Genomic DNA, 72089 nt, shown 5'->3' on the forward strand with positions numbered 1-72089 from the left:
CTAACATGCCCAGCTCTGCAAAAAAAAAAAAGAAAAAAAACAGTGAGCAAGATGGAGACACACACACAGAGGGTTTCCAGTCTACTAAATATGTAAATTCAGGGTGTTGAAAACAAGACACAGTCATATTAGATCAGGCTATACCCTAATTACCTCGTCTTAACTTGATCTCCACGAAGACCCATTTCCAAATAAGGTCACATTTACAGGGATTGGGGGTTAGGACTTTAACATCTTTAGGGAGACACAGCTGAGTCTGTAGGTCCTTTCTCTGCATTGTCCCAGCCCTCAACAGGGATGAAGTGTCTCCATTCTGCCTCCTCCTGGGCCCCAACTCAGGCCACCCTGGCTCACGCTCAGAGCTCTGTGCCTCATCTGTGCACAGCTCTGGCTCAGGTGTTGCTCAGGAACTTTTGACATACCTCCCTGTGTCACTATCAGTCTTGTAGGCTTCTAGGGGCTCAGACCACCCCTGCTCACCCACAGTGTGCAGGAACCAGCCCCGCTAAACCGCTCAGCCACATGGAAGCTGTGTGTGTGTTTGCTTCCATGTTCTCATGATCTCTAAAGCAAGGGAAAACACTGGATTTCCTTGATTTTTGGTGTCAACTCCAGTACACAGAACTGGCCCTCAAGGGACTGTGTACCAGCTAGTCCAAGTTCTCACCACTGAGTGGCTTTGAGCATATCACTTAACCTTTCTGGAACCTTCCCTCACTTACACAACACATGCATTGAATTAGGTGCTTTTAAGTTCTTTGGGGTCTATGATTCCAGATGATAGGCAGAGGTGGCATAGGACAAATGTGTAATGTGGGATGCATAGTGACACATATGCCTTCTGGAACTTTCCCGAAGCAGATAAAGTGTACATTGTTTATTGGTTAAAAAAAGTAATAACTCGGGGGCCACCCAAAGGCTTTGAGCTTATCAGGTACTCTTTTTCTTTCTTTTGAATGTAAATTTATTAATTGAATTTTATTTTTGAATTAGCGTATGTTAATTCCATAGCTGTGTACAGTGTACTTGAACAAATTCATCCATCCATCCCCTCTTTTTCAAACAATGTCCGCTGGTCTCATTATGCTTTCTTCATATGCATATATGAAGCACACTTCTATCTTCTGCACCCCTCAGTTTCCTTTCTTTCCCCCTTTCTTGCTGATTCCTCCCCTCCCCCCACCAGCCAGTTCCCTGTTTATGTTTATCTCCCATTATCACCACCACCATAATCATTTTAGACCCATATTCCACAAATGAGCAAAAACATGCAATATTTGGCTTTTGGGGCTTGGCTTATCTTGCTCAACACATATTATTTCCAATTCCATCCATTTTCCTTCAAAGGACATAATTTCATTTTTCTTTATAGCTGAGTAATATTTCAAGGTATGTATATTTATATCCATTCACAGATTCTTGGGCACATTGGCTGTCCCCACAGCGTGGCAATTGTGAAGAGAGCTACAGTAAACATGGGTATGCAGGTCTCTCTCTTATATATTGACTTATTGACTTACACTTCTTTGGATGTATGCCCAAGAATAGAATGACTGAGTTATAAGATGGATCTACTTTGAGTTTTTTGAGGCACCTCCATGCTAATTTCCATAGTGGCTATACTAGTTTACATTCCCGCCAATGGTTTATGAGGGTTCTGTCCTCCCACGCCCATCCTAGCCAGCATTTGTTGTTCAGTTTCTTGATGACAGCCATTCTGACTGGGGGGAGATGAAATGTTTTTGAGTTGCATTTCCTTTATGGCTAAGGTTGTTGAACATTTCTTCCTATGTTTATTAGTCATTTGTGTTTCTTCTTCTGAAAACTGTCTGTTCAATTCATTTGCCCATTTATTAATTGGATTATTTGCTCTTTTTCTCAAAACTGCTCCTTTGTCCTTGTGTTGACACACCACTCTCTTTGGCAAGTATTCAATGGATAAGCCATGTGAAACTCTAGTGACCAGGAAAATTTCCTCCAGAAAAACATGAAGGTGGTGACTTCACTGTGTTGTTCTTAGAAGGAAACCAAGGAGAACAAAAAAATTCAAAAGTATTTCAGGCTTTTGTTCCCCTTTGACAACTTCTACTTTTTGTTCTCCTCCCATTCTCTGACATGGTCTTCCTTTATCCTCCCAGTGTTAGAAAAATGAAAACAAATAAAATAAGTTCAGGAGGAATAGGAGAAAAGGGGAAGAATAGCCTAAAGAGTGATTAGCAGAATTGTAGAGAGATTGTTTTTCTTACCAGAAAAAGGAGAAAATCATATGTGGTGCCATCTTAGCAAGAGAGTGGGGAAGCTCTAGACTCCCTCCTCACTCTGCTGAGCCTTTGCAGAACGGGCCAAGACCTGGTGTCTTGCAGAATTCTTTCATCTGGCCATAAACCCCGTGACTTCCTGCTTTGAGACAACTCCTGGGGCTGGCCCAGGCGGATGGGTGAAGACAGTAGAGCATCATTCAAAGAGCAGGTGTTGGGGGGCTATGGCCAGGTGTGTTGCTAGGGCCTAGAGCTGCAAAGATGGGAAGGCAAGGCCCCTGCCTGCCAGCAAAGGCTGTAAGGGAGGCCCCATGGGCACAATGGGGACCTGCAGGAACAAGTCTTTATATTTACAGGGGACAGCAGGAAGTTGTCACAGAAGAGCTAAGACTTAAGAATAAACAGTGTTGCAAAGCTGAAAAACAAGGAGAGGGCATTCCAGGCAAAGGGAACAGCATATGCAAAGGCAGAGAACTGTGACTGGCCCTGGTGCCCTGTTCACCAGAAGCAATAAATCACTGCTGGGTGGCAAAGCTGAAGGTGAAAGGAGCAGGAGGTGTTGTGAGTCAGGCAAGAAGTTTGGATTGTTTCTTTCTTTCTTTGTTTTTGGTACTGGGGTTTGAACTCAGGGACTTCACTTGAGCCACTTCACCAGCCCTTTTTGTGATGGGAATAGGATCTGGAAAACTATTTGCCCGGGCTGGCTTCAAACCAAGATCCTCCTCCTCTCTGCCTCCTGAGTAGCTAGGATGACAGGCGTGAGCCACCAGTGCCAAGCTGGATTGTTTCTTGAAGTGCTAAAGGACTGCACAGAAAAGGACATGGTGAGATTTGTGATCCAGATTGAATACCACCCAAGGTGACACACCAGGAAGAGGATGCAAAGCTAGAAGCATTATGACTAGAGGTCAGAGGTCTTTGGTGGTAGATAACATGGCCATTGGGTAAGTTCCTTAGCCTCTTTTAGACTCTCCTGTTTTCTGCTGCCATAACAGAATGTCACAGACTCAGTAAATTATAAACAACAGAAGTTTATTCAGCTCATGTTTCTGGAGGCCAGAAGTTCAAGATCAAGGGGCGATGTCTGCAGAGGTCCTTGCTTTGTCATAACATGGAAGAAGGCCAAGTAAGCACAGTGAGACCCAGAGAGAGAGGTAAGAGAGGGCCAATCTGATAACAAATCCACTCTCATAAGAACAAGTCCACCCCCTCAATAATGACATTAATCCATTCCTGAGCTAATTGCCTCTTATGAGATCCTACCTCCCAACCTTGCTATATTAGGGAGTGACTTTTCAACACATGAACCTTGGGGAGACAAACTCAAACCCCAGTGTGGGCATATAGAATTTGTACTTGAAGGTGCTGTGATTTATCTTAATGCAGGTAAAATGCAGGTAAGCAGTGCCTGACTTACAGGAGGCCCTTAATTCATAGAAGCCATGGGAGTCAGCATGCAGTGAAGACCCTCATCACTGAGATATGCAAATTGGACCAATTATACTCAGCAACCCTCCCCCATTTAAAATGCAACAGAAAAAAACAGATTTTCTTTCTATTTTTGATGGGGTCTGTGTCTTTTCTCCTTGGCTGTAGACAGGCTCTATGATAACCTTGATCAACAGAATATGGTAAAAATGAAGCTTGTCCAGGACCAGGCATTAAGGAGCTGTCAGCTCCCATTTCCCGTGTCTTGAGGACTCCCAGAAAGCCCAGGGTAAGGGTCCAGCTGGCCTGAGCCCACCATGCTGGAGAGAGCACACACGGAGCTCTAGTGGCAGCCCTGCTGAACTCTTCTTGCAGTGTCCTTGCCAACACACAGGCAGGTGAGTAAGGGCATCACCAACTGAGGAGCACTGAGGGACCTTAGTCAATGCCACAAGGAGCAGGAGTCATCCATCCACCTGACCTCTGCCCAAATTCCTGACCACTAAATCCTGAGATATAATAAGTGATGTGTTTAAATTACTGCATGTTGGGGTGATTTCCTATGTAGTAGCAGCAATCAATAACTGAAAATATTCATGTTCTTTAATCCTTATAATAACCTGGTGATATAGAAAATATTACTATCTGAATCTTACAGATGAGGAAACTAAGGTAAGAACAAATCACTGAGGTTATTTCTCTCAGTCACACAGCTGGTAAGTGGTAGAGCAGGCTCCAGCCCCCACAGGTAGCTCCAGAGCAAGGGATTCTGACCCCAGTTTTAATGTCCACACCAAGACATGTCCCATTCCTTCCCCATCCCTACTCCCAGGTCACGAAAGGGAACAGAAAAGGGCAACAGACTTCCAGGCAGAGGGATGCACAGTCAGGACTGGCATGGTGTGCTTGTCCCTAACCAGCTACTGCTCTGGCCCTCCCTCCACGGCCAGGGTCTGCAAACCAGGTAGGGCTCCTCCCCAGGCTGATGCAAAAGGCCACAGTCTCCCTAGGACAGCAAAAGTCTATCCATCAACCTCAATGCCTTGTTGGGGTTTTATCAAACCTACCATCATTTTTGTGTTGACTTACCTCAGTTTAGCTTCAGTGGTGGCTGGCGACCCCCTGGGAAGGACCAGATCCATGCCTGGAAGTAAGTGGAGCTTAGGGAACATGTGTGAAGCTATCTTTCCACAGATGTGCTTCATTTTATTTTATTGTTTCATCTTCACCATAAATCACTTTTGAGGTAAATGTCACTACTCCCAATCTACATATGTGAAAACTGAGGCTTAGGAAGGAAAAATAACTTGTCAAAGAATTAGTTGGCTTTGTGTTCCCACCCAAGTCTCCTGACTACATATTGTTTGGAAGGGGGCACCAAACAGGCCATACCAAAAGGGGTTTTATGGAGTTGTCTGTTGGGGTGATTCCAAAGTAATCAAGGAGGCTGTAGGCTTTGCTACTTGATCCCAATTTACTTGGTCTCAACTGCCAAACAAATTCATTTCTAATATTAAATTGAGGTTTAAAAAACAGACCTATAAAATCATTCAACTTGTCGTTTGGAGTCCCAGAATGGGAAGGACGGGGGTGTGATCAGGCTGTGGGCAGTGACAGAGACAGCTGGCAGTGGGAGCATGAATCACTGTAAAACAGAGAGGAGTCAGGAGTCTGTCATCATGGCCAGAGCCAGGCTGGCCTGGGAGAGGCAAGTGTCAGGGACTCGAGCTTTTAATTCCAGCTCTGCCCAGAGAGTTGCGACTCATTACCCACTCTGGAGCTTGGTTTTCTTAAGCCTGGAATGAAGGTTGGACTTAGATGACCTTAAAGATCTAACTTCCCTGCTCCTCTGCTTTTGGAGTAGGGAATCAGTTCCCCTGTGTCCATCTGCCAGGGGCTGAACCTCTGCAATTCTCCCAAGCAATGGTTTAAACTCTGATCGGAGTGAGCACAGTGTGGCGGTAAAAGTTCAAACCCTGGAATCCAGCAGATCTGCCTCAAATTCCAACTTGATCCGTTTTTAGTGATGTGACCTTGGCAAGCTATTTCCTTCCCACTCCGGACTCATTTTCCCCACCTCTATAATGGGAGTATCAATTTTTTGGAACTAGATGGAGTAGTGGTTGCATAAATGGCAAATGCATTCAATGCCACTGAGGCAGAGGTTTTCGTATTTTTTTTTAATTTTGATTTTATTCATATGTGCATACAATGTTTGGGCCGTTTCTCCCCCCTTCCCCCCACACCCTTCCTTACCCCCCCCACCCCCTCCCTCTCCCCCCACCCCCTCGCTACCTGGCAGAAACTATTCTGCCCTTATCTCTACTTTTGTTGAAGAAAGAACATAAGCAGTAATAGGAAGGACCAAGGGTTTTTGCTAGTTGAGATAAGGATAGCTATACAGGGCGTTGACTCGAATTGATTTCCTGTGCATGTGTGTTACCTTCTAAGTTAATTCTTCTTGAATTAACCTTTTCTCTAGTTCCTGGTCCCCTTCTCCTATTGGCCTCAGTTGCTTTAAAGTATCTGCTTAAATTTCTCTGAATTGAGGGCAACACATGCTATCTAGATTTTTAGGTGTCTTACCTATCCTCATATCTACCTTGTGTGTTCTCGCTTTATCATGTGATCAAAGTCCAATCCCCTTGTTGTGTTTGCCCTTGATCTAGAGGTTTTTGTAAAGGATAAAGAAGTATTTAATTATTTGGGGACTGGGGGTGTAAATCAGTGGTAGAACCTGGAATGAGCATTTGTGAGGCTGTGGTTCTATCCCCAGCTTAGTAATAACAATAATAATAATAATAATAAACAACCCAAATGTGGTGGCACAGCTCTTAGGAAGCTGAGGCAGGACAGTGGCAAGTTTGAGGCCAGCCTAGGCTACATAGTGAGACCTTGTCCCAAATAAACAACAATAATATTTGGGAATGTTCTCCCATAGGGGAACTGCATTTGTCAAAATGATACTTGTTGGAGCTGTCATAGAGAACTGAGTACAGAAAAATAGGACAAGCCCTTTCCTTCAAAAATTGTGTAGGTTTCTGGGTTTTCCAAAATGCTAACAGAATTCTCATCCTGTTAATTATTGGGATATCCCCAGAATACTTGTCTAATATTTATATGCATAGAAACCATTAGCCAGGCACCAATGGCCCATGCCTGTAATCCTAGCTACTCAGGAGGCAGAGATCAGGAGGGTTGCGGTTTGAAGCCAGACCAGGCAAATAGTCTGCAAGACCCTGTCTCAAAAAAACCCATCACAAAAATAGGGCTGGTGTAGTGGCTCAAGGTGAAGGCCATGAGTTCAAGCCCCAGTACCACAAAAAAAAAAAAAAAAGAAAAGAAAAGAAAAAAGGAAACCATATATGTTTCTTATTCACAGAAACAATTCACAAATGTGAAACTTTTGAATTTGGAAGTTCTTAAAGTTCTGTGGGAAAGGGTTCTCTTATTAGGGAAATATTGATGAAAGTATTAATTAACATTTTTAGGAATAAACACCCTGTGAGTTAATTCTTTGGGAGGAAAAGTGACTAGTATGTGGAGGAAAGTGTTCTAGATCCTGGATGTTTCATTTAAACTTCTTGGTGGTGATAAGAAATGACAGGTTAAGTGAGTCACTGGAGGATGCTTTGGGGTAGAAGAGCAATGAGATGGGGGGGCCAAGGATGAATCCTGGAGACTGGGAGGCTGCGGTGCTCAGAGCCTGAATATTTTGTGTGGGGAGCAGATTATGAGAAGCCTATGAGAATCTGACATAAGCACAGTTGTGCTCAATGAGTTTGGCTCAGCCCCAGCCACAGAAGAGAGCAAGAGGCAAAATGCAGCACAGCTGCGTTTCCTAAGTTGTTTACATTCAGAGAAGTAGGAGTGCAGGTTTCTCTTGTTACAATGTCATGCCCTTCCCTGAGAACTGTTGCTCCACCTCCTTGTTTACCACTGGATATAAAAGACTCACTGAAGGAGGACACAAGGTTTTTTGATGGAGGGTTTTTTGATGGGGGATGGATTGGTTGGCAGCTTATGAGGGGACTGCTGCAGAATGACACTGCTGCTGCTGAGTTATGCTAGAGATTAGAGGAATCATGGGACAGTGCAAGTCTGAGCACCAAGACTTTAAGAAAGCTAAAGAGAGAACATGGGACAGTGCAAGTCTGAGGGCCAAGATTTTAAGAAAGATTAAAGGGAACATGGGACAGTGCAAGTCTAACACAAGAGACTTTAAAGAACAGAAAAGATGACTTTAGAAGTAAGGTTTTAAAGATAGAGAAAAGAAGCAAAGTAAAAGAAAAGAAGTAATAAGGCAAAGCGTGTCTAAGGAAAAGAGACTTTAAAGAATAGAAAAGAAGCAAGGTTTTAAAGAAAGACTTTAGAAGTAAGGTTTTAAAGAATAGAGAAGAAAAGAAGCAACGAGGCCATTGTGCATCTCCATCTGAGTACCCAGCACACCTGGCCCCAACTTTCTGCATGTCTGTCTTCTATTTGTCCCTTGTGAATCTCCGGTCACCTCTAGTTAGGTCAGGAGAACCAGGAGCTCGAGAAAGCTCACTACAATTTTGGTTCTGTGGGGGTGACAGGCCCTATGGAGCGCCAGGGAGATCAACTGCTAGGGTGAAGCTTTAAGTTGTCTAGTTCCTAGACAGACTGTGTCCTCTAAGATCTTGTCCTGGATTTGCTGATTGGCCCCTGGTACAACACGAGAGCTCTCAGCAGTGGGACTAAAAACCTTTAAGGATTATCTTTACATCTTGGGGAACCATCACCTCCACTTTCATTAAAGTGGAGTTAAACACAAGGATGTGGTTTGTGAATACAGGAAACATCCCAATTTGAAGCCAGGAGAACTAAGAGTCCTACTGATGTCACTAGCTGGGTAGTGATAAGCCAGTCATCATCATCATTTCTTCTACTTCTTAAGCTCTCATGGGTCAGGTGACAGGCAGCCAGGGAAGCCCTTACCAACAACTAGTTCAACCAAGAATGCAAACATGCAGCTAGGTGGATCAGTGTGACTAGAAAAAACATATTGCGATGAAAGCAACACTGAGAACTCTTCAATATGGAGTTGGGAGGCCATTTTGAAAGAGGAAGGATAGGCACATCTTAAGCTCTTCCCTAGGAATGTTCATCTTGGTCACCCCTATCCTTTCATTGCAAGCACCTGGAACACCAGATAATTCCCAGAGAGTCAAGAGGCATGGATAACAAGAGGTTATCAGGCTTGCTTTTATGGATGTTTTTGCTAAGTATATACCTTTTCCTTGTCTTCTATCAGTCACATAGCCCTGACAGCCTTTGCATTCTCTCTCAACTTCAGTATGGATTTCAGTCATGATTTCAGCTACCTTGTAATAATTTAGGAGATTTTTTGGCTATTTATTTAAACTCTTGCTTTTCCCACCTCCTTAAAAACACTGATCCAGAGCTATCTGAACCTCTGCCTTCTGAATTATAATTCCTAAGAACCCTCCCCAACCAATAAAATCCTTTTACAGTTTCTGAACTCGAACTGATTGACATCAGGTCATCTATAAAATAAAAGCCCAGAACTGTAAAGAAGTTTAGTGGAGAATGAAAATACAAGGCACATGGGTGCCATGGCTCACACCTGTAATCCTACCTACTCAGAAGGGAAAGTTCAGGAGGATCGTGGTTCAAGGCCAGCCCACGCAAAAAGTTTGCTGGACTCTATCTCAACCAATAGCTGGGCACGGTAGTACAGGTCATCCCAGCTACTGGGGGAAGCACAAATAGGATCATAGTCCAGGCTGACCCAGGCATAAAAATGAGACCCTACCTCAAAAATAACTGAAGCAAATAGTGTTGGAGGTGTGGCTTAAGTGATAGAGTGCCTGCCTAGAAAGTGTGATTTCCTCCAGTCCCACCAAAAAGGAAGGAAGGAAGGAAGGAAGGAGGGAGTGAGGGAGGGAAGGCAAGATAGAGAGAGAGAAAGAAAGAAAAGAAAGAAAGAGAAAGAGAGAAAGACAGAAAGAAAACACTAGGCACATTTCAGTCGTCCACGGGACAAGCACTGAGCGGTGCTGGGAATGCACAGAATGGTAAGATATACCCCTGCTTTGCAGAGCCTAGAACCAGAGAGGGGACAGTAAAGTGAAGGGACAATTGCAGTGACAGTAGAAGGCTGTAGCGGGGCTTGTGCAAGTGCTAAGGGAGCCAGGGAGGAGCTGGTGGTCCTCATGTGAGGGACATTCAGTCTGCATCTCTTCCAAAGGATGATGTCCTGGCCAGGGCTTTTTGGTTGCAAGAGATAAACATCTCTGAAAGCTAGCAAGGATAAAACTGAAGCTTTACTGTGAGGATCAAGGAACCTCAAAGAGCAGAACTGGAACAGGACACTGGGAAGTCTAGAGCCACAGCAGGTCTCCATCCCTCTCCTTTCTCTTCCCTTCCTTCCCCAGCCTTCATTTCCAGGATCCTTTTAGTCTCTTTACTGCTCCATTCTCCATACTTGTTTGTTCTGCTTGCTCATTAGCAGATCAATGATCCCAAAATGGCAGCCACAGACCTCAAGCCTAGTTACAGTACCATACCAACTTGTAGTACCACACTTATAGTACCATTTGTTCTCTTTTTTTATGACTACCTGACCACAACTTATGGAATCGGTTCAAATTCTAGAGAGAGATAGCAGCCTGATTGAGCCAGCCCAATTCTTAAATCTGGGTAACCCATGCCACCCAGCCAGTCAAAGGCCATTGTTGTTTAGGGCTCAGCTGACTGTGGTCCAGTCAGCAGAGTGGGATAGTCTATGCAGCACCTCTTCCAGGGATTCTAGTCAGGCATGTTTAATTTGGTTTTGGTTTTCTCAGGCCAGTGGAGAAGAGAAAGGAGGAAACATAGAAAGGAGAAGTTCTGCCTGTGAAAAGTAGCAGGTGGAGGGGGTGGACGTGAGAGAGAGTCTAGTACACTGGGGCTCCTTGATAGGTACAGTAAAGGATGCTTTCATCCAGAGGTACATTTCAAATAACAGCTGGTGTGGACACCAGCCGTGTGAGCAGCTGGCATAGCAGAAATTCCTTTATGTCAGGCCTGCCTTAATCTATTTTAGTCTCACTTGCTTTGTATGCACATTTTGACTGAAGGGTACGGTCTGCTCTCATCAGCCATCGTTTCCCAAATGAACAGCTGTAAGACTTCAGGAGAGGTGTTGGCTTTGTGAGGTTGGATCAGGTTGCAGGGTGCCTGGAAGTCACCAGTGTCGGAATAGTGCAGTTATCCCTCTGGCTGCTGCTTGAATCTTAGGGACCTGATCTTAGGAGTTTGGAACCTGCCTTTTCCTTCTCAGCCTTTCTGGGAATCAAGGGAAAGAGGAAGCAGTTTGAACCCCCGTTGCAGGCTGCAAAGAGTTCTGAATGAGTAAGCACCAAAGTCGTGGGAAGTTTCTGAATAGGGTTTCTCAGCTGGCAATACTTCTACTTCTTGCTGGGGCAAGTGACTGCCATGGTGTGTAGAGGTGACTCACTCCAGTGACTCCCTCCCTCCCTATGTGTCTGCAGTAGTGTGAACATGGAAAGGGGTGCCAAGAGAAAAGGAAAGAATGCTTACTGGGCATTTCCTACGACCAGGTACTATACTGGCCACCATGTGCATCATCTTATTTAATTATCCCAAATACCTGTGAGGATTTATCCCAGACACTACCTCCAGAGCCCACATTTGGGTCCATTCAACAAACACTCCCGTTCCCATTTATCTCATGGGAAGCTCTGGGTCCTGTCAGAAAAACATCCAACACATGGAAATAAGGCACACAGGTGGTCAGCACATCCTTTCAGCATCATGATGGGAAAAGGCCACTGAAGGATTGTTCAGAACAGTTGTCCCTGTCCATTGCAAAAGCCACTGACCCACATGTGGTTACTGAGTTCCTGAAACATGGTGGTCTGAATTGAGATGTGCTGTAAGTATGCAAGTCACCCTGGATGCCCAAGTCTTAACTTTGGCAAAATTAGAACCTATTAATACTTTTTATGTTGAGTGCATGTTGAAATGATAATATTGGGTTCAATAAAATATATCATTAGAAGTAATTTCACCTGCTTTCTAAAAAACGTGACTGCTAGAAAATTTTAAATGACGTATGTGGCTTACCTTATATTTCTATTGGACAACAGTGATTCAGTGGAAGGCACTGCTCTGTTTCCCAGTAGTTAAAAGTCCCAGACTTAATGAAGCAACTTGTTAAGTTGTAAATATCCATCCAGTACAGATAATTTCTGTTCAGTGAACAGATAACCTCAGAGGTTATTGGCCTGTTGTGGCTTTATATCTAACCCCACAGTTGCGTCCTACCGTCTTGTTAACTTACCTATAAATAATCTCAGCATCTCACACGTTCTGTATACTGGTCATAGCATCTGATTGCTTCCCTCATAAACTAATAGTTAAACACCTTCTCTGACACATATTCATTGTATATTTTTCTGAAAGTTTCGATTTTTACTTTTTAGACCACTCTGTCTAATAGAATCAGAATGCCAGCTACATGTATAATTTAAAATTTTCTAGAAGTCACATTTTAAAAAGGTGAATTTTTAAAAAATGTTATTTAATTCTATATGCCCAAGCTATTATCATTTCTCCACGTAATCAATATAAAAACATTCTCAATGACATATCTTATATTCTCGTTTCATACTGTCTTCAAAGTCCGGCACATCTGTTTGTCGTATTCCAAGTTCTGAATAGTCACCTGTGGCAAGTGGCTACCATACTGGGCAGTGCAGGCAGGTTTTGAACATATTCTTAGAAGTAAACAACTATGACCAATAAATAAAGTCCCCTCAGGTAATCTAGGGCTCAAGTGTAAACTAGAAGACCGGAATCTTTTTGTATGTAAGTCAAACAATACTTGGAAGAACATTCCAGAGTTTTGGCAACCTGTGTCTTGTCTACAGACATTTCACTTCTCTTCATTCACAAGCTGCATGACTTTGGGCGTATCATCTCTATTCCTGGGTTTTTACTTTCCTCATTTATAACTCCAGGGTGTTGGATTTGAAGATCTCTGACGTCCCTTGTGTCATTGAAGGGCCATCATTCCCTCTACTACCTGGGCAGCATCCTCTGGGGAAGGTGGCCACCCACTGTCAGAAACTCACAGATGCCTCTGAATCTTCTTTCTGTCCTTGCTCATCTCTCCAGAAAGTGGTGCTAAGAAGCTGGGTAAAGGACATGAAGCTGCCTTCCCAACCAAGAAGTGGCTACTTCCTTTGGGTCGGTGAGGAGACAGCAGTTTGGACACGTAGAATTCTAGGACTTGCAGAATGGACTAAGCAATTGCCTTCCTCTTGGGCCTACATGTGTACCTTTTTTTTCAGGATCTCTTACTTCCTGAAGCTACTCTAGTTAATCTTAAGCAATGGAAGATAAAAGATTCCCTCCCAAGCATCTCCAAGAAATTGTGAAATTAAGAGTCAGAGTAAAAGAAAGAGAAAAGGAAAAAGGAAAATGGGGCACTGATGACTCCCCAAAGGAGCTATAACCAAGTCTTGATTTCTATAGGTAAAAGTCACTAGAGCTTGAATTCTTATCAGTCTGTGAGGTCCTGCACTTTTTTTTTTGGTGGTACTGGGGTTTGAACTCAGGGCTTATATGCTTGCTAGGCAAGTGCCTTTACCTGTTGAGCCACTTCAACAGCCCAAGTCCTGTATATTTTATTTCAGTTTTTCCACATTACTTGACACTGAGCCACTGCTCATTAGATGAATCAAGTGAATGAACAGATCAATGAATGAATGATTGAAAATATGATTCTTAGATAGGCAGTTGCACTAGATCAAGTTCTCCAACTCTGAGACACAGCAGCTCCATGAAGGAAGAACAGATATGGGACTATAACCCTGCTTCTCCCATACTAAAGTCTCACAGGCGACAGTCCTTTCTTCTGACATTTTTTCAGAGCAGTGTGATCAGGCGTTCCTGAAGCAAGGCTCCCTGTCCTCTTAGTGGGACTTCTGGAGCCTTCTGTGGACAGGAGGAGGCAGAAGGGGCACTGATGCTGTCTGTCACTTTCCCACTGGGCCAGTTCCCATTTGTCACTTTGATATACAGGACTAGCCTTGCATACCAGGGAAGCAGAGAATCACTCAGTGGCACAGTCTCTACTCCACTGCTGCTTGAAACTTCAGCATTTTGGGTATATTGGTGGTTCCTTTGTGTCTTCAAGGACAGGAATAGAAATTCTCTAACACAGTACGCATTGATCTGGGAGAACAAGCGTGCTTCACCTTGTCAGGGTTCATTAGCTTGGACAGTGGGAGGGAAGGGACACAGTAGGATAACGCATTCATCCCAATGTTGTAGAACTTTGGGCGTTTCACTCCTGGAGCTCGGGGACATTAGGCACACCCCTATCAGAACATCCAGTGTCTTCCGTATAATCTGGGCTCTGTCCCCACCTGCCTGTCTATGCGTCTTGCTCTCAGGTTCCATGTACAAATCTTGGGTTTGTCCAGACCTACCCTCATCATTCCACTCCCCGAGCTCTGCTCACCTGCTTCTCTTCACCTCCCTCTTTCAAATCCAAGCTGCAGCTCTGCTTATCCAGTCTTGGACGTTTGATTCAGAGCATTTGTCTAAATAGTTGCTTCGATGTCAAAACAGTAAAGAGAATATCAACCCCATCAACTTCACATGCTGGTTGGGAGTATGAAGGCATCAGGATGGTAAAAACATTTGATAATTTCAAAGTACCACACAAATGTAAGGGGACGCCAAATTCTGACCCTAAAGGACCAGCAAACACAGGCATTGATATAAACCTGGATTATTTGTTTATTTTGGGGTGCTGGGGTTTGAACTCAAGGCCTCATACTTGCTAGGCAGGCACTCTGTCATTGAGCCATTCCTTCAACCACAAACCTAGCATTTTAAAGTCCTTGTCATTCTGTCTCCGAAGGAATTTGGTTTGCGCGCATGCTCACTGTGAAGTGTGGTAGCAAATGCCACATCCGTTCCTCACGCTGTAGGGTCAAATGGAGGGGAGGGGATATTCTTTGGTACTTTTTCCCTGTTCCATTTTTATCGCGAAATCTTCTAGTAGTCCTACTAATTATTAGTCCTACTAATAATTTATGGGTGAATAAATACAGGGAATTTTTTTTCTTCCTTCCAGGCTAAGAGTCTTTGAAGTAAGAGACATTGGATTCAATTCCGAGGCACTGGAGAGATGGCATTAAATGTAATGACCTTCTCTCTCATAATTCAACTTGGGTGGCTGATGAGAAACGAAGACCAATGCCCTCCCCTGCCTGAGCCCTGCATCTCTATCTCTGGGCCCAGCTCATACAAATTCCCTCCTATTTGAGGATGATGTCTGATTCCAAAGCCCATTGTCAAGACGCCTTTAATAGATGAGGAAATTGAACTCAGAGGCAAGAAATTGTCACCTGTGCAAACTCCTAGGCAATCAGCTGGTGGCCAGTCAGCCTAATGCCTGATCTTTTCTCCAGTGGCCCGTGACAGTTGCTTAACATCATGTAATATTTTTTTTTTACAAAGATAGTGTTATTTTTTACAAAGATAGTGATTTATAATTTACAAATGAGTCAAAATTTAAACATTTCATAAAGATATCCTTCTCAAAGTACCCAGTTCTCCTAAGATGCAACCAGATATATCAGTTTGTTAAATATTCTTTCAGATATTTTATTTACACATAAGCAAATCTCTCTCTTTTGCCTTTGGTGTTTTTTACACATATGGTTTTTAACACTGTCCTCACTGGACTCCTTTTACTTGACAATGTATTTTGTAGGTCTTTTCACATGAGAACATAAAGAGCTTTTTTCTTTCTATGGCTGTGCTGTTTGATATATTGATGGAGGTGTAGGTGGTTTCTTGTCATGCATTATTGAAACCAAGCTGTACTGAATAACTGTGAGGATGAGTACATCTACAGGATGCCTTCCTAGAAGTAGGATTGCTGGTTTGCAGGTTCTGTGTTCTAGAAATTGAATGAATATTCTCAAATTGTCCTCCCAGGCCATTTTACCAAATGGCACCCACAGCAATACCCCAATACAGTGCATTTTCAAACTGTGATTCTTGCCAATTCTCTCTACCCTGACGACTGCATTTTGGGACTGATTGCTTTCTTTTTGTATCCAATATGCCCTTTCACTTAGTTTAAAACCAGATGTCACTCTTTCAGCAATATATGACTTTCCAGAAAAAAACAGTTTAAATTCTCCCTATAAGGTTCATTGTAATTCTATCCCAATAATCATTAAAGTTTAGAGCAGGATTTAGCCCTTATTTAACCAGATCTTTTCTTACAGAATCTGCATGGCTCTGTGTAGAGAAGGGAATGACTCTGTTATGGTGATCCAATACCACTGCACATATCCATAGGGGAAAAGGCTTGAGCCACAGCTTATCTGAGTCTTTACAGAAAACCCCGTGGGTTTTCATCACACACAGCTGACTAATAAGTGCAAAGTTTCTTTATATAGGAGCAACATACTTACTGCTAATCTGATTTTCTGGAGTAGCAGTGTGTAGATGTAACCCATATAATTAAACATTCTCTAGTAGTCACATTTTTAAAAGACAAAAAGTAAAAATTTTAGTAACACATTTTACTTAATCCATTATATCCAAAGATTGTCATTTCAACATGGCAATATAAAAGTTATCAGATATACTTTGCATTAGTAAACTAGGTCTTATAATTTGGTATTCATCTTATGGCAATTTCAGTTCTATTTATTTTGTTTTGGTGGCACTGGGGTTTGAACTCAGGGCCTCATACTTGCTGGGCAGGCACTCTTACTGCTTGAGCCACTCTGCCAGCCCCCTCCCCCCTTTTTTTTGTGATGGAGGTTTTTGAGATAGGGTCTCTCGCACTCTCAAACTATTTGCCCAGGGCTGGCTTCAAACCACCATCCTCTTGATTTCTGCCTCCTGAGAAGCTACAATAATTACAGGCGTGAACCACCAGTGCCCAGGCACATCTCATTTCTGACTGGTCTCTAACTCAAGAGCTCATTGTCCACAGGAGCCAGGCTGCTGTGAAAGACAGTGCAAGCCCACAGCTCCTCAGAGACTTGGACTAAGTGAAACTCATGCACCCTGAAGTTTCAGAAATGAGGAACCTTAAGACAGGTTGAAGTGGTTTGCCTTGTATGACCTGAAATTCTTCAGGCCTCATAAGAATAACAGACTATGAACTAGTAAAGGTCCTTAAAGTCTTTCCTGCTCCATTTTAAAAATGGTCCGGTCCTCTCTGGAGGTTCAATGTTAATAAATCAAGTTCAGCCTGCCTAAATCTCCATTTCTTGTCACCTACTCTTCCAGAGTTAACCAGAAACAAAGCTAGAACAATTTTAAGGTGTGGTAAGTAGGGTAGCAGCCTTTCAGTTTCTGCAGTTTCCTGTCATTTAAACCAACTTGGTGACTCTTTTTTCTCTGCCAATGTTTTACCATTTGAGCAATTTCTTGGCCCACTGTACTTTGTTTTCATTTAATTCATTTCCTTTCTGTAACCTCTGATGTCCAGAACTGGATTAATCATAATCTTTGTATCATCTTTGTTCTTGCATGGATTGCCCTCTCGGTATGCGAGCCCGGAGCTCAGCCCCAACCTAAAAACATTACTTAACATCGCTGATAACTTACACTTACCTATGTCTTCCCTCCACTTGTGTAGAGATTACTTCTAAATTTTGTACTTGTACTTCATTTCCTTCATGGAAGCAGTTTTATCACATATCTAAGCAAGATTTGTTCATTTCTGGATTTTGTAAAGATCATAAACTGAATTCAGCTAGGACTGTTTTTTCTACTCACTGTTGTCATTAATATTCAACTGTATTTATAGTTGATTAATTTTCACCACTGAAGATGATGTCATTGGGTAAATCCATTCTCCTTTCAACAGGCATTTGGATTGTTTCCAGTGTTTTGCTAATTCAAACAGTGTAGCTTTGAATATTGATTCATGATTTCCTGGTGCACACATGCTATGTGCAAGATTTTTAGGCTAAGACTTGAATTTCTGGTTGTAGGAATGTGAATATTCATCTTTACAAGATAATGCCAAATTGTTGCTTTTAAGACCCAAATACATTTTTCACCTCATTTGTTTACTGAGAGAGGGTCTCCTTATGCAACCCAGCCTGGCATCAAACTTGCCATCCAACTGGGGAGTGTGCTAGGCAATAGGCATGCACCATCACTGTCAGCTGTTAGCTTTGGAATCTTGAACTACGTGTATTATGATCTGTTTATCAGGGTAAAGATTCCTATTTACTTTACAGTGTGGAGTTTGAACTTGGAGACTGTACAACTTAAGCCACACTACCAGTTGTTTTGTTTTGTTTTTTGAAATGGGGGCTATGTAGCTCATATTGGCCAGCCAGCGTCCAACACATGATCCTCCTCCTGCCCCTTAGCCTCCTGGGTACCGAGTTTACAAGTGTGAGCCCCCATGTAGGTCTACCCTTTTGATTGGTTTAAGAAATGTTCAATATATTCATGATACTGAACTTTTGTCAGGTTTTGTCTCAGTTGCCTTTCACTTTTAGATGCCTTTTTTTGTGTAGTTGAACTAAGTTCCAGCATACACATTCTTTTTGAAAAATTGATGCTCCTTTGAGAGGTTTTCTTATACTTCAGTCACCTACATCTTTGTACATTCTAGTTTGCTTTTAAGTACTTCATCTGGAGTTGACTTTTGTGCATGGTATGAGGTAAAAACAAATGGCACTCCAACATAGGAAACATTCCAAATGGCATTTGTACCCAAACTAAACCATGATCGTTAATGTAAAAACACCTGATTTAATAACCTTTTATGGAAAAATATGGTCTGCTAAGCAGACTTTCAAACTTGTCAACTGTATTCTATTTTCAGAATTACCTTTATTGCTCAAAATGTAGACATCTGGCACACCCTCAATTTTTCTCTTGGCAGTATTGGGGTTTGAACTCAGGGCCTCACACTCGCTAGTGCTCTACTACTTGAACCACTCCACCAGTTCCATACCCTCATTTTCTTGAGTATCACCCGAATCCCACGTCCCCCTGGACTTCAGCTGTGTGGACACTGCATATTAATACCCATGAGGGTTCTGCTAACAATAGTGTACCCCCGGGCTTCAACCTAAGAAATCAGAATCCTTGAAAACAGGTGCTTGGCATGGGCTTTTAAGACAATTTCTCAGGTGATTCTAAAGCATTAGAAATAACCTACCCAGAAGGCTGGGCATACCCCAAACTTAAGTGACATCTTAGCGTCTTAAATTTCCTAATGCCCACGTACATGTTCTAACTTCCACCTAGATCCCATGCATTCTCCAAGTATGAACCGAAACAGATCTTCTGTGAAAACCCTTCTTTGCACACAGCAGTGGATGGTCCAAGACAACATCCAATTATGTTAGAAGTTTTAAACACCTAAAATACTGACAGGGTTGGAATTTAGGCCTTTTGAGTATGATGGCTAGTTTATGCTTTCAGAAACATCATTGAATGTACTTAACTGTGATCAGTATTTGGGTCTCTGGCACCACCTAGGACCTAGGGTTGAGTGCTCAGGTACACATGCTTGCTCAATGAAGCTGTTTGGACACCCTTACAATTGGGCACTTGGGGTAATGATAGTACACAACAAGTGCAGATGTCCTCAAACTAAATGGCCTATTATCAAGTGTAACTATTCCAGCACTTACACTCTTGTGTGGGTCAACATGACTTCAAAGGCTCCCAGTGGGCAGCCTCATCAGACCAGAACTTGACAAGTTGCATTTTTACAATCCTCAGGTTAATGCAATCACACTATGGTGGATACTTAACCATCTCATCATGCAAAAGTGTAATTTCCTTACAAGTCTGTTGTAAATTTTGCTAAAAAGCCCAAACCCAAAACCTACCTCGACCCAACAATCTTGTTTTTAGGACTCTCAATTTCTAAAGGGAGCTAGAATTAACCAGAGATTGAATATTACATCACATTAAAAACATTTTATTAATGCAAGTTCACATTTAAGGAAAGGATTCCAAGTGCCCAGTCAGCCACCACCTGAAGATTGTGTTTCAAACCTACAATTGTAACTTATGTGGTATGCTGCAAATAAAGTGACTTATTTCTTGACCCTCTCTAGAGGAACACATGACAACCTTTAAACAAACAGCACCAGATTCAGTTTCCAACATAGTGGGCTCTTAGACAGTGATAGCACACTTGCATTCAAATTCAGTGCTATTCTCCCCAATGGAATTATATACTGCTGCCAATGCTGGTCTCCGGCACTCTTGATCTGTGTTCAGCGGCTATGGAGGATTTTTAAACATCACTGTTGAGATCTGACCACAAATAAAAAAAAACAGCAGTTTCCATCAATCTTAATGACTTTGGGCCATTATGGGGCTTCCTAAGACAGGAAGATTAAACCCTTGTAAATTTCTCATTTAATGCTCTTATCCCACCTTCCCCAATTCTGTATCTTTACAGCATGAGACAGTAACAGCTATTGACTGTTAAGGGCCAGGCCCAGAGAGCTATAGGAAACACCTTCCTTCCCCCATCACAGCACTGCTTCCAAACAGTTCCAATACTTCATACACACAAAACACACCACTGGACCCTCCTCTCCCAATTTCCCAGCACTATTCTTAATTCTGACGAATATGACATGAAGCCTTGATCTGGGACAATGTGGGGAAATAAGTTACAAATAAATTTATTATTCAAACTCCAAGGGGAAAAAGATGGTGTAAATCTTCATCTACTGGGCACTATTAGTAGAAAACATTTAAATAGCTAGCATTAGTGAAGTATCACAATTTATTTCAGAGCTAACTAGTTTATTACCAATAACTAACACATATAAATAGCCAAATAAATGTAACAAGTTTCAGATTTTATATTTACTTGAATGAGATAGCATCCCATCCTCAGTCTCCTAGCTCAATTCTCTAGTCATAAAAATGACTACCTTGTCTCCTTGGCATAGGGGTCAGGAGAAATTAGAGCTGCAAATGAAGATGCATTATGTGGTCCTAGGTGGATGAGGTTTTTTTTTTTTTTCTCCTGGAAATAAAGACCCCCAAAGGCCTCCATTGCACTTTTATTTGAATGTAGTATTTGGGACAATTGTCCAAAAGGGCAGGTATTTCCCAATTTAATCAGATCGGAATAAAACAAGCAACAAACAATGTTTGGGATTTCAGCTTCTCACCCTTATCATCAAGACTCACTGCCTCCCATCGTCAATATTTATTGAGCATTTACAGTGTACTAGGCACAATAGAACACACAGAAAACATTGTCCCTGCTCTTGAGGAGCTTACATTCTAAAAGGAAAAAAAATACACCTCTTTTAAAATGGCATTTTTGTTTGGTGTTTTCTGTAAAGTACTGAGGAAATATTTTGTGGGGTGAGCTTTGGGTATAACTTAGCCCCAACATTATTTAGGTAAGAGAGGGAGAATTTTAAAGGCAGACAATGACAGACCATTCAGGATAGGCAGGGTTTCCAGGGAGATAACCACAATCTCATCAACTAAGGAGAGATGTGCAGTGGTAAAGAGGATGAGGGAAGTAGTTTGTGGGATGCAAGCAAAGGAAGCAGGGTATCTTAGACATTGAGTGGAGCCAGAAAGATCATGCGGCCTTTTCCCAAGTACACAGACACCAATTAGGAATGGTTGGTGACAAGACAGAAGGCTAAAAAAGAAAGGTAATCTTGTGCACCCGACAAATAGAAAGAATGAAAGATCAAAATTGAAGGCAGGCTAAGAGTATCAAGAAATTCTTAAAAAACAAAAAGGGACTTGGAAGCACAGAACTTACAGTTAATGCTACCCAATGTCATGATGGACCAAGAACATTGTGGCTTCCTAAGTTGGAAATGCCATTTACGAAAATGTTAAATGGAAGCATGACTTTTTCCAATCCGTCTTCCTCTCCCCCAGAATTTTTTTTCTTTTGGGGTGGGGGGGGAGGGGGAAAATGGGACATGGTTGAGAAAGGTATTTATATTAGTAGTATTTCAGTTATGATGATAAACTTTGTATTTAAACTTGATAAAAGCCCATTAGCTGCCAAAGGGAATTAGGAATAAATTTCCAAGAATGTACAATTTCCTTTAGAGAAGTTTCAAAACCAAGACTAATTTACATGAAAAGCTGTAGAGAAAGTAGTTGAAAAGTCCATTCATAAAACTTTTATTCCACTTACATGAACTTAATACACGTGTTCTTAACAATTATGCTTGGATTGTTCATGAAAATTTCCTAAGACATTTAACAAAGCTAGCCATCATCTCAAGTTATTTCCCTGTTAACTATTTTTACAGCACATGCATGTTAGGCAAGTATCAAAAGAAGGAAAAAAAAAAATCACAAAAGCAAAAAGCAAAAAAAAACAAAAAAACCCCAAAACACAAAAAGAACAAAACAAAAAACCCCCTAAAAAAGTTAAATACATGGGATTTTGTTTACTGCTGTGCTTGACATCCATGAAGCAATGAACACCAAGCATTTCATTTTGACTGCATCTGTACTTTTACATTTGTTCTTAGGTTGCCTAAAACATTTAAATACAAATAAAATGTGTAGCAAAAATAATGAAAGCTAACAGCAGGTAACTTTACAAATAATGGAATGTGAACCGTTTCTGCCCTTATCCAGAGTTTATTGGGTCACGACTTTGTCTAAAGGAACACTTCTGCAGCTGTAGTCAAGGTGTGCACACTGAGATTGACTATTCCACAGAAACACATGCTTCCAACATGTAGTATCCATGGGATATTTGTACCACAGCCTTGTAAGTGCTCCAAACTTTAAAGTACCCACAATAACTACACCCGTGTGACTGGGACCAATTAATTATCCCTTTTATTCCCCACCAGGACAAACCAATATGTAGGCAGTTTTCTTTGCTCAGACATGGAAGCAATTTTAACACTGGCCCCTGTGAAGCCACAATGTACCAGAAGTACTATGCCAAACATTTATAACTTGTATAAAAATTCCACATCCCCATCCTGGCCACCTCAAGATGAAAACAGGTAACTCCCTAATGTTAACTGGCTCTACTCCTCTAATATTAAACATAAAAACCACATGGGAAATATAGAAATTCAAATAGAAGTAACATAAACCTGTCATAAATCGTAAACAAAAAACTATTTGTGGGACAGCATGGATGACAAATGGTCTACTGTGTAAATTTTAGAATGAGGCAGACAAAAGTTGGAAGGCCGGTTAATTTTCCCCTCCTTCTCCTGCTTCCGCTTCGTCTCCTTGGGTGTCCGATGTCCACAACTGGTAAAAGGAAAGATTTTTCAGCACATTTCAGATTGAACAAGAAACACACAAAACAAATGAAAACCCCACTTTCATATGTAAGCCAAGGTCCTAGCATGCAACCATGTGTTTTAGTTGGAAAGCATTCTTTTAAAATTAGCATTATTGAAGACTGCTTCAATACAAAAAGTACCTCACTACGATACATTCATTTTCTCCCTAATCATCTTATAAGCATGGCAGACAGGGAATGGCTATCTTCAAATAACAAAATCAGACACAGGAAACTTATGGCTATTCATAAAAGGCAAAGAGAAAGAAGAAACCATAAAATCTTAAAAGAACACTAACATGTATCAAAGTATCAGACTGTCCAGAAGCCTCTGTGAAGAGATGGATGTACTGGATGAGTACAGATGAACCAAAATACCTAACTAAGCCCATGCTCAAGGAACTAGTAAGGCTGACTATCTCCCTGGGTAGAACAAAGACTGAATCCTACTCCAAAGAAAATCCTGTGCTCTATGACAGTAACACCAGCATCAAACTCTTCTGAGCTGAACTACAAATTTAGCTTTTCTGACCTTTTTTTAGCCTAGAAAAACATACCTTTATTTGTATGACTTAAAATTAAATGTTCAACAATATTTGGTCAGAACCAAATACTCTAATAGGTAAAAACAAAAGCTGTCCTATATGACAGGATTATGGATTCTATTTATTTTTTCATTAATGTTAGTTTCTCAACAGGTTAAAAAAAACAATTTTAAAAATTTTCAACTGCTTTTAAAAAACCTCTCCTCTCCCTTTGATTGTTTATAAGAAATGACGTTTACTATGTAGCCCAGGCTAGCCTCAAACTTTCAATTCTTTTGCCTCAGCCCCCAAGTACTGAGATTACAATGTGACCATCATGCCTAGCTCTTTTAAAAGTCTTAACCACACTTCAGTGACTTTCAGAGATTATTATAAAAGGATTGATACAAATTAATGTTAAAAATTTAAGCAATGACAGGTGCTGGGTGGCTCATGCCTGTAATCCTAGCTACTAAGGAGGCAAATATCAGGAGGATTGAGGTTCCAAGCCAGCCCCGGGAAAATATTTCACAAGATCCTATCTCAAAGATAGCCATCACAAGAAAAGGGCTGGTGGAGTGGCTCAAGCCAAGTATGAGGCTCTGAGATCAAAGCCCAGTGCCACCAGAGGGTGAAAAAAATGACACTGAAAACTCCCCACTAATTTATTTATTTACTGGCAGTATTGGGGTTTGAACTCAGGGCCTCACGTGTGCCTAGGTAGATACTCTGCCACTTCAATCACTCTACTATCCCTCGTTTATTTATTAATCAAATCTCTGGCCTGGAAAGAGACTACTTCCAAGGTCGTATAGCTATAGCTAAATGACCCCTTGTAGCTTATATGCTCTTGCTTAAACTGTTTTTCTAGTTCTAACCTTTAAACATTTTCAATTTTGTGTACATAAACATTAAAAACACTAGACCACAATCTCTAATTTCTACCTCTTTACCTGACACAGCAGATGCTTGATAATTTTTCCACCTAAATCTCACATTTTCAAATTTAGTATTTATCTGAAGAATGGAAAAACCTAAGGAACCAAGGAGACATAAACTGCAATGTGTGGCCTTTATATGGATTCCAACTTAAAAAAAAAACAAAACTGTTAAAGACTGTTGAAATTTGATTTAGATATCTAATATTAAGATGTTACTAGTCATCTTGTTGGTGTGAAAATGGCATTGGTGTTCTTTTTTAAAATCTGGACTATACCAAGGACAATCACCTTGCATAAATAAGTCATTTTTAAAAAAATAAAGAGACTGGGCAAATAGTCAAAACTCTTCAGATTTCCAAATATTTGGTTCTAAAGAGTATGTGAAGTTTTCTGACTACTAATGCCTTACCGTATTTATACAAATATGTAGGTAACTTAATGAATGAAAAACTTACTTTTAAAGGAATTTTTACATACGTAGCTTTGATTTACTTTTGATACTAAATACTTGACTGTTTTGGGACTAAAATAGAAACACTCAAGATTTGAAATGGCTTAAGTCACTAAAAGTCCAAAACAATCAATCATAAAAAGTTATTATAAGAATGAAGATTTTTCACACAATATGAACGTGCACATTTTCAGTACCTGGGTCTAATATTTCAGTTTCTGTTAAGTTAGCTTTCTTCATATGTTTTTTAATATTCTTATAGTAAAACAGATTCTTCAGCCACATGAAACATGAATGATGCTGTTATGTACTTACTGTCAAGTTGTCTCTCAGTAACTGCATTATTAGCGTACTGTCTTTGTATGACTCTTCACTTAATGTATCAAGTTCAGCAATGGCTTCATCAAAAGCCTGTGATTTAAAAAAAGTACAAGTCAGTGCTCAAATAATAAAGACTGCTAAATTTCCACACAACAGGTAAAATACATACTGTCTTTGCAAGCGAGCAGGCTTTCTCTGGGGAGTTCAGAATCTCGTAATAGAACACAGAGAAGTTAAGGGCCAGACCCAATCTAATAGGATGCGTTGGTTGCATTTCCTTTTTGCTGATTTCAAAAGCTTCTTGGTATGCTTGTTGTGACTGATCCACAATCCCTGGATAATAAAACACACCAAAATCCACTGATAAAAATTTGCACTTTATCTTTATTCCACAAACCAAACTTTTCTTTAAAATCCCTCGTGTCCTCTGAAATATGAACTGGAACAACCTTAACTGAATTACTCATCAAAAAAAAGGCTTGTCCTGAATCACACTACACATGGTTTAACATCAAGACAAAACACAACCTTGTAATATCATTGTTATATTTCTAATAATTAGTTTACACCGCTCTTCAGTAATGCTGTGGCCACTACTTCTTGAAACCATTAGTAATCATTCTTGAACTGGCTTTTCAGAAATCATACATTTTAGAATACCAGTGTAAGGCAGTAGATACTCTCAAGACTCAAAAACAAAAAAAGAACACTACTATTTATTATTCATGCTCTAAGCAATTAAAAAACAAAAATGTTTCTACTTCCAAAAGAAACTTTCCCTACTCTGATATTTTCTAACAGTTCAACCAACAGATTTTAAATAATAGCATGAACTGGCAGAGTGGCTCCAGTGGTAAAGTGCCTGCAGAGCAAACATTAGTCCCCAGTTCGAACCCCAGTATCACCAAAAAGAAAAACAAACAAAACCCAGCAATATACCTTTCTTGTCATCTCCAGCAGCAACCTCAGCCAAGTAACGGTAATAGTCTCCCTTCATTTTCAAATAGAAGACTTTACTCTCTGCTTGTGAAGCATTGGGGATCAAGAACTTTTCCAAAAGAGACTTAAAAAAAAAACCAAAGAACAAAAAACCAGATGTAATGAGAATAAGACTCCATAAAACAAAGTTAAATGCATTTTTCATGCACATACTTTAAGTTATAAAACTTTAATAGCCAGGCATTGCCAATAATATCAATGAGAATGTAGTAAGCTCATGAATGTGTGGTTTAAAAGTTAGCAGAATTCTCTGGGCAGCAATACTTAAGTCAGTACTCAGTTTATTATTTAAGGATAATATAACCAAAATACTAGACATAAACAGTGTTTATGTTTATCTATTCACAAGCTGGTTTCACTGAGTGAGAAGTGTAACAGTTCATATTTAGGAACATTTGTTAATGAGCTGGCAAACTTACCATTTAAATGTAATCATGACAATTTTATAGATCATCACAAAGGGTAAATAAAATGTCATCCTATAGTTTTACTTACAACTATTAATAATTTAAGATTATCTGAACCCTAACATACTAAAAATTACCCTCTATAGCTTACTTAAAGCAAAAAATATGATTATATTGGGGTTGAGAAAAATAATGATGCCAGTAGCAAAATTAGGCAAACATTTAAAAAAGTACACTTTCACCATACTCACTTCCTTCTAAGTGTTCTGTATACTCTGGGAATCAAGGTGAAGTCCATTTTCAACTGGGTGGAGCTCTAAATTAATCAATTCTTATAAGGAAAAAGTACCTAATCCTTGGTTTCTATTCTAGAAGGCAGTCACCCAGTAGTTTTGATCTATTTATATGCCTAATAGTTTGAAAAATGCCTTCAAATAATAACTATGTTTACCCACTGTTACAGTGGGGTGTGTATGTGTGTGGAGGATTAGGTAAATGTGCAAACTTTAACCCAGCTAAAGTCTGTATGTAGAAATGAAGTCATAAGCACATGCAGTTACTTAAGAGCAAATCAATGACTTCAGAAGTAAAAGTTTTGTGGTGGATGTGATGACGAACACCTGCAATTCCAGCACTCAGGACGTGGAAGCCTACCTGGGCTACATGGCAAAAGTTGTCTCAAAAAACCCAGGGCTAGAGTGGTAAAGCATTTGACTAGCATGTACAAGGTAGGCCCTGGGATCAATCACTAGCACAGTCCAAAAATCAGGAAAAATTTAAAGTAATACCAGGAAACTTGCTAGTTTTATAGGCAAGGTGCTAATAAATGTTATTAGACTTATTAGTCTATCTTTTATGAGTAGTAACTTCTATATCCCCAAAGCATCTCATTTTACACTGAGTAACAGTAACAGTTAAGCAACTCTTCCCTCAAGCTGAACACAGAATTAGCCATTAAATAACAAGAACCTTAAAAGTATAAGCCAGAACCCATAAGTGATAGCAAGGCTGTTAACTGGCCTAATGAGGACCAAGTATCAAGAGTGGCAAATGTTTCTGGTAAAATGCTGATCCTAATAAGCTGAGAAAGGTATAAATGGCATGTTTTCTATTAAGACTTCCAATGACATAAACCTAAGAAGGAGTATTTACAAAGGTTAACAATGGTGTAAAATGCTAACTATGAAAGAGAAACTGTGGTAGACTTTCTCCAAAGATAACCCCCACCAATTCCCAGCCATTCTGATTCTATCATGAGGCAGAACTTATTTCCTGTCCCCTTACTTCCTGGATAGCTTTGTGAGCTTGCTTTTGAACATAGAATTCAATCAAAGTGACTGCTGTTCAATTCTGTGCCTACCCCAATAACAAGTCTGGAGAATTTCCCTTTTGCCTCTTTCAGAGCCCTGACCCAGGGAAGAAGCTGAACTGTCTTGCAAAAGAGAAAGGCCAAGCCAGCTCCCAGCCATTGGACATGCAAAGCCCCACCTGAATGTTGCAATGAGGGATCCAGCCAAAGCTATGTGAAGAACTGTCCAATGAGTCCAGTCAAGCCATAGAACTCATAAGGAAGGAGAAAAAAGCAATGCTTCAGTCACTAAGTTATCGAATGGTTTGTTATATAGCAATGTGTAAGGCAAAGATTCTATAATTTTAATTTATAATTATGACAGCAGGCATTACGGTATTTTTGGAATATTATTTTCTACGGATCCTAATTTGATCCTTCTTTAACCCTGTTCTATGAAGAACTACAATCACCTTCATTTTACAGAAGTCAGTGGAGTTCAACCGTGTAATGGCTCAAAAATCATGAAGTACAAAGGTACAACTTCCAACTAGGAAATCTGACTAGTACTCCTAACATTATTCTGTATTTTCTCTGCATATATAGAGTGATTATGTCTACTAAAAAGAAAATGTGATTCCCAGCTATATCAACAAAACTAGGAATTAAGGTTAAGGAAAAAGATTCACTACTACTAAGTACTGATGAGACCAAGTCCAGAATACAGTTTCTTTGTATCAAAACAGGTACTGACAAACTGGAGAATGTCCACTACAGTGAGTAAGAAGGGTGAGAACACTAGTAACTGCTATGAATTTGGAAATAGTAGGACATGAATGGATCCAATAGAAAAGTGTAGTTAAGTTTAAAGCCAAATATGACAGAACATGTCTAATCCAGCACTTGGAGGCTGAGACAGGAGGAATGTTAAGTTTGAGGCCAGCCTAGGCTACATGGCAATTCCAGGGGCTGGGGCAAGGATGAGGTTTAAGTGAAATTTAGCAAAAGGACAATTTCAGTTCAGTAGGAGAAAAAATTGTGAGTACTCCAAAACTGGAATCAGACACCAAGTCAGACACTGATTCCCCTCTTCTTTTAGCCATCTAAGAAGAAACAAAGAGCATCACTCAGATATTTGATAGAGCATTCAAAAATCAGACATGGTCTTTCTCGACTCTCAGGGGAAAATACAGAGTTCACTGCCTTAAGTTAATTGTAACAGAAAAGATGCAACTAAATAATGGTAACTTGTTAAACTCACCAAAGAGCAGTGAAAGCTAATGTAGGAAGCCAAAGAAAAGAAGGAAATGTAGGAGAAGGAAGGAATAAAGGATAAATGACCCAGCACATATTACAACAAGCAGGCAAAAAAGGCAAACAAAGTAGAATCACAAAGGAATGATAGCTAAAAAACTCAGGCAATATTGTTGCAATGCACAACGCAACCTCCTAAATAGAAGGATGGTGGGGGACACAGCATTAAATAAGAAAAGCACGCGAGATGTCACAACTTCAACTGTACAGTGACGGCTAGGCTTCTTATTGCCCAAGTTCAAGTCCCAGTTCATTGCTTACTATCTGTGTCACTACAACAAATTCTACAGTCTCCTTAGGCTGCAGGTTTCTCATCTGTAAGAGGAGGACATTAATAATAAACATAATTAACCTATGGGTGTTATGAAGATTAAACGCTTGTACACACAGAAAGCATTTAGGACAGAGTATGGCACCCAGTGAAACAGTGAGTGATGTTGCCATCCTTTTGGAAGGTAAAAATTATTCTGAACCACACTTTTTTCTCGTTATCTACTGTCTAAATCAAACTAACCACCTTTATTGAAGATCATACAATACAGTGACTTTAAAATACTGTAACCAGCCAATTCATCCAACCAGAAACCACTTTAGCTCTTACGTGAACTAATTTCCTTATATCTTGTTTCTCCTACTAGTGCCTTATTTCTCTCTACATGGCAACACGTTGAAGAACGAGAACTGAATAGTCACAATCAATTCTTCCTATTTATGGTTTAAAACATTTTGATCTCAAGACCAAACCTCACACTAATGAAAGATTACCGGAAAGAGGTTGCATCACCATAGTGAGTGTTTTTCAAAGTTCTTATTTTTGTTTTTAATCACTGGTCTTCAAAAGTGATAGGTTCACCTCACTCAAACCTGAACCACCACAGCACAGCTTGTCTGTATGTAGTTCTTTGAAGTAAAAAGAGCATTCCATGTAGCAGCTTGTTCAGTGCGCAATTCAAATAATCAGAGTTGCTTTTCCTGGAGATTAACTGTTGCACGGTAGGCTCTCGATAACCATGGGTTTCAGATCCAACCAACCACAGACCGAAAGTATTTGAAGAAAATAAACTGTTGTCTATACAAGACATATACAGACTTTCCTTGTCATTATTCTATAAACAATGTAACAACTAGTTTCATATTACTTAACATTTTATTAGTTATTCGAAGTAATATAGAGCTGACTTAAAAGTATATGGGAGAATGTGTATAAGTAAAGAACTTCAGTATCAGCAGATTCTCTGGAACCACTCCCCTGTGCACAGAGTAACACTTGTTCTTTCCATTTTGCCTCACTGAAAAAGATGTCTACGCAAGGGCTATTATAATTAATCAATTTTGATTCAAGGACACTGAAATAGTTTTTTAAAAACCAAGCACATGGTGGTGAAGAACACAATGATACCAGTACAGTATAGAAAACACTACCTTAATCAGTGCTAAGGAACCAGCAGTTTTAACTATCCTTGCTTTTATGCCATAGATGCTAGTGCCAAAATAGTGGTAAGGGCCCAAAATGACAGAGTACTGTCATGGAAAAAGTTGTAACCTCCCGGAATCACCCTACATAAAAGGACTCCCAGGGGTCTGCATATCACTTTTAAGAACCACTCTAACCTGTGCTACTAAAATGTTCATCCTAAAATATCTAACAAATTCTTTATTGCCAATCACAACTCAATACAGCTGGAAAAAAAATTAGTATGCCTTAAGTACCTTAGCTCTAATGCTAAGTTCTTCCTGAAGCTAATTTTTACAAACGATTCAGCTTCATCTGCATTATACCACTAGTATCTAGTACAGAGCTTTGAATTGAATGAGAAAAAGGAAACCCTGATTTCTGACAGCCAGGGATTAGGATCTGTTAGACCATGAAGCATACATACAGACATTAAAAAGAATAAGGTATGTACTAATATGGAATGAAGCAAAAGATATGTATCAAAGTTTGTGTGTGGGGAGAAGGGAACCAACTTACAGAACAGTAAGCTTATGAATCTATCCTTCAAGGATAGAATCATTTGCTAGACAAGAGAAATTCCTAGGATACACAAAGGACTAACAGCAGCACTTCTGAGAAGGTGGCATGAGGTCATACTAGCCTTATTTTTTCATTCTATATCCTAAGGTAACAAATTATCCAGGATAAAGAGAAATTCCCAGGATACAAAAAAGACTAACAGTACTTTTGAAAGGTGGGATGAAGTCACACTAGCTTTCTTTCTTTCCTCTATATCCTAAAGTCTGTAACAGGATGGGAGTAATTTAAAATACACTTGTGCTTTTGCACCTGTAACTTTTCACATACACATGTATTCCTTGTTTTGAGATGGAATCTTGCCATGCTGGCCTGGAACTCATGCCTTGAGTGATATGCAGTAGATGCATGCCACTGTACCTGGCTCTTCTACATGTATATTCTTAATCTACTTATCAGCTCCTTAGGGCATGTTAGGCACTCAAATATTAAATCTTGGCTGCATTATAGTATATGCATTTGAACAGCTTCATCGAAATAAAACAGGAACTTTGTAACAATGTTAAGAGAATGAAGGAGAAAAATTTATTAGCTTAGCATCCTAAAGACTACTTCTGAAAATGGACATCTTTATCCAGAGCTCTTACTAGTGGGAGGAGGGGATGGGGGGGGGCAGCATATTCAAGTATGATATATTCGATATATTGTAAGAACTTTTGTAAATGCCACAATGTATCCCCATCCAGCACAACAAAACTTAAAAAAAAAAAAAAGCTTTTATTACTTTACTAAACTTCTATCTTACATAGTTAAGACAAATGATAGAAATTCCTGAGGTTGACACTACACCAATGAGTATTTTGCTACAAAAGAATAAAACAATGTTCTGCTTCTCTGAAAATGTAAGTGCTCATTTAAAAGTGCCTGGGCTACTGAGCACATATATTCAGCAACAGTAGTAGCAAAGGCGTGGGCTACGTAGCACCTAACATGCTTACACCATCCTTGGAAAATTGCTTTCTATGCAATCCAAGAGGCAGATAAAAGAAGGATCATGGTTGCAAGACAACTCTGGGCAAATAGCTGGTGAGACTTGATCTCAAAAAGCAACGACAACAACAACAAAAAAAGCCCAGTAGAGACAGGGTGGAAGGAGAGTGAGGCAGGGAATCCTTTTTGGGAGGAGTCAGGAGACCCAATATTGGTATTTACTGCCACCAAGATATGTTGATAGGAGTTCCAAAGACAAAATTTTGACATGCCTCTTCATCCCAATCTTGTTTTTCACTACAGCATCAACTTCAAAGCTCCTCATTTTTCTCAGGAAAGCTTCTCTACACTATTCCATTGCTGTCCCTTAAGATGTCCTTTAAACTCAAGATTGCTTTTTTCTTCCCTGTCTTCCTTAAAAAGGAAACCAGAGAATTTATAGTCTAAGGGTCTGTATAAAAAAAAAAAAAAAGTACCCAATCTGAAGTAAATATTTATGTTTACTTTCAGCTCTAAAGAATAGACACCTACCACTATACACTCAAACCACTGGGCTGTATTCTATGATTTGGGCTTGCCAACTAGAATACAAGAGGCAACTGTCTGTCTGTCTGTCTATCGCAAAGAAAATTGTTAAGTTACAGAGCTGGGAAGGTATTTCCCCCTTTGAAGAAGTAATCCACTCATAACGAATTGACATCTATTTGGAAAAGCATTCCAGTAAAATACATACAGCGCACAATTTCTGACAAAGTAATCTTAATTATAGGGTGTCTCTCTAAAAAAAAAAAAAAAAAGACTTCAACTGATGTTTGTACAACATAGGGTATTTTTTGAGATGGGGGCCTCAAACTATTGATCTTCCTGCCTCCTGAATGCTAAAATTACAGGCATGGGTCTCTATACCTAGCAACTTAGGGTATTTTTTGTTAAGTCCTCACTGCTGTTTAAATTCAAAACACACAGCACTATTGGTTAAGGACACAATATTACTTCTAGGAATTCCTGGCAAAAACACAAGCTGACTTCTTAATAATTAGGACTCACAATGAAAATCCAAATTGAGACAAGCTACAAAGTAACTGGCTAGTACTTTTGAAAAAAATGCCCAAATCATGAAAGACAAAGACTGAAAAATTGATCCATATTAAGGAACAAATAAAATGCGAAGTGTGACCCTGGACTGGGTTCTAGAACCATCAAAAAATACAGTGCTTCAATTTGAGAAACTTAAGATCTATAATTCATAAAATAGTTCATCAATTATTTTACTAAGCTGCTGGGTGTCATCATTAAACTGTGGCTACATAGTATCATTAACATTTGAAGAAATCAGGTGAAGGATATATGAAAAATTCCTTATGCTACTTTTTCTAATTTTTTTTTCTGAATCTGAGCTTACTTCAAAATACAAAGATAAAAAATAAGAAGTTTAAAAGGGAATTTTTTCCCTTTGGTTATTTAATATCACAATTACTATCTAAAAGCAAATTTAAGAACCCTTTTAAATAGTGATTACTTCTGGAAGACAGGATTATGTCCTAGTAACCTTTTGTACTTGTGTGCTTTTCGAATTTCCTTACTGTGTTGATATAACTTTTGTATACAGGAGAGCAAAGTCACAAAAACAGTGATGCATTTGTAAAGAAACATGAAAAGTAGAGAAAAGGCCCTCACTTTGTCTGAAGAGTGTAGTTCAGCAACTGGTCATAATATTAAATTTAGTTTAGATGAAGGTAACTGTACATAAAGTGGCATTCACAAAAAGAATCAAACTCTAATGAAACATTTATGGACTGAAATTTGAAAATATTATCTGGGATTAATTTTGATGTGATCTTACCAAATATTCAAGTGGGAGACAGACCAAGCCTTCACAACCCATTTCTCTATTTTAGATTATATAATCATACCTGGATTCCAGAGATACAGCAAATGAAGCCAGACATTAGGATACAGACATGCCACGTGAGTGTGCACAGAGACACAGACACAGACACACAGGACTCCAGTGGTCAATGGGAGAAGCTGGAAACAAAGTGAGGCACAGGGGCCTTCAAGCTTGGCTCTTATTTTCATTATGTACAAATCCTAAAATATAGTCTAAAACAAGTCATGCTCAGTAAAATTAAAGTGATTTTTTTTTTTTGGTTATAAAAAAAAAAAACCAAAAAACTTCCCATCCCCTTCTTCAACTATACATCTTACAGCAGAGTAAATGTTTCAATAAGGTGGTAGTACGTAAGGGAATTAAAACAATGTGTACTATATGACCAAATTAATATATGTCAAGCTGCAGTCTCTTTATCTGCTAATGAAAAACCTAGACTGGATGGTTCCTTCAACTCTAAATTTCAAGTTCTGTAAAATTCAACTCATAATAATTTTATTACTCAATTTGAAAAACTCACAAAATGTTCCACAAATGTCATTTATTAAAAATATAACATCTTCCTTAATAGGAACTAATAACAATTCTCAAGCACAACATAGTTCAAATTTCTAGAGTTGTACAATTCTTTCATATGTAAGTTAGCTTTCCCAGTTATTCTGTAGAGGAACCACATGTGACACCATTTCTAGAACTCTAATTTGAAGTTAGTCTCTTACTCCCTCTCGTGGCTGAAGTGGCTTCCATTCCTTTCTGAATTGCAATTTCCTCAGCTGCTTCCAACCAGCCAATTAGAAAAGTGCTCCATCAAAAAAAAAAAATGCTAATGACACCACGGGGTGTCAAGAACTAATTTAGTGGGTATTTGCAGTAATTTTGATTTTAAATTCTTTGCACAATGTTTGTCCTACTCGAGTAAAATTTTAAGTAGTCTATGAGGAAGGTCAGATATAGAAAGTGACAGTTACTTAATTTCAAAGATAGAAGACTGGCACAGGGGCTCAGGCACTACAGTACCTGCCTAGCAAGCATGGGGCTCTGAGTACCCCCAAAGATAGAAGATTAAGGATGAATATAGGTGAAGAGAATTTTTGACCAGTTACTTTAACTGAATGCATTTTCCAACAACAGATGGCAAATCTTAACTTGTTAAAATCAACAAGATATTTGATAAGACAAAGGCATATATATATATATATATATATATATATATATATACTATCCCTTGGGTTGAGAAATGTTAATACTACCTAAAATGTAATTTCTGTAAAAAGGAGTTGATCCCAATTTATGCCAAGTTATGCAAGATATCTGCCAAAAGATATCTGCACAGAATTTAATGCTGATAAGAATGCCTATGGATCATTAATATTAGGAAAATCATCCTAGGAGGAATCAATATTTTAAAACACTTAAAAACAAACCCAAAATGTAACCTCTAAAGACACAAATGGTTTAAAAAAGAACTCACTGAGCGATAATGGTACCTGCAAAAATCAGTTGACACCCTTGAGGACTTTCCCCCAAGTCTTTTTACACTTGGCATCAACCTAGGCCTACATTGAAGTTTCTTATAAACTAGGGTCCCATTTCCTAATTATGTCCATCACGAAGCTTTTTTTGGTCTACGACATCTCCTTTTTCTGATGTGCACATACACACTGTGTATTATATATAAATTCCCCAAGTGGGACTATCAGATCCTTAAAAAACAAAAAGGTTGAAGACTATAATGCAGGATTTCCCCTTACCGCCCATATAATATTTGCGTACAGTTTTATTTTCCCCCTCTCCAAGACCTAAATGCAGGGACTTCCTATATTTAATTTTCTATGGCACAGGGTTTGTAAAATTAGCAGATAGTCAATAAGTTTCATAGTTAAGTGTGCATAAACTTCCCTAAAATAAAATATATACTTTAGATTCCTTTATTTTCAGACTTATAAAGGAACACCTTCCGTTTTATTTCTGTAATACAATTAAAGAAACAAAGCCTGATAATACCCTTATCAGAATAGATCAAAGGAAAACTGGAAAGAAAAGTCATTACTCAACAGAACAAGATGACTTCCTAACACCTTCCATAGCACTAAAGCACTCCGTAAGTTAAACTAGAACCTGATTATCCTAATTATGCTACAGCCTGCATAGACTGTCTTCAACTGTCAATTTCATAATTACATTTTTAAATTAACTTGTTTTGGGTGGATTTTAATCAAATGTCTTTAGGTTGAATATGCTACAAGTATATTATCCTAAACTCTGGGTGCTGGTATTTATTATGTTTTAAAAAGCAAAAAGGAGCTGACAACTCATAGGTTTTTGGATTGACAGGGTGTTTCTTAGAAAAGCCATCTATAATTAATGAGAAACATTTAACTCACTACTTGATTCCTTGGCAATATAATTTACTTAAAAACAGATCCCAAAACATAATTGTAAAGTTAGGAGTTAACATTTTTTCAATCTATCTATCTCTGGATATGTGTGTCCTTGACAGTGGGAAATATTAACAAGTTTAATGTTTGTTAAATGCTTTTCCAATGGCTTTATCCTCTGGGAGACCTGTGCCTGTTCATTTGTTAAGCATACAGTTAACTATTCCTGACAGAGCGCCACACTTTAATTATGTCCCACTCATTAAACAAGTCAAATATATGAAATACAAATCAACAACAACAAAAAAACTGGGCACTCCATGTAAATTAAATGACATAGGGAACTGCTGAATAAAGAACAAAAGGAGAATGACACCTTGCACAGAAATATACCTAGTAAAAAATAGGAAATCTAGAATTACGGTGGCACAGTATGACATTCCTCAAATTTAAATCCAAATTTGTGCCATCATATATCTTCAGTGTACTTTACAAATTAAATAACTAAATAACATAAAATTAAATAACATAAAGGTTCAGTTTCAAGAAGGATGAAGAAATGGAACCAATCTTCCAAAGTTGGAAATGACTCAGGTATCAAGATTAAAGTAAGGTCTAAGCGAGAGTTAGTAAGGCAGAAACCCTAATGCCATCGAGATGGAAATTAACAATGACTTGCAGCAGGGACAGTAAGAAAGCCAAACTGTATGTAAGGGATTTTGGCAAGAATGGAGCAAGTGAACAAAATGAAACCAGTTGTTTTAAAGGTAACAATAAGAAAATGTATGCAACATAGAACTGGGAAAGAAAACAATGTTAAGTGGCAAGTTCCCATGTATCATACCAGCAAAAGCAGTGAAAGGATATTTATAATTTAGTTTTTGTCCATTAAATTTAGATTAAGCCAGGTACCAGTAGCTCATATCTGTAATCCTTGCTACTCAGGAGGCAGATCAGGAGGATTGCTACTTGTGGCCAGCCCAGGCAAATAGTTCAAGAGAGACTATCCTGAAAATACCCAACACAAAAGAGGGTTGGGGAAGTGGCTCAGGTGGTAGAGACCCTGAGTTGTTCAAACCCCAAAACCACCACCACCACCAAAAAAACAAACAAACAAAAAAAACCAAAAAAACCCCACAATTTACCCTTCCAATATCACTTTTTTTTTTTAAACTTGGCAATGTGCATAATATAATATAGTATCAACATGAATGTGAAGGGCTGGGAAACGATCTAGGCAACACAGCACTGAACAGTTTACAGTGAGAAAAAAGTGGAACAGGCAGTTGTGAAAAGAGGATGAACTCTGGCTTTGAGCATATTGAAACTAACAGAAGTTCTAAGTATCTTCAATGTAAAACTGTCATAGTAAAGCAAGCGATGAAGACCAGAATGAAATCACAATAAGGATCACAGAAATTCTAGAAAAACTCTGAAGAGGCTCATTAGAATTTCAACAGATGGTAAGTTTATTTAATTTCATTGACATCAGGACACCTATTATTTTGACTCTAAAATTTCCCTCGCACTCTTTGGTATAAATGTGCCAAAAATCATCTATTCTAGAATCAAAAGTTCAGGGGAGAATCAATTCAATAGTATAAAGGTTATAAAGGCAGAATTATTTTCTGTATTGGACTTCCTTATGCTAGAATCACTAAACAGATATGAAAACAGGTATTATATTTACCGGGGGAAAAAATCCTCAAGTCTTTTCATAGATTAAAGATGCCCCAGCAGTCAAGCCCAGTTCTGTTAAAATACATTAGCACATACACAATGATTAACAAGCTGATGGAGGGCATTAAGAATCTCTTTTGTTATAAACCAGTTATTTTTACATTTGGACAGACCTACCTTCTGAGGACAAACTCGGGTGTCATTTCCTGTGCATAAAGTTTTTTCATGACCTTTTTAAAGCTCCCAGTCCTTAGGTGATCTGACCTATATCCCTATCTCTCTTAGTTTCCTATCTTGGAAAACTGTTGAAAGAAATGCCTTTTAAATGCAAAGTGCCCTTCCTAATGTGCTGACAAAATGATCAAGAAGGCAACAACTCTTACAGAAACTTCACTTAATTAGCTGCATGCATCAAATTCCACTTAATAAGACTGGTTTATGTTAGGTTCTTTATTCCCAGGAAAATGCTGATGCCCACATCTTGAGCTGAGTGCTTTCAGCTACAGTAGGTTTTCCGACCACTCTCAGTAATATTGCTCTGCTTCTAAGAGCAATTCTATGCTTACCAAGAGCCCACTATTTGTTTCCAAAATTATGTCAGTGATGTCATTTTATGGGCTACGTTTACTGAAATGTTAGGTCACCTTATAAAACACAATTATGAAAAGATGTTGATGGACTACTAAAAGTTTAAGAAGACATTATACCTATCTAGGATTCTGAGCTGATGACTTATCAAACATTTAAGTTCTAACTCCAAACAACATTTTAATAAGGATACATTTAAGTGTGGTTTATGCAAAACAGACATGAAATGATTTCCAAGCTGTGGATCTATATACATAGCCAAAGAAAAGGTCTCTATTTCATACGAAAAACAGGAAAATGAACATACATTATGTTCTAATTTAAAATAAAGGTTTAAAACCAAGTGTGGTCACATACTTGGTATGAACTTTTTTTCCAATTACCCAACTGGGAAGTTTCTACTGTGCCACTTTTGAGACACTACCAGGATTTCTTCACACAGTTCTTAAAAGAAAAAATTAACTCATTGTAAGTTATTAATATAACCCTAAAATGGCTTACTCCCCACCCCTTTAATTCAAATAAATATGTGAGGGCTGAAAAGAATTTCTTCTTTTAGATTGAAAGTTGGGGGTCATTATTTCATAAATACGTACATCCCCTATTGACATTTTTTTCAGGTTTTTCATTCTAATTGTTTCAAATCCTTTCATCTTTTCCTCTTAGTTAGCGATTTTCCTAACTCATGTCATAACTACATCTCCGTATCATCCATCTCTTACAGGTAGTACCCCCCATTCTTATCTAAGTACTGCTTGCTGAAAAAAGATAGGTAAGCCGTTTCTTTTGATGAAGTCATTGGTGATTATTCTCCTTCAGATGAAACAGGCAATGCCTGCCTTTCCATTCATCTTCTTTCATTTCCACTTCCTACACCTCAGATCTTCCAACTATACAAAATACCTCTCTGAATGCCAACACTAATTATTTAGAAGATTACTGAAGCATTACCAAAAGGACACTAACCAATTTATCCCTTCCTGGAAGTTACTACAGGTATCTACCATGTCACAGAGGTTCTTTGTACTTAAACCACATCAAAAGCCACATATGACAAAGACACATAAATACCTATCTAGAAAGTAGGGAAGACAGGGATAGCACTGTAGAATTTGAGAAGCCTTTACTCCAGTAAGCAAGCTGCCTACTAATATTCAGCTTCAAAACTAACTCTACACATAGCAGTTTTAAAAACTCAAGACACATACTGATAAATTCAAATTAAGGAGGACCCAAAAACTGCCTGGTTTCCTATCTTGCTTTTGTCCTGATTAATGGCAGTTCTGTGCCTGAAGATACAATCAGTGCCCAGCAACCACACCTTAAAACTGTCCCAGGCAAATAAAATGTAGAGCAGCATAATAAAATGCAACTTGGTCGAGTTAACTGAATCAGTAGTTGATTACGATTACAGCTGCCAACTGGTACAAATGGTAGGCACACAACTTTATGCTTTCCCTCCAAGGCTGCCTTTATATAAAGGAAGTCATCTGCCCTATTATACCAGTGGCTTTCAGAGATTCAAATGAAATATGAGAGAATCTGAAGGCTAGCATGGACCCTTTTGCTGCAGACACGCACACATACATCCCTGCTTCTTGGATCATTTAATTCTCAGTCATGGACTCTTTCACACCACCTATTCTATTGGAGGCAGGCTCATCCCTGTTTCTGAAACAATTCAAAAGGTAAGTTGGGCAACACACAGAAGGTAGTCAAGGTTCTTGACTGATTCTCATTCGCCACAACAACCTTATAGCATAGACATTATTCCTTATTTAATCGAGCTCAGTTTTCTTGGAGAGACTAATTTCCGCAATTTGAAATTGTGATTTGACTCAAAGTTCTTAAGTTCTTTTTACATCAAAGTACCCTTCTTTGAGTTTAAATTAGGTTTTCTAGTACGTATTCCCTTTTTTTCTGGTGGTGATGGTACTAGGGCTTAAACTCAGGGTCTTAGGCTTGCTAGGCAGGTGCTCTACCACTTGAGCCACTCTGCCAGCCCTATTCCATCATTTTGACTTTCATTTTATTATCGCCTGCATATTTGGATCTATGCAGAATTATTAGACATCTAATTAGTAGAATTAAAGTTACTAGATTGAGCCCCTCCCACTCAAGTATTTGGTTGAAAAGGCAGAATGCATTAGTTTACATACTGCAGTTTCAAATTAACAACACAAAAAGCAACCTCAAGTTTTGCATAAAGAAAAGTTCATGTTGTAAAGACTATGACCATTTCTCACACTAATGCTCTCCAACTCCTTTAAAGTAACAATATCTCTTAAGTGGCAAAAAACAAACGCGTGGTAGATGCATATAAACAGCATGGGTTACTAATGAGATCAGAAAAATTGAACTCTGGTAATTACTTTTTTTCCCACCAGCAGAAGTTATTTGCTCAGTTATGATGATGCAAGTGCTTAATATTAACACTTGGGTTCACTCCTGATGCTCCCAGCCAGCCAATAACTAATTCTGCAAAAGGAGTACCTGCTTACTTTTCTTAAAAACAAACAAACAAAAAAAAGCAAAGGTGTACTATAATGCATTTTACTCTTCTATTTTACTAGAAAGGGAAAAAGGAATTTTATGCAAGATGTTTCCAAGTCCTCAAGACCTCTATGGACTTCCATGTGGGAGGAAGTCCACATGGAAAGTATCAAGGTATCTAAACACTGAGTTTTCCCCAAGTAAAAGCCAGTGCTGCTGACCTAATTCTATTATTCAATTTCCCAAAAGAAACCGCGCTCCTTACTTAATTAATAAATACCTGAGAATCTACTATGCTGTGAACCATGGAAAGACTAGATACTTACTCGTGGAAAGAACAAAGTTGGAAGTAAAAGCTTGCTTAGAATTCTTGAAGCCAAGTAAAGGAATTAAATCTTCATGTTGGAAGTTTTATGTAGACTTTATGAAAAGCCAGTGCGATTGGCAGTGATGAGAATCAACCCCTTAATAATCTTGAGACTATCAGATTAATAGACATCAATGTAGTCATTCTCATACTGCTTTTAAGTAGTAATTTTCTTTCTTAATAAGAAAACCAAGGGAAGTAAAAATTAGAACTGCTAGTCTTCTCCTAAGAAAGCCCTAACAGAAAAAAGTTAAGAATTTTGGTATACTGTGTGTGTGGAAAACATGCAAAATACCTACCTGGTATCCCAAATAAACTGTTAGTAGAAGGTGAATGTTACCACATTCCCTTTTATTCCTGAAATTGATTTTTGTCTTATGGGAAATTATAATTTGCAACACACCCTTTAAAACCAAAATAATTATATCTGGCGGGGGGGGGGGGGGGGGAGAAACACCCGATTGAACAAACCATAGTAACACAAAGAAGATACTAGTTAATAAGGAAAGCAGGGGAAAAAAAAACCCCAAAACAGCCCAACATTTTATTATTAAAAAAAGGACACTGTTCAAATTTCAAATGTTAATTACCTTAACTATCGTAAGACAGGTATGTCATTTGGCTTCAATAAAGTATGTTTTTTTTTTAATCTTAGACACAATAGTTGCAGTAAATTTTTCAAACAAGCAAACAATAAAAGATGCATCCAGCTGGGCATCAGTATGGCCCACATCTGTAATCCTACATACTTGGGAGGCTGAGATTAGGATGATGGTGGCTCCACGGCCAGCCTGAGCAATAGAGTTAATGAGACTCCTATCTCAACCAATAACTGGGGGTAATGGTGTGCACCCATCATCCCAAGCTACAAAGGAGGCTGAGATGGGCTTTCTGTTCCAGGTCAGCCAAGGCACAAAGTTCGTGAGACCTGGTCTAAATGGGAAAAAAAAACTATGTGTGGTGGCATGCATCTTTCATTCCGGCAATGGGCTGGGGGTGTGTGTGTATGGGAGGATCATGTCCAGGCAGGCCTGGGCAAAAAGTGCCTGCCTAGACAAAAAGTAAGCCCCTATCTCCAAATTAACCAGAGCAAAAAAAAAAAAAAAAAAAAAAAAAAGAGCAAAAAAAACCCACAGGGGTTGGGTGGGGTGTTTGTGGAGGGTAGCTGGAAGCATGGCTCAAGCAGTAGAGCCAGCCAGCCTAGCAAGTGTACAACCCATGAGTTCAAAACCCACTGCTGCCAAGGAAAAAAACAAAACAAAAAAACCCACCCCCTCAAAACATGTCATATAAGATCTTGTGATAAGCCAATTTTAAATTAGGATAAAAAACACTATTCTTTGGAAAGACAGCCTAAAAGAGCCATTTGAGAAAAATGTAATTTAGGAATTGAAGCTTTCCTATTAGTAAAGACTAGTGCTAAAAGAATCATAGTATCATAACTTTAACAAAAACTTTAATGTAGAAATAATTTTATGTTAGTTCTTCCATGAACAAATTCAAATAGTAAATACTACTACTAACCAATGCAGTAACCTGTACAGAGAAATGCTGTCCCATTGTGTATACCAGAGCCCTGCCATACTCAGACCCAATGTGTAGCCTGCTGTGATAATCATTTAGCAAACACACTTTATTATTCTGAAAACTCCTGGTTTATTATGTATGTATCCACATACATAAGATGTTCGTTGATTAGTTCCTCTACTACATTACCCTCAAAATTTTCTGGACCAGAAAGCCATAATTTGTAAGAAGATACTGTTAACCAAAACGTAACTTTTAATTCTTTTAAGCTTTTGGGTAAGTACAATACTTCAACACAGTAGGTACTAAATCCTTAAATACCTCTTAGCCAGGAAAATCAAGTTTGAGTTATTCATAGCCTTTCATCTTGGTTGTCAGAGTTCAAAGCTGACTTGCAACACTTAAATGCAGGAAGAGGAAGAAGCAACTGTTAAGCCAGAGTTTTCTGCATAGCTGACTCATTACATTATCATCATGTTGGCTGTTACAAGTCTCCTATTACATGCCTTACATAAAACAAGATATGTTACACCCCTGCAGCATTCTGTGTACATTTATGACAATCAGCTCTAGTACTGCAAGTATTCTATTCCTACTGTAAAGGCAATATAATCTGGTTTTTCTTTTCAACTAGTATAATATATGCTACCAAAGTTTATTCTTTTCAGCCAAAATGAACTGTTTGATAATCACTACTGCAATTTTTTATAGAAAGTAAGTTTCAAGATCTTTTAAGTAATGACACCCATATTTAGAACATTCAATTTTTAAAAGGAAAAGAAAAAAAAAAGAGTAATGAGACTGATACTAATCATAGGAACTCTGCATTGTGATAAAGCTACACTGAATGACTCTCACCAGTACATCATTGCAGATATCTCTGAGCTCAGTCTCAATTTTCTCTCTGTATTCTCGAGCCATCTGCTGCTTTTTCTCAGCACCTTCCGTCTTTTGCTCAATACTGGAGACGACCCTCCAAGATGACCTGCGGGCTCCTACAACATTTTTATAAGCAACGGAGAGAAGATTCCTCTCCTCATTAGATAATTCGGCTCCTTGCTCAGTTACAGACTTCATGCAGGCTGCCATGTCATCGTATCGTTCAGCCTGCTCGGCCAGTTTGGCCTTCTGCACCAGCTCATTTTTATCCATGACTGGTTCTGCAGGAGGGGGAAAAAAAAAAGCAGCATTTAGAAAAAAATTTCCCATAAAGATACACTCAAAATTGTATTTGTTGGAAATAAGCTATATTCACCACAGCTAGTTATCTGGTGAAACAATCTTTACATTAGAAATTTTTTAAAAATGCAGTCCTCCCCCATGATCAGAGTAGAAAATTAGCATACTCAGCAAGCAGTTACAATACAGGCATTAACATCAGTTTGCCAAAACTAAAACTGCATTAAATGACCTCATCTGTTTAAAGATTAAAATTTCATAAGGTCTAAGCACATTCAGGCAAATGGGTTACCTTAAAACTACCTCATTCTTCTTAACCAAAATCTCAAGTTGTTTCCAGTACCAAGTGACTTAAGTAGCCTTCTTTCCTTTAAAATTCTACCAATGCCTGTAAATAACACTACAATTTTTATCATATTTCCAGAATCATGAGTCATGTCAGTCTGGTGTTAATTCACGTCTTTTACCTGTCATCATACTTACTCTGGTCAGGAGTGATTAAAATCTAGTTAGTATTATTCTCACCCCAGATCTCTGCATCAGAGCATGGCAATTTTCTGGGGAAAACGACCAAATTGCTTCTTCTTAGGTATTTTGAATATAAAACCACCAAGGATCAGTATCTAATCCTCAAGCCTTATCTTATCTGCATCTTGTTATATATGCATGCTTGCTTGAAAAATATATCTATGAACAACTCTTAACTACCTGTGGGCACTAAAATGTCACAATGAAAGCATCCCCAGGCATTCCCAATGTCACTACTCCAGTTTAAATGTAAAATAACTGCACTGTTTCCACTAGTCACAATTTAATTATGTTATCACTCAGCTGCTCTTTCCTTCATTACCTAGACTTCAATTTACCTCTAATTTGTCTTGAAAGCTATCCTTCTGGAAGGTGACAACAGAGAAAGCTACTAAACTGTACCGTGACCCCAGACAAAAAGGATTCTGAAGAAAAATAATACAGCCTGAAATGCACTAGTATTGAATGAGAGGTGTACTGTCTACAGTGCATAAACTATCTAACATTTATGATCGACTAGGTCCCTCTGGGTCTCGAAATTCTAATTTTCCCTCTAGGAACTCAAAAACGCCCTCTGGTTGATGTTTCTTCTGATGAAAAATGATTTAAAACCAGCACAAAGGTTTGCCACCCCAGCCTCTTCCGTACAAGAGGAAGTGGATTAGGTTTCTCACTGAAAAACTGGCGCTCCCAGGCTGGTCTCCCCTTTGCGGGAACACTCGCCGCACCCACTTAACCCTTAGCTGACTGAGCCGTCGGGCTGGGTGAATCGAAACCTCGCAGACCGTGACTTTGAAGTGCAAATCCTTCCGTCCGCGCTCTCCGCCGCCACCTCCCCTCCTTGGCTCCGCCCAGGCTTGTGCCTCCGCACAAGTCCCCGACTCTCTTTGTCATGGCGGAACTGTGTCAAGGAGCCCAACCTACTGCTGAGTGTTAATTCCCCCCACCGAAGCGGGAGGGAGGAGCCGCCCGCGCCCCCGCCCAAGTCGGAAGGGGGGAGCCGCCCGCCTTCCCTCTTGCCCGACCCGGGGGCAGGGACGCCAGAGCCACCCGCAGAAGCGGAACCGCCACCAGCCCCGCGGCGGACACACCCCGCTCTCCTACCGGCGTCGCCCGGCCACCGGCCACCGCCAGTGTCCACCCGAAGTCCAGAGGGACCCGACAGCTGCAGCCAGTGGGGGAGGGGGCGAGAGCCACACCCAGCCCAGCGGGGCCGCCACCGGCTGTTAAGCTCAGTCTCACCCGCCGCGCACGGCGGGATGTGCGTCTCAGACCCCTTACGCGGACGCCCCACTGCCACTGCGCCGCGGTTCCCCAGTCCCACCTGGACTCGGAGCCCAGGTCCACGCCCACCCCTCCCCCACCGCGGCCGGGAAAATTCAGGTCCTTCCTCGCACTGCGGACCCCAGGAAACCCAGCCCTAGTCCGGGCGCGCCCCACCCCACGCCTTCCCCGTGGGGAGTTCGCCCTCGGTGCCGCGGTGCGGCCTCGCCCGGCTCTACCTGCCGGCCCCCGGCCCGGCCCGCTCTCGCCCAGGCGCTCCCCGGCCCGGTCGCCGCGGCCCCTGGCCCCTCCCGCCGCCTCCCGGGGTGGGGGAGGGTGGGTCCCGCCGCAGCGCGGGGCGCGGAGGCTGCGCCGCGGCGGAGGGGGAGGGGGAGGGGGAGGGGAGGCGGGATGAAGGGGAGCCGAGGGGAGGGGGCGGCTTCACCTGCGCCACTGCAATGCCCGCCGCCGCCGAGGCTTTATCTCGGGCGGAAGCGGGGCGCGAGGGCCATGGCAGGGGGCCGCAGAGGGCGGGTGGAGGCGAATCTCGGCCGGTGGCGCCTCAGCCATGCCCGTCCGCCCTCCGGGGTCAGGGGACCCCCCCCACGGGACCACGCGCGTGGGCACCTTCTCCACCCCCGGGGAGAGAGACACGTCTAAGAGCGCCGATCCCGACCGAGGCGTCCGTCCGGAAACATGTAGCCGGAGGTGGCCGCAGCGCCCGCCCGAACCCAGCGGAAGAGGAGCCGCCGCCCGTGTCCGCCCGAGCAGACTCCGCCTCAGCCCCACACCGCTACCGCGGGCACCGAACTGAGGGGACGCCGAGTGGGATTGGCTCCCCCGCCATCAGAAGGCTGATTTGGGGAAGAAAGCGGGATGAGGCAGCGTCGGCCGCCGGGTTCTGTACCTGTGTCCGGAGTGAGTGGCGGCGGACGAACCGGGGCTCAGCAGTCTCTGGGCGGCGACGGCGGCAGCAGCGGCGAGGCTGAGACTCTGTCCCTGGATCTCGCAGCTCACAGGCTACAGCCGCTCCGCAGACACGGGGTTTCCTCCAATCACCAGCCCCGGCAGCAGGGGCACCACACGCACGATGACGTCAAACGCTGCTATGGCAACCGTTGATTGGTGCCCACAGCTCTCCGGGCCCGGCGCAACCGCCGCGCCCCAGTGCGCGCGCCCTGTTTGCCCGCCCGCGCTTAAGAGAACTAGCAGAGGAGCGCGCGTCCTCGCCTGCTACCGACACTCCTCCCCGCCCCGCTAGGCTCCCAAACTTCTCTGCTCTGGTCCCGAGGGGTCCTGGGCAGGAGGCTGCTTTGTGTTCCTCCCCGCCACTACCTCTTTTTTTCGCCTTCCCCTTAGATCCCCTGCACCCCCTCGTCTTCCCCAGCAACCTCTGCTGGCTCACTCTTCCTCTCGGCCCCCACCCCCACCTTCACTGTCGTTCAGTCCTTTGCGCCGGCGCCAGTCACTCTAGAAGGGGCTCCAGTTCGACCACATCCGGGACCTTTCACATCACCCCCACCCGCTCCCCGCAGCCTAGCCGCCCCGCCCCGCACTTCGCGCTGTGGTCAACTGCCTTAGGGCTGCCGTGGGGAGGGACGAGCGGCTCCGCCGCCCGGGCATTATGAGCAGGCCTGAGGGAGGGGGCCGCATCCCCTCCAGCCCACCTGCTGTTCCCCATCGCCTGGCGAGACGACCTGGGCACGGGGCCCCTCCCTTCCGCCGTCCGGCTTTACCTGCTGGCTCCGGGGAAGCGGCCTTAGACCTTTTAAGGCTCGAAAAAGAGCGAGGCGTGCGGGCCGCGAGTGCGGCTGAGTGACGCGGAAGCTTTCCAATCGGGAGCGCGGGATGTGCGCGCTGGCAGCCGCGAGGGGACAATGGGGGGCGCCGCGGTGTGGGCGAGGTGGGCCGGGCTGGGCGGGGCCGGCGGGAGGTGAGGCCTGGAGTGAGCTATGGTCACTCTCCGTAAGAAAGCAGTTCCCGAGGGGGAGAATGGCAGGCTGCCGAGGGAAGGTGGAGGTGGTCGTCTAAACCTTAGCAGGAAGCACACTGTTCGTTCCCCAAATAAAGCTTGCGCTGGATCTCAGACTGCAGGAGCTCAAACCGTAAAATCCTTGACCCTCTTGTCTCCTGCAAGCAAGGTAAATTTCCAGACCCCCAGCTGGCAGTGGGACGGGCCGCAGGCCGGGCGAAGAGCGGGGGAGGGGAGGAGAAGGGCGGAAGTTGCAGGTGTTGGAACCGATAGGGTCTCCACCCTGTCGAAGGAAGGAAGTTCAGAGACGTCCACTCGCTGTACGAAATATCTGGCCTTCAGCCCGTTAAATGTGCTCGAGCTAAAAAGACTAGTATTTGGTGATGTGCAAAACCGTGCGCCAGTGTCATCGAGTTTATAGTCAGCAGTGTGGGACTCTTCCGGGACCCTCGTGTCAACTTCACCTTGAGCTTCCCAGGGTTTCTTTACTGAGCACCTGCTGTGGGCCTACACTAAGCACAGCTACCTGAAGAAGCTCAGGAATTCAGCCTCAAGTTCTCCAGAAGATCCAGTTTCTCAGCAGGCACAATGACTCCTCCTTCCGGAACTTTGTCTTACACAAACTATTTTCTTGCCTGAAATGACAGCTGGCTAGATAGCATATAGCAAGACCTTCCAGTGACCAGTTCAACATTTTCCACATCAGCACGGATTCGTACTAGGCTAAAAGGATGAACAAATTGATGGAGGCTTTAGTTCTGAGATGTTGAAGTCAACTTGCTTTGACTCCGAAGTAAATTCTTTCAGGGAGTGACTCACTAAAAATGACTAATATTACAAAAGCTACTTTCTAAATTGTTTCCAGTTTTGTAGTGGGCAATAGAAATTCAACAGAAGATACTAGGTTAAATCTTTTTTAAAATGGAAATTGCTATCAGATATATGTCTATATAGAATATAAGCCTTTTGTTTTAGAGGAAGTTAAGAGATTTCTCTACATAAACAGATTACTTTGAGAAACAGCTAAATTGAGGTTTTGGCCTCATGCTTTAAGTAGCAAGACTCTAAGGTTCTGTTAGGCTTTACAAACTCAAATCAAGTTTATCAATAAAGGTGTAATGAGAGGCAGGGAAGCAAGAATATGGTATATCATGAAAGCCCCAAGTGAAAAGCATTTTGAGGAATAAGGAATAGTCTATGGCAAAACCCAGACAATAAACAGAACCTATGACTTGAACTCTGGGGAGATTAGTGGAGACTTTCACTAGCAGCTTGACCTGCTTTATTTTCTTCATTGATGAGCTTTTAAACTCATCCAGTTGATTGACCTCTCTGTGCCTTGATAGCTACAGGTAATAAAAACACTTAGCTCATTAATGGGCTGAGGATTACATGAACACATGTATGAATACATCTTAGTGCACTTCTTTGCACAGTCATTTAGGTATTTGTTTTGTGTAAATGGATATATCTGATGGGTACCTCCACTGTTCAAAAAGTAGTGAAAATAAAATGAAACTTTTAAAGTGGGAGGTGTAAGGTTCACTGTGGAGATGCACATTTGTGTTGGTCTCTTTACACTAATGAATATGCAGTCTTCAGGGCTGTGGTACATGTTAAAATGAAGAATTCAGTAAATTAGCATAATTTACTAGGAAAACACCTCAAAGGATGGACTCTACTGAGGATGTGGCAAAGTTGGGTGATCTTTTAAGTATAATCACAGATCAGGCTATCATCTCGTTTTAATTGCAGAATGCTGCATAGTGCAGAGGGTTTTATGGTCAAAGAGTGAGCTTGTCATTTAGAAGTGTGTGACTTAGGTTACTAAATCAAACACATCATTCCCAGTGCCTTCAGAAATACAGCAAAGATTAAGTGAAAAAGTAAAAGAGAGGGCTACATAATGCTGTAGAGCCTAATGAGCCATTGCTGGAATGACTGGAGTTAGTAACAGACGGGCTAGCTTTTTGCCAAACCCACTTTCTCCTATCATTGCCACAGGTGGACTTCACTGCCCAGTCTCCCACTCAGTCAAGTATGGCCCTGTGATTGACTGCTAGCTAATGGGACATGGCCAGAGTGATATGCTCTGCTTGTGGGCCTGGTCCATAAATCTTTCTTGTCCAAATCTCTGTTTGGTTCCTATTACCAATTGAATGAAGAACAGACCAAGACCTTAGAGAAAGGTGGGATCATAAAATGAAAAGGGGTCCTTGAAAGCCTAGCAGACCTGTGGCATTTATTGCACTAAACTTCCTATTAAGAAGCCACTGAGACTTAAAGGTTATCTGTTAGAACAGCTAGCACTGTAATAGCTGGGTGCCATTGCCAAAGTCCAAATCATGGTAAAGGTTTTTATTTTTCCTTTTAAGTGAAAATGAGAAAAGAAGAGGAAAAACAAATGACGTGAGAAAGAAAAGGTAAACTGATTTTGTGACAGGAACATAGTTCCTGTAGGAACTAGTTCTGTTAGAAAGGAACAGTTCTTCACTTAATTATAATTTTCACTGAGTCTCGTTACTTCTTTAGAACTATTTGATACCATCCTCATTCCTGTGTTTACTATGTTGGCCTTGTTTTTCTTTTTATACATGTTTTTTCATTCCATATCTATTCTGGCTCCTAGGTCCAAGAATCTAGCCTTATGTTCTATGATACTGAGGTCACAAACTGGCTTTTTTTTTTTTTTTTTGCATACTGATTAAAAAAAAAAATTGGGAAAGCCAAACTGACTGTGAGCTCTCATTGCTTATATTCATGAAGCACCTACCCAGTCTCACTGGTCAGAGATTATGCTGGTAGTTGGGGATAAAGATGGGTATGTTAACAGGTTTCTATCACTATGACAAACTCCCTGAGATTATCAACTTAAAAGAAGGAAAAGTTTATTTTGGCTCACAGTTGAAGAGGGTTCAGTCTATAGACACTTGGCCCTGTCGTTTTGGTCCTATGATGGCACAACACATCATGGCAGGAGTACACAGCAGAGGCCTATTTACCTACGGTGGGGAAGCTAAGAGAAAAGAGGTCAAGGTCCTAACATCTCCTTCAGAGGCACACCTCCAATAACCTAACTTCTTTCCACTAGGCCCCACCTCTTAAAGGTTCCATCACTGACCAATAGTGCCATTGACTGGTGACCAAGCCTTAACACATGGGCCTTTGGGGGACATTTTAGGTTCAAATTATAGCAATGGGCAAGCCATGGTTTCTCCTTGAAGTAACTTACAGTTTAGAGGCAAAGACAGAAACCAAATGCAATTACAGTGCAGCGTAGTGAAGTAAGAGCTAAGAAAGGTGAATTTGTTTTGAGATATCTGAGCTGTGCATACTAATTGTTCATGGAGAGGTAAGGAAGTCTCCTTGAAAAAAATAAAACAAAAATACAAAAGTACTATTATTAATCCTACAAATTACTGGTTATCACCAGAGTCAGTTTTGCTTTCCTGCCTCCAATGGCATTTAACATTCTACAGTTAATGTTTAGTTTCCTTACATCATTCACTGATCAGTCACTATTTGATGACACATGTCTTCTCTCATCCTATTAAGGACACAAATAGACATATTCCAGAATTTTCTTCTTTTCATAGTAAATCATTTTATCATATGTGTTTTTTCTTAGGGTCTTCAGACAAAATGTATTCTGTTTCCTTGTACTCTAGAATTTTTGAGAGCTCTTATGTTGTGGGTAATTGCTTTCCTATTTTATGTCCATAAGGGAAGTACCTTCCGGATGATGAAATTTCCTCTGCCTCTCTCTCCTCTTAAAAGCTGAGTGGTCTAGAGTTACAGAAGGGAGCAAGTATGTACGCCTTTGCCTGAATTCTGGAATCCAACAGATGCTTACATTTGTCACCTACTGACTGACTGCCACGACAAGCTCTTCCCTTGACCCAATTGTCCAGTTGTCTGCAATGAAGGGAATTTATGTTGTCAAGAATCAAAGGCTATCTGTGCTTCTTTAATCAGCTCTGATAAATGTTCAAACCACAGACTTGAACACTGTTGGCTGTCAGTGTGTTTCCGCATATGACCTTATCTGCAGCTCTCTATTCTAGGGATCTATCCATCACATTTGTAACCAGCTATACTCCAGCCCTCAGTATTTCTGCTGTGACATCTCCTGGGATTTGAAAATTCTGATTGAATAATACTTCGAAAATGTAAACTTTTTTCAAAATGGGTTCTCGCTATGTTGTTCAAGCTAGTCTTGAGCTCCTGGGCTCAAGTGATCCTCCTCTCTCAGTCTCAAGTATCTGGAACTTGAAAACTTAATTATTTTTCCTATCAATTTTGTTCTTTACAGAACAAAGTATCCATGACAAAGTTTCCTGAATTGGCCTCCTCTCACAATGCAATTGGTGGAGATTCCTCATAGGGAATTGCAAATAGTTGACTGTTATTTTTCAGAAACTCATGATTTTTCTTCTTTTTCTTTTTTGGTGAGATGGGGATTTGAGCTCAGAGCTTCACACTTGCAAAGTAGGTGTTGTACACTTGAGTCTCACCTTCAGTCCATTTTGCTCTGGTTATTTTGGAGATGGGGTCTCTTAAACTATTTACCTAGACTGGCTTCCAGACATGATCCCCCTGATTGCAGACTCCCAAGTGGCTAGGATTACAGGTGTGAGTCACCAGCCCCCAACTAACATTTCAATAAGAAAAAGGGAAAGGTTATAACAAGAATCTTAGCCTGGCAGCATTTTAACATCTTAAACCTTAAGTCTTCAATGAGATTTTTACTGTATTATATATGTATGTATATATAATAATATATATGTATACCTAGATGTATATATGTATATGTATATATGTATATATATACACACACACACACACACACACACACACACAATCTTCAGTAGTAGGGATTGAACTTGACCTTAACACTTGCTAGACAGGCACTCTACCACTTGAGCCACACCCCATCCTTTTGCATTTCTTTTATTTCAGATAAGGTCTCATGCTTTTTCCTAGGCCTTAATCTGTCTACCGCTATCTCGCCTCTCATGTAGCTGGGATTAAGATGTTCATCACCGTGCCCAGTCCCACTGTTATATTTTTACATTTTGTAAGCAGAGGTAAAAATCTTAATTTGTTGTTAGGCATTAGGAGCTTTTGGAAGTTACCATTGGGCCAGAAATGAAGGTGTTGGTTTATAATATTTACCAAAATTTTGCCTGAATTGAGCAATCATTTCTACGGACAGGTACTTACTGGTACAGGAACAAAAGAAGGCCAGATGTGGGTGCTCAGACCTGCAATTCCAGCTACTCAGGAGGTGGAGATCCAGACGATCAAAGGTTAAGCCATTCCTAGCAAAAAGTTAGACCCCATCTCAACAAATAAGCCAGTCACAGTCACATATTCCAGCTACATGGGAGGTTTAGGGAGTAGGATTGTAGGCCCAGGGCCATCCTGAGCAAAAAACTTTAGACTGTATCTAAAAAATAATTAAAGCAAAGAAGAAGGAGAAAAGAAGAATTGGAGTAGGAATAAGAAGAGGAGAAGGAGAAGATAAGAGAGGGGAGAGAGGAAATACAGGAAACACCATGTCCGCTCAGAAGTGGAGTTTGCTAGCTTCATGGCAATGCCTTGGGGAAGGTAAAGGTAGCTGGGAGCTCCCAGTTTCCAAAGTGCACTTATTTACAAGTCAGAAACTGCCGATCACTGTTCTATTTTTATTTATTATTTTGGTACTCGAGTTTGAACTCCAGGTACTCAGGGCTGGTACTCTACCATTTGAGGCACTCCTCCAGTCCTGTTTTGTGTTGGGTATTTTTGAGATAGGGTCTCAAGAGTTATTTTCTGGGGGGGCTGCCTTGAAACTGCGATCTTCCTGAGCTCTGTGTTCCGAGTAACTCGGATTATAGGCATGGGCCCGGCTTTAAACAGAAGGGCATTTTTTTTTGTTTTTTTGGTGGCACTGGGGTTTGAACTCAGGGGCTCATGCTTGCTAGGCAGGCACTCTTAGCGCTTGAGCCACTTCACCTGCCCAAATAGCCCTGTTTTGTGTTTGGATTTTTGACATAGGGTCTCAACAACTATTTGCCTGGGGCTGGCTCTGAACTGAGAGGCTCCTGATCTCTGCGTCCTGAGTAGCTAGAATTATAGACATGAGCTACTGGCGCCCAGCTCTGATCACGTTTCTGAAAGCAGTCATGGAGTCATGATTCCGGTCAGAAGACCTTGGCCTGTATTGCAGCATAAGCAGTGAACATTTGGAATCAATTAAGGATTTAAAATACAAGAATGCATACATATCAGAATACATCAGAAGAAAAATTGCTTTATTTTCCCTGTTTCTAGAAAAACAGGCATCTGGAAAGAGAATCAAACATAATGTGAATTTCTGGTAGTTTTTCTGGGACTTGATGTAAAAATTTTTCCTGGACCTCAGAGCTTCCTCACTCCTTCCTCTGGGGCAATTGCTCTCAACTCGAAATTATTTTTTAAGAGGCATTCTCAACTCCTTCTTAGTCCTGAAATTCTCAGAAGTTCCTGAAATATTTTAATATTTCAATAACTTGATAAGAAATGTAAACAAAACCTATTATATAGAACATGAGGTGGTTATTCTGGGCAATCAAATGTGTTTTTAATATGATTCACTTTTTTCACACAGCTTGTGCCTCTCTTTGTTAAACATTTATTTTTCAGCCTGGCTAATCATGCTGGTAGGCTTCAGGCTTGAACAATTAAAAAAAATTGTAGGAACATGAGCATTGATAAGTGACTAGTAGAAGAAAAGGACATGTGTTGACCATTTTTTTAAAACTCTCATTTGTGAAAAGATCTATCTAAGCAATTTATAAGATGAGGTCACCTTTCTTTTGTGACTTCCCAGTCATGTAAATGCCATAAATAAGTTACACTATCTGAGATAAGCAGCCTCTGTGGAGGTGAGAGGGTAGGGTCTGGAAATAGTACGAATGTCGAGGTTTGAAAAGAAACATGACGCTCAGTTGCTGGCAAAGAAGGCTTGATTGTTTTATTAGAGTAAGTTGAGAGTCAGAGGACCAGGGAGGAGACGTGGCTGGACTTGACCTGAGAATACCAAGCACTGATGGCTGCTTCATGGACACAGTGGAGAGCTTAGTGAGGACAAGGTCTTGGTTATGACATCTTAGTATCCTTTGCTGAAAGCTCTTGAGGCTCTCTCTAGCATGGTAAGTAAATAATGTCAGAACCAGCTACTCTACAATGTCAGTACAATTTTCCACGCTACCATGGATTGTTGCCATTGTCTTTAGAAAAACAAAACCAGTGGATCTGGACTCTGGAAAGGTCACATTCGTTTATTCTTGAAGGGCTGTTTATTGAATAGCTATTTGAATACCAGATATAGCAGGTGCTGATACTGGAAGGATGAAAACAAGAGACATTTCTGGATCACAATAGTGTCACATTTTGGAAGGGAAAACAAATATAATAGCTACCTCTTTACAGGCAATTAGTAAAGATTAGTTGAATGGAAGAGTAAATGAATAAAGTAAATGGTTTTTTTAAAAGAAGAAAATAGCTTTTGGCGATTAATGATACTACTATATATGGATAATAGCATGAATAAATGAAACTCCCTTATAAACACATTCTAAGTATTTGAAGCCAGAAATAGTAGGAAGTACTTCTCATTAAGAAAAATGGAATAAATTTGATTTATGTTTATTTCTTTACAAAGAACCACAGTTTAGAATTGGTTAAGGAGGTAATGAGATAAGGCTTAAGGGAAGAAGAGAAACAAGACCTGGTTAATCCAATTATGTAGAAATACTGACAATAAATGGGACATTGTCTTTTGTTAGATATTTACTTGATTCAGGGACTAGACTCGACATAAATTTGAAAGGGGCTATTAAAATTCAAATATAATTTTCAAGTATATTTCTGAAAAAAAATCGAGACAAAGGATTATATACAGCAGCAAACCCCAATTTTTAAAAAAGCCAACTTGCTGTATAGATCATTTTTTACAGAAATTTAAAAAAGGATATATTTTAAAAATTACAAATCAATAATAAAGTTTTTGTTATTAATAATGAGGATTTTTCCCACCACAGTGTGTCTTTGTCTTAATAACTTAGCACCTCCCACAGTTTCTTGCAAAAAATAGGGCACTTATGATTATTGAATAAATGTGAATCAATTTATGAGATTTTTAGTTTTCTTTAGATAAGTTGAATTTCTTTCTTTTTTTTTTTTGGCTGCACTGGGGTTTGAACTCAGAGCCTCACACTTGCTAGGCAAATGCTCTACCACTTGAGCCACTCTGCCAGCCCTTTTTGGCTTTGTTATTTTTTGTGTAGGGTCTCAACGTTTTTGCCTGGACCAGCCAGGACTATGATCCTCCTATTTAATGACCTCACATAGCTTGATGGCGGGCACACACCACTACCCCTAGCTTGTTGGTTGAGATGGGGGGAGGTTAGTGAATGCCACCCCCCCCCCCCCGGGGCTGGTCTTGAACTTTAATCTTCTGAATATCCACCTCCCAAGTAGCTGGGATCACAGAAGTGGGTCACCTCAACCACCTGGGGTTTGTCCTTAATAGGAAGACATATACTGTGCTTGTCTCTCCTTCCTGCTGGCCAGAACATAGTAAAGAGCCTAGCAGGCCAACCTGGGTTGAGGCAACACAGAAAGAAAGCAGAGCAGCAATGTAGAAGGAGGCTGGGCTCCCCTACTCAGAACTGCCAGGCCTGCATTGTCACTTGCAGTCAAACCTAATCCTAGCAGATAGTTACCTAAGTCACTAACAGTGGCCTAAAATTTTTATGTAACTTCCATTCTCGATTCTGTGGATCTGGTGTAAGGTGTCTTTTTCCCTGGTTAGGATAACTGCTAAAGTGATGTATCACATGCTTTACTGTATTCCTACTTACTTTATAGAGTAATTCTCATGTCCCTAATTTGTTCAAATGATTTTCTTTTGCTTTTGTACTTTGGAACATGTATAAATTATTTAATAAATGGTACAAAAAGGTTAAGGAACTTATTTTTTACTTTATACATTCGATGTGGCTTTAAACTTTTTTCTAATGCTTATTAAAGTAGAATTTACATACAGTAAAATTCACTAATTTGGGTCTGGAGAAATGGCTCAAGTGGAAGAGCACATGCCTAGCAAGCATGAAACTCTTGAGTTCAAACCCCAGTACCACCAAAAAAAAAAAAAAAAGCCACTAATTTTAAGTAGAAGTGTGGTGAGTTTTGACAAAACATGCTTATGTTACAAAATCATGTACTACTCCCAGAACCACTATGTATAGGAAAACACTCTCTTCACTCCAAAATTCTTCTTCTGCCCTTTGCATTCAAATGTTTCACCATTCCCCCTTACCTGGCAACTCCCTTTCTGTTAGTTTTGCTTTTTTTGTATAAATGGAATTTCACATGAATGAAATCATATGGCATGTTGTATTTTCTGACTTATTTGTTTGTTTGAGACAGGGTCTCACAACGTAGCCCAGACTGGCCTCAAACCTGTGTTTCTCCTGCCTCTTACTCCCAAGTGCTGGGATTACAGACATACACCATCATGCTAGGCTTCTGTCTGATTTTTTTTTCACTTAGCATAACAATGCAGAGAGATTCTAGGTACCTCCCACCCAGTTTCCCCAATAGTAATGTTTTGCAGAACCATAGTACAATGTCACAACCAAAATACTGGCCTTGGTGCAGTCAATATGTAGAACATTTCCACCATCACAGGAATCTTTTGTTCTCCTTTTGTAGCTGCACCCCTTCTCTCTCTATCTCTCCAATCTCTGCCAACCATTGATCTGGTCTCTCCTTATTTCTATAATTTTATCATGTTAAGAATGTTATATGAGTGGGATTGCTAGATGTAGCCTTTTGGGGATGGGTTTGTTTTGCTCAGCATGCTTTTCTTGAGGTGCATCCAGGTTGCTGCACACATCCTTCGTTTGTATTCTGAGCAGTGTTCCACAGTATGGTTCAATCATCACCAGTTGAAGGGCACTGGAGTTGTTCCTAATTTGGGGCTACTATAAACAAAACTGCTGTGAACATTCATGTCCTGGTTTTTGTGTGAACATAGGTTTCAGTTTCATTTCTTTGGACTGAATGCCAAAGAATGCAACTGATGGGTCATATGGTAATTGTTTAGTTGCCAAACTGTTTCCCAGAGTGTTACCATTTTACAGTCTCAACAGAAACATAGGGAGCGTTTCTCTGAGTCTTCACCAGCATCTGGTGGTGTCATTACTTTTTATTTCAGCCAGCCTGATAGTTGAGTAGTGATTGCTTCTTATGGTTTTGTGTTTCCTGCTGGTAAATGATGGTAAACTTCTTTATTTGCCATCTGTATATCTTCTTTGGTGAAGTGTCTTTTGCATATTTTCTGGGGTTTTTTTTGATGGGTTTTCAGAATTCCTTATGTATTCTTATTATGGTTTGGCTATAAAAGGTTCCAAAGGCTCATGTGTAGAAACTTGGCTGTGTGGAAAGGCCAGTGGCTCTATGGCGAGGTGTTTGGATTATGAGGGTGGGAACCTCGCCAATGGGTCAATCCATTGCTGAGTTCACAGCTGACTGGGCTCTTAGAAGGTAGGCCTAGTTGGAGGAGGAAGGTCACTGGGCTGGGTCTTTGAAGGTTTTATGTTGTCCTTGGCCCTTTGCCTGCCCTCCCTCTGCCTCCTGTCCACCATGAGGTGAGCCACTCTGCTTCACCACATGCTCCTGCCATGCTGTGGCAATAAGTGCCTAAGAGTGCAACTGATGGCCCATCTAGTAATTGTTTATTTCACTGTTCTCCAGAGTGCCACCATCTTACATTCTCACCAGAAACATAAGAGGGAGCCCATTTCTCTGCCTCCCCTCCATGCAGAGGCCCAGAAGCAAGGGAGCAAAATGAAACCTTTAAAACCAGGAGCCAAAGTAAATCCTTTCTCCCACGTTTATCTCAGATATTTTGTCACAGCAATGAAAAACTGAGTTGCCCAATTCTAGATTCTAGACCTTTGTCAGATATATGGTTTGCAAATATTCTCTCTCAGTCTAGCTTTCTTTTTGTAATCGTCTTAATAGGGTCTCTTACAGAGCATAAGTTTTTAATTGTTTTCTTTTTTTTGCAGTACTGGGAATTTGAATTCAGGACCTTAATGCATGCTAGGCACTTTACTACTTGAGCCACTCCTCCAGCTCTTTTGTGTGAAGGGTTTTTCGAGATAGGGTCTCCTGAACTATTTGCCTGGGCTAGCTTCAAACTGTGATCCTCTTGATCTCTGCCTCCTGAATAGCTAGGATTAGTGGCTCAAAAGTTTTTAATTTTGATGAAATCTAATTTATCAATGTTTTCTTTTATGGATTGAGCTTTTTGTATTCTTTGCCTACCCTAGGTACTGATATTTTTCTACTATGCTCTGTATGTGTGTTTAAGTTCAGTAGTTTTCCATTTAAGTTTATGAGGGTTATGTCAAGGCTATTTAAAAAAATTTTTTGTTTGTTTTAATTTTTTTTCTTGGTGGTATTGGAGCTTGAACACAGGGCTTCAAGCTTGTAAAGCAGATACTTCACCACTTGCGCTGTATCTCCAGTCCATTTTGTTCTGGTTACTTTGGAGATGAAGTCTCTCAAACTATTTGCCCAGACTGGCCTCAAACCAAGATCCTCCAGATCTTAGCCTCCCAAGTAACTAGGATTGCAGGTGTGAGCCACTGGTGCCCAGCTTGTTTTGGACTTTTGAGATACAATATCACTATATAGCTCAGTCTGACCTCAAACTCTTGATCCTCCTGCCTCAGCTTTCCAAGTGCTGAGATCACAGATGTGCACTGCTTGACATTCTTTTTTTCTCTTCTCTCTTATTCTCTTTTTCTCTGGATATCTATGGATGTAGCTATCCAATTGTTTCAGGGTCACTTGTTGAAAAGCCTATTCTCCCTTTGCTGAATTGCTTTTTTATCTTTATCAAAAATCAGTGGGGGTAGCCGAGCACTGATGTCTCGTGTCTGTAATATCCCAGGCAAATAGTTTGCAAGACCCCATCTCTAAAATAACCAGAGCAAAATGGACTGGAGGCATGGCTCACACCCACAGGAGACCCTTTGCTTTGCAAGTGCGAAACCCTGAGTTCAAATCCCAGACCCGCCAAAAAAAAAAAATCAGTGAGGGGATATTTTTGTGTATCTATTCAGTTCTTTTAAAAGTACTGAATAGTTTTCCTTTGTGTGGATACAACACAATGTGTAATATGTTTAGCCACTCACTTATTGTTGGTCATTTGGTTATTTCTAGCTTATAAAGATGCTGTGAATCTTTTATATAACATATACTTTTATTTCTCTTAATTAAACACCCAGGAGTGTGATTGAGAGATTACATGTAATTGAATATTGAACCTCATGAGAAACTGCCAAACTGTTTTCCAAAGTGGTGGTACCATTTTGTACTCTCACCAGGAATACACGAGAGTTCCCATTATTCTATATCCTTGTCAACTCTAATTATTGTCAGTGTCTTTGATGATAGCCACACAAGTGGGTGTGTAGTGATATCATTGTGGTTTTCAAATGTATTTCTCTAGTGAGTGATGTTATTGGGTGTTTTTAATGTGCTTCCTTGCCATTTCTTTGTCCTCATTTTTAATTGAGTTCTTTCTTAGTTGTGTTCTAAAAACACTGAATAAATATTTTGAGGGAGATTATCTTAGAAGGAATCCTGAAGTGGTTCTTCCCAGCCTCAAGGGATCTTTGAGCTTCAAGAAAGTAAAAGTAACTCAGAGAGAGAGAGAGAGAGAGATTTCTGATTTATATAGTTGGATGTCCATGTGTATCACTAAATTGTTTAAAGAAGGGTATGTGACAATAACTAACAAAAATAGTGCTCACTGTCCCTCCAAAAGTAAACATGATATTTTGGTCATGTATTTTGCTAACCCAAAATGAGTGACTTAACTTCTTCAAACCAGCATCATATCATTTTAGTGAATAAGTTTTTTTTATATAAATTTTTTATTAGGATATATTTATTATACAGGGGGATTCATAGTGACAATTCCGATTAGACTTATATTGTACATTATTTACATTTCCCTATCACCCCTCTCCCTCAGCCCGCTCCCCACTGTGAATAAGTTCTGACCCTTCTCTGAGATAGTCATTCATTTCTCTGACTTGGAAAAGCCCTTCCAGGTCTTATGGCTCACTTCTTGAAGAAATGGCAGGGTCACAAATCCAGAAAGTCAATGACACCACAGAGGGATGGAGAGTAGTGTCATCTTCCATCTTGCTTTTAATGTAATCCAATGGATGCTTTAAGACCAGGGTCCTGCCAGGCGCCAGTAGCTCATGTCTGTAATCCTAGCCTCTCAGGAGGCAGAGATCAGGAGGATCATGGTTCAAAGTCAGCCTGGGCAAATAGTCTGTGAGACCCATCGATAAAAAGCCATCACAAAAAAGGGCTGTTGGACTGGCTCAAGGTGTAGGCCCTGAGTTCAAGCCCCAGTATTGAAAAAAAAAAGACCAGGGTCCCCAAGGCACTCCAAGACCCACGATCCCAAGTCAGGAATGCCAGAGAATCACATGTGAAAGGTGTTCAAATCCTACTGAAACAGAGGCAATGCCTCTTTTTTTTTTTTTTTAAACTACTATAACTCAACATGAACACACATTTCACACAAATAAAGAACCGTGCAGGCATCCAGGTCTGGTCAGCAGGGAAGTGCCCTGCCTCAGAGCGAGGAAGCCCCTTATCTTTGGGAATAGTCAAACAAATTTCATGATGTCCAACAGGGATGATATGGAAGCCAGTAATTTGTGGTGTTGTTTAAATAGCATATTAATTTTATTAACAGTTTAATTTGGTTGCATCATGACTCTTAGAAGCAGTATGACATAGTGAACAGAGATTGGGTTATTGAACCACTTAGAGATAAAGATACCGGTTATAATGTGAAAATTAGGAGTGAAGTGTCTGGCCGTATTGTGGCTCAGAGCAGAGATCCAGGGAATAATAACTATTATTCACATGTTTCAGCCTTCCAACTCCACAACTTAACCAGTTACACTTAGAAATATGACAATTGCAATATGATTTTTATTTTAAAGTTTTATTTTGCTATAGATTATTTCTGGACTGTGTGCCAAATACTTTATATACAAAATCTTAGAAAGCCAAAATGATGTGACTTTGTTATCCTTATTTTAGAGAAAACAGAGCTGCACAAAGGGGAAATAACTTCCCAAGGTTCTTGAGTTAGTAGAAGGCAAAGCTGCAGTTCAAACCAGAGCTGGACTATGACATCATGTTTTAACCTCTATGACCCCTGCCTCTCACTTTTACTTGTATGTTTATTCCAAGCTATCTCATCTAAAACTCAACTTGTCTTAAACCTAACTTCAGCTATGTTTGCAGATATTACTGTTCTAAATTAATATTGAGTAATAAATGATCTCTTTTGTGCCTCTAATTTTTCCCCTATAAAAAGTATAAGCTCTAGAAGCTGACTTCATCTATGTGATTCTATTTCAATTAAAAGTTCCAAAATTCCCAAGAATTAGTGTAAAAAAAGAATATTGGAAATTTGTTCATAAACCCTGATTTTTAATTAGAATAGTGAAAAGCAATAAACAAGTTTGAGTATTTTCCTTGAAATTTTTTCTTTTCTTCTTTTTTATCTTTGAACCTTTTAAAACTTAAATTTTCTACCTAAAATTTTGATTACTTTTTCTTTTTCTTTTCTTTTTTTTTTTGCAGTACTGTGTTTGAACTCAGGGCCTACACCTTGAGCCATGCCACCAGCCCTTTTTTGTGATTGTTTTTTTTGAGATAGAGTCTCCTTAACTATTTGCCTGGGCTGGTTTTGAACTGCAATCCTCCTGATCTCTGCCTCCTGAGTAGCTGGGATTACAGTTGTGAGCCACCAGTACCTGGCATTGATTACTTTTTCAAAACTTAAAGTTTCTTGCAATGTAGCTTCTTAAAGGTTTCATTTTAATCCAGCTTCTATCTCAAGGAAATAGATGATTCTTAGTCCTTGACCCTGAGGGTCAAAGAATTCTAGTCACTCCAAACCTGCAGCAGAGGGGAGGGGAAGACAGGAAGAAGAGCCCTCTTAGTTCTGAGTTGTGTCCATGTGTATTTAGCTCAATTCCAGGTTTTTTGTTTGTTTGTTTGATTTTTTTGGTGGTGCTGGAGTTTGAACTTAGGGCCTGCTTGCTAGGTAGGCACTCTACTACTTGGGCCACTCCACCAGCCCTTTTTTGTTGTCAGGCATTTTTGAGATAGGTTCTCTTGAACTATTTGCCTGGGGCTAGCTTCAAGCCAGAATTCTCCTGATCTCTGCCTCCCAAGTAGCTAGGATTACAAACATGAGCCAACAGCACCTGGCTCAATTCCAGTTTTTAGGTATGCTTTGAAGGCTTCACATGTTGAGAGAGTCCACAGAGATTTGGTATTGATAAAGTATTGACATAGTGTATTAAAGTTTTATTTATACAATATGACTTTAAATAAGGTCTGCTTGAAACATGGTCTTGCTAGTTTGATTGTGAACTATTAGAGTTACAGACAGTATTCTTTGTATGACCACATCAAGTAAAGAAGATAGGATTCGTAACAGAATCATAGAACCAATTACTCAGTTCAGTGAGCCCAGCTTTTCCCATGACAGAGTTCCCTAACTCAGGCAGCAACTGTTTCTACTGTTGAATTCTTCTAATTGTTTAAAAAAGAAGAAAAAAAATGAAAGAAAGGACAGAAGAAAGAAAAGAGAAACATTCTGATGCCAAAGCAGAACCTAGAGGTTTGTACCCATGTTTCATTTGCCCTGTTCATGTTCACCTTTGACCCTGGCCTCTCCAGATAAAAGCCAGCGCTGTTGCCCACCATCACAGGGAGAAAGTAAGCCCCCCTGGGATGAGCAGGGAACCTCCTTGGCAGGTTAGGGTCTCTGGAGGCAGGCCCTAGGAAGGGGTTGGAGTAGGAAGGTTTATTCTGTAGTAAGACCTAGACAGGAGAAGGGGAGGAGACAGATCGGGCAGGTGGAGCTCAGAAAACACTGCAGACCTGACATTCTGTCACCTTAGAGGCTCTCTGCCCACGTGATTCGCATTAGGGAGCCTTGTGCTAAGTGGAAATGGTTGGGCCTTTGCAAACTATCCTGTTCAGTCATTGCCTACGGATCCACCCCAAGGAGATCCTGGCTACTATGTTTTGAATGTCCCTACTGAAGCCCATGTTAAACAGTATTAAAAGGTGGAGCTGGGCACCAGTGGGTCACGCCTGTAATCCTAGCTACTCAGGTGGCAGAGATCAGGAAGTTCTCGGTTGGAAGCCAACCCAGGAAAATAGTTCGTGAGACCGTATCTCAAAAATACCCATCATAAAAAGGGCTGGTGGAGTGGCTCAAGGTGAAGGCCCTGAGTTCAAGCCCCAGTACTGTAAAAAACATAATATAAATATAAATATAAAATATAAATATAATATATATATTAGGAGGTGGGAACAGGTGGCACCTTTACCAGGTTAGTAGGTTGTAAGGATAATGGATTATGGATTAATGATCTCCACAGAGTGAGTCTGATGTAAAAGCCAGTTTGCCTCTGTCTTGTGTGCACCCCTGTTGCATGTGACGTCCTATACTGCCTGAGGACACTGCAAAGAGTCGCCATCGGTAAGAATGCCCTCATCAGATGTGGCCTGTTGACCTGGACTTTCTAGCCTCCAGAACCATGAGCTGGGCAAACCTTTATTCTTTATAAATTACCCAGTCTATGGAATTAAGTTGTAACAACAGTGACCTTGGCTTGAAAGCCAAGACACAGCCTGAAAAGCTGACAGCTGGAGGCTATTGGCAACCACACTCCTGCAGCTGGGCTGCAAGTCCTTTCTTGAAGAGGGTGCTGAGCAATGTGTGTCTGTGTCTGTACCAAGAGCAGAGGAAGGGAAGAATCTGAGAGATGTTTTAGAGAAGTCTTGACAAGTCTTGGTGACTGGATAGATGTGCAAGGGGAGGTCAAGAAAACCTATAACTAGGGGAGCACTGCCATCACCCACTGTGGTTGGGCTGGGACCTAGCCTCTTCCACTGTGTCCATAGCTGCCTTTTACTGAAAGCAGCCTGATGATTTTTTGCACACATTGTCATGGCTTGTGCGCTCTCTGTTGAGTGACCAACCATCCTCTTCAGCTCTAACTCATGCGGCTGGCTAAGGAACAAACCCACAAAGGCAGCCATATGCAGGCTGGAGGTGCTTGATGTGAAACTGTCCCCTTTTGAAAGGAGACAAAGCAACTCTTTTTGGAAGACTCAAACTCTAATAAGGAGAGGAGAAGCACGTGCTCAGGTTGTATCTAAAAAGACACTGAGCTATTCTCATTCTGTCCTGCTGCACCAAGCTGTCCAGACAAGCAGTGGGACCTTGGAGTATTGCTTGAAGAGGCAGCAAGTCCTTTGTCACTCAGTACATCCTTGCAATAAACTCTAGTCACTACAGGAGGTCTGGATATATGACATCCTTAAAGACAGTGTCCTTTGAATTTGAAAATGAGAATACTGATGTTTACTTCTTCTTTGTAAAAGTGGTCCCTTGGGCAACTTTTTTCTAGATTTTGTCTTGCTTTATATCCCAGGCTGACCTCAAACCTGGAACTTATGACCATCCTGCCTTAGCCTCCTAAATTCTAGGATTAAAGGTGTGAACTACCACACCTGGCTCTTGAACAACTTTTATAAACCCTTGATAAGTCCAACTTGCCTCTGTACCTGTGATTATTTTTTCCAAAGCAGGATCTGTCACATCTCTGCTTTTTGAAAGTCAGGCTGATCTGTCTGCTTCATTTTCATGTATTCCATAAAAACCTGTCAGCCTACCTAAAGTGATTGTTTTCTACACAATATTTTTTTTCTGTATCGCTTCACTCCTCACACTCAGTTGCAAAAAGTGGGATGATTGTAAACTGAATTTCTACTTTTGCTTTGCCATGGAACAGTCCTCCTATCTGTTGTTTCATTTGTTCATCCGATTTTTCCCATCTCCAGCCCATGCCATGTATTCTGCCCATGGAGCACAATGCAGTGAATGAAGAGAGTATTTTAGGACCTTTGCATTTCTGCCCTGCATTTCACTATTAGTCATGGCCTCACACTTTTAATCATATCATTCAAGAAGACAGATGTGACAGTGTGTGGAGTGTGAATAAGATAAGAACAAGACAGGATAGAATAAGGGATAACTACCTGCTTTGCAGCAAATTCTTTAAATTTTTAAAAACAAAACTATTCACTATAAGATCATCTTAGAATTTCTCCATGATGCATGTAAACTCTTTGCTTTATAAGATTTGAATTTATACCTCATTTTTCTCAAAAAGTAGCCATTAAGTTAAGTAGACATAATATGCCCTGAAATAATTGTTCTTCATAATTGCAGGTGACACACAGTGGTAACTTTGTTGTTTTTTGATTATACAATAGGCCTCCCTTTATCCAAGGGGGATTTCCAATGGGTATGCCTCCAGAGGGTGCCTGAAACCATGGATGGTACTGAACTTTATAGTTACTTTGTTTTTTCTTCTATATATGTAGCTAGGATAACATTATATTTATCACAGTAATAGTTTAGAAATAATAATAATAAAATACATGATTATAACAATATATTTTAATAAAAGGTATATGAATATGGTCTCCCCCAAATCATCTTGCTGTACTGATCGCAACTTTTTTCTTCTTGTGATAATGAGAGATGATACAACATCTACATGAAGAGATAAAGTGAAAATGACATAAACGTTATGACACATACTGTCATACCCTTATACCATGACAGTTGATCTGATAACTGAGGCAGCTACTAGGTGACTAATGGGTGAGTAGCATATGCATCATGGAAACACTGGACAAAGAGATGATAAACAACCCAGGCAGGAAGGAGCAGGATAACACAAGATTCTACTACACTACTCAGAATGGTATACAATCTAAAAGTTATAAATTGTTTATTTTTGTAATTTTCCATTTAATATTTTCAGAACATGGTTGTGGGGTAGTTGAAACCAGGGAAAGTAAAAGTAGAGATGGGGGCGGTGAGGAACTATTGTGTATGTCTTAAAATGCTTTTAAAAACTGGCAAAATGTTGAAGCATGACTTGAAAGAGGTCAAGTGACTCTCAAAATAACGAGTATCCAAAATAACAATAAGGAAAGTCAGTTTTACACCAAAGGTAAATGAGACATGGTGAATATACGTTTTGAGTGTGATGGTCATATAGAGTCATACCGAAATAATGAAGCAGGCATTACTTGTCCATTCCTGGGGGAGGAAGGGAACTGGCCTTGTTTTTCTTTTCATTTTTATTTGTTTTATGTAGCTATTATTTTCACATGATTCAAAACTCAAAAGTATAACACAATATGCAGTGAAAACACTCCCTCCCCAGAAATAGACCCACATAAATATAGTCAACTGATCTTTGACAAAGAGCAAAGGCAATACAATGGAGAAAAAAATTGTCTTTTCAACAAATGGCATTTGAATAATTGGATATCCATATGCAGAAAAAAATGAATTGAGACACAGAACCTTACATGTTTCACAAAAATTAACAAAAAAATGGATTGTAGACTTAAATATAGAAGGCAAAACTATGAAACTCTTAAAAGAGAACATAAAGAGATAATACAGATGGCCTTAGGTTTGACAATGACTTTTTAGATTCAATTTCCAAAAGCATAATCCATGAGGAAAGAACTGATAAATTAGGGGCCATTACAATTAAAATTTTCTACTCCACAAAAGTCACTGCCAAGAGAATGAAAAGATAAGCCACAGGATAGAAAAAAATATTTGCAAAAAACATATCTGATAAAAAACTGTTGGCCAAAATGTATAAAGAATTCTTAAAACTCAACCATAAGTAAACAACCTGATTTAAAAATGGGCCAAAGATCTTAACATCTTATTTGTCATCTGATATACAGAAGACAAATAAACATTTGAAGAGATTCCTCATGGGGCTGAGGGGGATGTCTCAGTGGCAGAATGCTTGCCTGGTATGAGCTAGGCCCTGGATTCAATCCCCAACACCTCAAAAATAAATGAGAGAGAGACAGACAGACAACATCTTGACAAAACCCAATGCTGGTGAGGATGTGGAGCACCAGGAACTCTTATTCATTGCTGGTGGAATGCAAATAAAATGGGATAGCCATTTCTGAAGACAGTTTGGCAGTTTCTATTGCCCAACTCCCCTCACCATACAGTTCAGCAATCACACTCCTCAGGATCTGCAAGGAGATGAAAACTTATGTCCACAGAAAAACCTGCACGTGGATATTTATAGCAGCTTTATTCATAATTGTCCAAAGTTGGAAGCAACAAAGATATCCTTCAATAGCTGACTGAATAAACTGTGGTACATCCAGACAGTGGAATATGATTTGGTGCTAAGCAGAAATGAAGACAGATGGAAGAAATGTCAATGTGTGTTACTAACTGAAAGAAGCCAATCTGAAAAGGCCAGTAATGCATGAGTCTAAGGAGAGGTAAATATGGAGACAGTTAGAAGATCAGAGGTTGCCAAGGGTTACGGGGAGGGAGGAAAGGATGAGTGAGCAGGTGGTGCATGGGGACAGTGAAGTTACTCTCTATGCTACTGTAATGGTGGCTTCATGTCACTAATATACATTTGTCACAATCCATAGCACATAAAGCACCAAGAGTGGACCCTGACGTGAACTGTGGACGTTGGATGATAATGATGGGTCAACCTAGGCCCATCAGGAGTAACAAAACCTCAGTCCTCCTGATCTCTGCCTCCTGTGTAGCTAGGATTACAGGCATGAGGCACCAGCACTCAGCCTGTCTGTCGGTCAATTTTACTGAGAACTTAAAACCATCTACTTTAAAAAGAAGTCTCCCTCCCATTTGAGTTCACAGGGCACTTTGAAAGCTTCTTTTTTTTTTTTTTTTGGTGGTACTGGGGCTTGAACTCAGGACCTTGGACTTGCGAGACAGGTGCTCTACCACTTGAGCCATGCCTTCAGCCCACTTGAGAGCTTCTTGGTATTCAACCCCTCATGGCCTACCACCCATCACTTTCATTTTTTTTGCTCATTTGAAAAAGATTTATTGAGCACCTACCTAGATCTCCAAACAGTTCTAGGTGCAAGTTCACAGCAGAGAATAAAACATAATCCCTGTCCATCTAGAGCTGACGCTATAGCAGTGTAAACGCAGATAAGGAACAATAAGGTGGTCACCGGCTTATGATTTCTCAACTTTATGGTGGTGCAAAGGCAATTCTCATTCGGTAAAAATGTAACAGCTTTTTAAGTAATTCTAACTTTGAATTTGGGGTTTTTTCTGGGCTACTGGCATGTGGTTTGAAGCACTCTCACAATACTGGGCAGAAGTAGTGAGTTGTAGCTCCCAGTCTGTCATGAGATCACAAGGGAACAGCCAGTACTCTACAGTGTGCTGTGTTTAAGCTGTGATGCTCTGTAGGTTAGGAGTATTGCATGTGTTTTCCTTTTATGATATTTTCAGTTTATAACAGGTTATAACCCCATGGGAAATAGAGAATCATTTGTATGTAGTTTCACTGATGGTGTTAACTGCTGTGATAACCAGTACCAGAGGGTGCTATTAAGAAAGGTTGATCATGGGAGGCCTTCCTGATGAGGAGATATTTACATAGATACCTGACCAAAGTAAGAAAGCAAGCCATATAGCTGTCTTGACAAAGTGTTTGGGCCAGAGGGAGAAGGAAACAATAAGAACCACTCCACTGTCAGAGTAGCTTGTGCACTTTTCTCCAAAGGAAAGACTCATGGAAGAAATCACCTTCTCCACATTTCATTTAAACCCATCTGAGCTGGTCATAATGTCATCTTTTTTTTTTTTTATGGTACTGGGGTTTGAATTTAGGGCTTCATGCTTGCTAGGCAGGCGCTCTGCCACTTGAGCCACTCCATCACTCCTAATATCATCTTTCTTCACACAACAATATGTGCTAATTGGGCCATTTACTTATAAAAAAGGATTATTTTGTGTAGAGGTATACTTTGGAAAATAAAGTACATTTTTTCAAAAAATAATTTACTCACTGATTGAATAAATCAAATATTTTGAAACAATTCTAAAATTTTGTGTCTGCTTCAACATCAACCAGAGTTGTGGCCTTTCTTCAGTGATGACTTCAGAGCAGTGCTTCTTAAGTGAGGATGATTTTGTACCTCAGGGGACATGTGGCAATATCTGGAGGCACTTCTGGTTGTGACAACTTTGTTGGAGGAAGGGGTTGTACTGGCATGGTGTGGGGGAGGTGGAGACAGGGATGCCACTCAGCATCTTTCAAAAAGGGACAGGTCTGTCCCCAAACAGAATTAGTTGGCCAAAATTAACAATAGTGGCAAAGGTGAGAAACCCTGCTTTTGCATCAAAAGCCTAAGCTAAAACTTATAGGATGGATCAGAGGCCTGTGGAACATGCATCCGAGCTGGCTAATGCAGAGAGCATGAGGCTATGTTTTATGATGCCCTTAATCTAATTCTCTCACTTATTCACTCATTTGTTTAACCAATATTTATAGCGTGCTGATATTTTTAAAAATATTAATTATATGAATACTTAAGATCTCAATGGCGTAAGACCATAAAGAAACATGAATTTTTTTTTCACGGCTTCTATGGGTCAGATATTTGGAAGCAGTTCAGCAGGGTGGTTCAGGTTCGAAGTGTCTCATGAGGTCACAGTGCAAATGTCAGCCAGGATGCAGTCATTTGAAGGCCTCAGGTTCTGCTTCCCAGGAGACGCCTTACACAACAGGTGAGGCCAATATAAGTTAATGACAGCAGACCTAGAAGTTCCTTGTCACATGGAACTTTCTAAGGGTGCTAGGATGTCCTTCTTACCTACCTTCTTCATAGCAGGTGACCACAAGACAGTAAGGCAGAGCCATACATTTTTATCATCTCATCTTGGATGTCACACACTGTCACTTCTGCAATATTTTATTGGTTTTATAGGACAGCTCTATTCAGTGAAGGAAGGGACTGCATAAGGGTATGAATATCAGAAGGTGAAAATCAAGAGAGGAGATATCTTGCAAGCCAGCTACACCCCACAATGTCCAGACACTGTTGTGGGTCTGGGTGAACTCCATGACCGATAAGCACCTAGTTCTCCCCAAGCCCTGTCCTAGCGAGGGGACACACGTGGTAGCTAACTGATGAATGAATAGGGCAAGTTCTAGAAGGGACATAAAGCAGGGTGATGGCGTAGTGGGTGATGGACTGGGGTGGTGGGAGGTGGATTGAGGGTGGGGAGGCTGGATGAGACCTGAATGGCAAGAAGGATCTGGCTCTGGGAATAACCAGTGGCTGAGTGCTAGGTAAAGCGAACAGGTGCATGCAATCTATGAGTAGTAGTAACTAATGCACATGGGGGCTAAGAATGGAGTGTGACCAAAATAATGTGTTTTGAATCACAATTAAAAGTTACTTCTACCTCTTTGAGGCAGGAAGTAGTATAGAGTAGTGATTTGAGTATAAAATGGCACAACATTTTAAAAACTTGGTTATCAGTATCTACTAAAAGCTGAATGTGTGTCCTCTTTGTGAATGAGGAATTCCCCCGATACCAAGAGATATTAGTGTGTAAATCCACCTGAGAAGACAGAGACCAATATTCTCAGTAGCTTTACTGAGAATAATCCTAAGCTGGAAACCCCCCAGATGTCAACAGCTAAGAATAGACAAATTGTGACGTATTCATGTATGACATATAATTGTATATAATTATACACAGTAATAAAAGAGAACAAAATGCTGTTATATGAAACAACTTGCATGACTCTCACAGACATAAAACTGAGAAAAAAAATAATGTCAGATACAAATGACTACCCACTGTGTGATCCCAACTACATGAAATTCAAGGGTAGGCAGAACTAATAGATGGTGACTACAGTCAACATGGTGTCTGAGGTGGGGTGGGGGGTTTTGGCTTGGAAGGGGTATAGGAGACTTTCT

The 72089-nt window shown here is 40.4% G+C and overlaps 1 protein-coding gene and 1 long non-coding RNA gene across 3 annotated transcripts; one reads left to right on the forward strand and one right to left on the reverse strand.

The window, feature by feature from the left end:
* Positions 1-20675: 20675 nt before the first annotated feature.
* Ywhaz (tyrosine 3-monooxygenase/tryptophan 5-monooxygenase activation protein zeta) lies at positions 20676-48000 on the reverse strand. 2 transcript variants are annotated; one of them, XM_074068941.1, is made up of 6 exons: positions 47851-48000; positions 44003-44304; positions 26190-26313; positions 25420-25583; positions 25245-25340; positions 20676-22979 (listed from the first exon to the last, which is right to left on the reverse strand). In XM_074068941.1, the coding sequence occupies exons 2-6, from the start codon at positions 44294-44296 to the stop codon at positions 22920-22922; spliced, it is 738 nt and encodes a 245-aa protein (XP_073925042.1). In that variant the 5' UTR covers positions 44297-44304; positions 47851-48000; the 3' UTR covers positions 20676-22919. The 2 variants fall into 2 exon arrangements, with proteins under 2 accessions (XP_073925042.1, XP_020036136.1); XM_020180547.2 differs by lacking the exon at positions 47851-48000 and adding an exon at positions 47022-47162.
* Positions 48001-48031: 31 nt separating this feature from the next.
* Positions 48032-52931, forward strand: LOC141421699 (uncharacterized). The gene is made up of 3 exons (XR_012446370.1): positions 48032-48255; positions 50462-50509; positions 51811-52931. It is a non-coding gene; the product is annotated as an uncharacterized lncRNA (long non-coding RNA).
* The last annotated feature ends 19158 nt before the right edge of the window (positions 52932-72089 follow it).

This window comes from Castor canadensis, chromosome 3, assembly GCF_047511655.1.
Source record: "Castor canadensis chromosome 3, mCasCan1.hap1v2, whole genome shotgun sequence".
NCBI classification, from domain to species: Eukaryota; Metazoa; Chordata; class Mammalia; order Rodentia; family Castoridae; genus Castor; species Castor canadensis.

Bases quoted from the DNA above. Each gene is read 5' to 3' on its own strand.
- Ywhaz (XM_074068941.1), bottom strand. From the start codon at position 44,296: ATGGATAAAAATGAGCTGGTGCAGAAGGCCAAACTGGCCGAGCAGGCT. The intron at 26,314-44,002 runs GTGAGAGTCATT...TTTTTTTTTAAG, and splicing joins ATATCTGCAATGATGTACTG to TCTCTTTTGGAAAAGTTCTT. The intron at 22,980-25,244 runs GTAAGTACATAA...TCCTTTTACCAG, and splicing joins TACTGAGAGACAACTTGACA to TTGTGGACATCGGACACCCA.